Source organism: Miscanthus floridulus, chromosome 6 (assembly GCF_019320115.1).
Source record: "Miscanthus floridulus cultivar M001 chromosome 6, ASM1932011v1, whole genome shotgun sequence".
Lineage (NCBI taxonomy): Eukaryota > Viridiplantae > Streptophyta > Magnoliopsida > Poales > Poaceae > Miscanthus > Miscanthus floridulus.
Window position 1 is genome coordinate 91,291,079 of NC_089585.1, and position 71,292 is coordinate 91,362,370.

Below are 71,292 nucleotides of genomic sequence, written 5' to 3' on the forward strand. Positions count from 1 at the left end.
AAGAAAGCCCATGTGTATCTAGTGTAATCATCCACTATCACAAAACCATATTTGTTACCACCAATGCTAGTGTATTGTGTTGGCCCAAACAAATCCATGTGCAATAACTCAAATACTTTACTAGTGCTCATCATGCTTTTCTTAGGATGGGTGTTTCCAACTTGTTTTCAATCTTGACAAGAGCTACAAAGCTTATTCTTTTCAAACACAACATCTTTCAAGCCTCTAACCAAGTCATGCTTAACCAATCTATTTAATTGTTTCATTCCAACATGACCAAGCCTTCTATGCCATAACCAACCCATGCTAGACTTAGTGAACAAGCATGTAGATAATCTAGCTTCACTAGCATTGAAATCAACCAAGTATATATTCTCATATCTAAAGCCTTTGAAGATCAAGTTAGAGCCATCTACACTTATGATCTCTACATCATCTACCCTAAATATGCATTTGAATCCAAGATCACACAATTGTGCCATGGATAGTAAATTGAAGTTCAAGCTCTCTACTAGCAACACATTGGATATGCTCATGTCATTTGATATTGCAATCTTACCAAGCCCTTTGACCTTGCCTTTGCCATTATCATCAAATGTGATACTATCATAACCATTATTGCCATTAGTGTTGATTGAGTTGAACAATCTTGCATCATCGGTCATGTGTTGAGTGCACCCACTATCAAGAACCCAATGCCTTCCTCTGGCTTTGTAATTAACCTACAAAAAGAAGATCAATTCTTTTTAGGTATCCAAACTTGCTTGGGTCCTTGAAGGTTAGTCACTAAGCTCTTTGGTACCCAAATGGCTTTGTTCTTTGAGCCCATCCATGGTTTGACAATGAACTTAGCCTTCACACCATTTGTACCCTTAGTAAGCATATAGCATGAATCAAGCTTTATGAAGGATACATTAGCTTGTGATTTCTTGTTCATGCATTTTTGCTCTACATGACCAACTTGCTTGCAACTAGTGCAAAACCGACCATTGTTCTTCACAAAACTAGTCTTGTGAGGAGCAAAGTCTGCCTTATCTTTCTTGGGGGTATAGCCCAATCCCTCTTTGTAGAGAGAAGCCCTTTGGCTACCCAAGCACATAAGCAAGCGGTCCTCACCACCATAAACTTTAGCTAAGGTGTGAGTGAGCTTATTGACCTCCTTCTTGAGATTCTCATTCTCAACCATTAGTGAGGCATCACAAATGAAACCATCACTACTAGATGAGGTAGAAGTGGAAGTGATACAAGAAGGATTAGTGGGAGGAACAATGGTAGGCATAGATAGTGATTCATCAATTATATCATAAGTTAAACCCACATTGCAAGTTTCAACATGCTTCTTTTTAATTTGCACATCAAGCAAAGAGGAATGAGCCTTTTCAAGCTTTTTGTGAGCTTTGCCAAGCTTCTCATTGGCTTCCTCTAGCCTCTCATGAGATGCATTGAGCTTATCAAAGGCTTGCTTAAGGTCCTTCAGTTCCTTACGCAAGCTTTTGCATTCCCTTCTCTTGATGTCAAAGTGTTCTCTAGCATCTTCTAGCATGTCAAATAATTCATCTTTTGTAGATTCATCATTATCACTATCTATAAGTGCAATCAATCCCTATTATGGGTTTTGGTATTGATGATCACCAAATTAGAGGACTAATAAGATTTATCGAGATGACAAGCAGGGAATCAAAGAATGAGGATAATGTACAGGTTGCAGGTGTCCTAATTACAAAAGGTGGCCAGACCTAGCTCAAAGGAGGTTTAAATTCTTTTATGTTTTGAATTTGAGTTTAGGGAAAGCCATACTATTAAGAGGGATTTTAGGACAGTTGGTCAACTATTGAATCAGATGCTCAAATTCATAGATCTACATCCTCCCACCTAGTCAAAATAGCCAGCCAAATTTGATATCATATTACCTATTTTGGCTAGGGCGGCAGTGCCGCCCTTAACTGACCGTTGGGCTCGGGGGGTATTTATACCCTTTAGGCCTAGCCCACAATGGTCATCTTCTCCACTGAGTCATTTAGCTCGAAAACAGATAGAACCAAAGCTCACCTCTCTCCTCCATTGTTGCTCCTCCATCCCTCAAGCTAATCCTTGATTCCAACCATCAAAACTTGAGAGAAAAGGCAGTAAAACTCGATTGGAGAGAAGATCCACTGATTCCTAAAGTCTAAGAGCATTTGGTTCACGTTTGGCTGGCGGTTCTGGGGTTTATTACTCTTGGAGCTTGCTCCTAGCTGGCTAGGCATCGCCCTTGTGCTTGCCAACTTGTATGGCAGCCTTGGGAGATTTGTAACCTCATTCAAAAGCTAAGAAATCACCCCTCACTTCAAGAGTTCACTCTCTTGATTTGAGAACGAGGGTAAGGCAAGCCTTTGTGGCAAGCTCAAGCCTTTTGTGGCTTCCTCAACAACATGGACTTAGGCAAACCTTAGTGGTGAGCTGAACCACCGGATAAATCTTGTGTATCGCGTGCTTCATCTTTACTATACTTGCATTTCATCTTATTACTAGCTGTTGTTAGGGTTTAGTTGCTTGATTCATTGTTGTGTGAAGTTTCTGTGGTATCTAGTCTTTGAACTGGATCTTGGCTTTATATTGCAGAATTAAGCAACTAGTGGAGTCAGGTTTATATCTGTTAAATCTCAACTGTGTTAGATTATTTTTCGTAGAGCGGCAGTGCCGCCCTGTAAGGCCGGCAGTGCCGCCCTCTGTTCTAACAAAGTTTTGAGTTATATTTTTACAGGCCTATTCACCCCTCCTCTAGGCCTTCTTTATCTTCCTATAGATCCTACAAGTGGTATCAGAGCGAGGTTGCTTCGTATACATTTCACCGCATGAAGTATGGAAGAAGGAGAAGGTTCGAAGAACATTTGCGTTGCGGACACAAGTGGTGTGCACGTTGAGGATGTCAGCAGCAGGAGCGAGCTGTCCATGTCCACAGCAAGTGATGCCACCATCAAAGAACCCAAGACCACCGATGCTGAAAGAAGAAAGGCAAGAAAAGAAAGAAAAGCCGCAAAGATTGCAACAAGAGAAGCTAGAGAAAAGAAGAAAGAAGGGCAGCGGCTCAAAGACAAGAAAAAGAGAAAAGAAGCTAGAAGAATCACAAGAGAGGCAAGAGATAAGAGAAGAGCAGCAAGGGCTCAAGAGCAAGAGAAGAATGAGTATGATGCATCATCTAGTGAGTTCTCTAGTAGCTCGGATGATAGAGATGATAATGTGTCATACCATGCTTCAAAAGATGGCAAAGAGGTGAAGAGCAAGGACAAAAAGAAGGATGGCAAGGACAAGGGCAGCAACAACAACAAGAACAAATATGCCACTGTATCCTTTAATTATTCTTATTTGTCTAACCATAACAAAAGGTCCTTTATCAATGTACCCGTGGGAAAGTTGCCTCATTTTGATGGGACAAACTTTGCCAAGTGGAAGCACTTGATGAGTGCCTATCTTATAGGTCTTTACCCCAGTCTTTGGGAGATTATGGTGAATGGATTGCAGCCACCAGAAGATCCCAAAGCGCCAACAAATGAAGAGCTAGCTGATGTCCATCTCAATGGCCAAGCCACAAGTACTCTCCTTAGTGCCTTGGATGGAAATGAGGACAACCGAGTGATGAATGTCAATGTTGCAAAACAGATTTGGGACACTTTGCATCTAGCACATGAAGGTGTAGATAAAGTGAGGAAAGCAAAGATTGATTTGTTGATGGCCAAGCTAAATAGGTTTGTGATTGTTGATGGAGAGGGGCCACAAGAGATGTTTGATAGATTGATGACCTTGGTAGGCAAAATTAGAGGCTATGGATGTGATGAGCTTGATGATCACAAAGTGGTGAAGGTTATGTTGGAAGCCTACTCACCAAGAAATGAGACCGTAGTTACATTGATTAGAGATAAGAAGAAGTTTGAGCACTTCACACCTAATGATGTACTTGGAAGATTGTTGACATTTGACATGCAAAGAGAAGAGGCAAATGAGAGGAGAAGACTTGGTGAGTTGCAAGCCAAGCTAGAAGGCATGAAAATCAAGGAAGTAGCTCTCAAGGCAAATAAATCAAGCAATCAAGGCACCTCCAACAAGGCAAAGGGCAGCAAGCAAGCATCAACAAGTCAACCCAAGGAAATCAAGTCAACTCCATAAAATGATGATCCAAGTTCAGCCTCAAGTGAAGATAAAGATGATGGGGCTGATTATATGAAGATTGATGACATGGCTTTGTTCATGAAGAGCTATCACAAGGGTTTGAAAAAGAATGGGTATAAAATAGTGCAAAGAAGGTTTCCTAACAAGAAAAAGAGGACTTGCTACAATTGTGACAGCATGGAGCACTTCATTGCTAAGTGTCCCTATGACAAGAAAGAAAACAAATACAAGAGGGACAACAATGAGGGCAAGCATGAGCACAAAAAGAGATACAAGCAAATGGGAGAGGCACACATTGGGCATGAGTGGGACTCAACTAAAGAGTCAAGTGAAGAGGATGTGAAGATTGCAACCGTGGCCATTCAAAAGCCATCCTCTACATCAAGGCTCTTCAACAACATGTCCGATGATGATGACCACCGCTCCACTCATGTTTGTCTTATCGCAAAGGGTGAGAAGGTAAAACAAAGAGCTAAATCTCCTCCACCTCCTAGTGACATCTCTAGTAGTGAACTTAGTGATTCTAGTGATGATGATACTAGTGATGTTGAGAAATATGCTAAATTGACTAAAAAGTTAGATTCTAAAACCAAGCTCTTCATCGTGAATCTAATGGAGGAACTAGAAAGCGTCAAAGCCAAGCTAGCCGATAGAGGTGATTATCTTGAGGAAACCGAAAAGATGTATATTGGCTACAAGGAAGCTCTTGAGTTAGAGAGAAGTGAGGTGGACTCTTTGAACATGGCCTTGGCCGAAGAACAAAGAGAACATGCTCTCACAAAGAAGGCAAATATTGCACTCAATGACAAGTATTGTGTCTTAGTTGAAAAGCACAACAAACTTGAGAAACAATATAACCTTCTATGCGAGAGCACCCCACTTCCCTCCAACACAAATGACACTTCTATTCCCTTCACTAGCCAAGGATGTGGAAAATGCTATAATCTTGACTTAAATGTTTATTCCACTAACCTTGCAAACTTGGAGGTCATGAAAAAGGAGATTGCTAGGCTCAATGCTATGTTAGGAAAAAGGGGCATGGAAGGTAAGAAACCTGCTGGTGGCAAAGGTGAAAAACCAAAGAGGCCACAATACAAAGATGGAAGGAATCCACGCATCAAAGATGGGCTTGGGCACACTCATGGAGGTAAAACCAATGGGAGAAAAGTAATAAATGGATATGAGTGTGTTCAGTTCGTGAGCAAAGGGCAGGAAGGTACAGATAGGTCTACACAGAAGGTGGCACAAGACCAGCCCAGAGCAGCACCACAGCCTATGGGCGGCAGTGCCGCTGTGAAGGGTGGCAGTGCCACCCCCCACAGAAAAGGGAAGACCACCTCCTACTCCTCTGCTCATGTCAAGCCCAAGAAGAAGGTGTCACTTCCAGAGTAGGTTGTTCAGAAACCAAAGAAATCTATCTAGGTCACTCCAAATAGATATGCTTATCAACCAAAGGTAAAAACACCTCCTCAATATTTAGATTCTAACTTTGTTTTGCAGCACAACAGCAAGGGGGAGGTGTTTTCCAAGTTTGTTGGAAATGGTCAAAATGTTTATCATAACACTTTCATTTGGGTTCCTAAAGTTCTTGTGACTAACATGCAAGGCCCCAAGAATGTTTGGGGACCAAAGACTAGGAACTAAACTTGTGTTGCAGGCATACTCCTCCGGTGGGTCAAGTTGGGTGCTTGACAGTGGCTGTACAAATCATATGACCGGAGAAAGGAGTATGTTCTCATCATATTCCCCAACTACAAATTCAGATGAGAATATTATATTTGGTGATAATTCAAAAGGGGGTGTGATTAGACTTGGTAAAGTAGCTATTACACTTGATCATTCAATTACAAATGTCTTACATGTTGATTCCTTGAAGTACAATCTGTTGTCCGTCTCTCAATTATGTGAGATGGGTTACAATTGTCTCTTCATGGATAAGGGTGTGAAAGTCTCTAAGAGGGAGGATTCCTCTATTATCTTTACGGGTCGCCTCAAGAACAAGCTTTACCTAGTTGATTTCAGCAAAGGGAAAGCTAAGCTTGAGACCTATTTAGTGGCAAAATCTAGCATGGGTTGGCTATGGCATCGCCGACTAGCTCATGTTGAGATGAGGAACTTGGCCAAACTCCTAAAAGACAACCACATCCTTGGACTAACCAATGTTCAATTTGAGAAAGACAGGATTTGTAGTGCTTGCCAAGCCAGAAAGCAAGTAGGTGTACCTCACCCACCAAAGAGCATCATGACCACACAACCATTGGAGTTGATTCACATGGATCTCTTTGGACCGGTCGCCTACATAAGCATTAGGGGTAACAAATATGGTCTAGTTATTGTTGATGATTATTCCTATTTCACTTGGGCCTTCTTTGTTTATGATAAGTCCCAGGTGCAAGAGAAAGTCAAGATATTTGTGAGAAGGGCACAAAGGGAGTTCGGTCTTCCTATCAAGAAGATAAGAAGTGACAATAGGACTGAATTCAAGAACACTCTAATTGAAGAATTTCTCGATGATGAGGGCATCAAGCATGAGTTTTCAACTCCTTACACCCCTCAACAAAATGATGTAGTAGAGAGGAAGAACCGTACACTTCTTGATATGGCAAGGACAATTCTAGATGAATACAAGACGTCGGATCTCTTTTGGAGTGATGCCGTCAACACCGCTTGCCATGCAATCAACCGCCTCTACTTACACAAGAAACTCAAGAAGACTTCATATGAGCTTCTAACCGGTAACAAACCAAATGTGTCATACTTTAGAGTGTTTGGGTGCAAGTGTTTTATACTTAACAAAAGACCCAAAACCTCTAAATTTGCACCTAAAATTGATAAAGGCATTCTTCTTGGTTATGGATCAAATGAGCATGCCTATCGTGTCTTCAACAAAACCATGGGTAGAGTTGAAGTCACGGTAGGTGTGACATTTGATGAATCTAATGGCTCTCAAGTGGAGCAAGTTGATTCAAGTGTTGTAGGGAAGGAGGATCCACCATGTGAGGCAATCAAGCAAATGACTATAGGTGACATCAGGCCACAAGAAGATCAAGCCACTGATGATGAGGATCCCTAGGCTGTTGCTGCACAAATTTCCACTGACATACTCCATCGACGAGGGCAGCACTCACCTACTGAACATCAGTAGGGTGGCAGTGCCGCCCCATCCACCTCAGCAGCAGCTTCTTCAACTCCTACTCCACCACCTCAAGGGCTCAACCTAGAACCTATCTTTGAACAAGAAGAGGCTGAAGGTCTAGAAGAAGAACAAGGAGGTGTTGAGCATCCAAGGCTATGTCAAACTATACAATGGGATCACCCCGTTGACAACATCCTTGGGAGCATTCGAAAGGGGGTAACAACTCGTTCACATTTAGCAATTTTTTGTCAATATTACTCGTTTGTTTTCTCTTTGGAACCTCTCAAGGTAGAACAAGCACTTGGAGATCCGGATTGGGCCATGGCCATGTAAGAAGAGCTCAACAACTTTGAAAGAAATCAAGTGTGGAAATTGGTTGAAAGGCCCAATACCAATGTCATTGGTACTAAATGGGTCTTCCGCAACAAGCAAGATAAAAATGGCATGGTGACAAGGAACAAGGCAAGATTGGTGGCCCAAGGCTTCACTCAAGTAGATGGCTTGGACTTTGAAGAAACATATGCACCGGTGGCAAGACTTGAAGCAATCCGAATGCTTCTAGCCTTTGTCGCCCATCATGACTTCAAGTTGTACCAAATGGATGTCAAGAGTGCATTCCTCAATGGCCCAATACAAGAGTTGGTGTATGTGGAGCAGCCACCGGGGTTTGAAGATCCCAAGTTCCCCAACCATGTCTATAAACTCCAAAAGGCGCTCTATGGGTTTAAGCAAGCACCAAGAGCATGGTATGAATGCCTTAAGGAATTCTTGCTCAAATAAGACTTTGAAATAGGCAAAGCTGACTCTACACTCTTTACTCACAAAGTTGGAAATGATATATTTGTGTGTCAAATATATGTTGATGACATAATATTTGGTAGTACAAATCATGTGTATTATGATGAGTTTAGTAGGATTATGACTAAGAAATTTGAGATGTCCATGATGGGTGAGCTGAAGTTCTTCCTTGGATTTCAAATCAAGCAAATGAAGTAAGGGACGTTCATTAGCCAAACCAAGTACATCCATGATATGCTTAACAAGTTCGACATGGTGAATGCCAAGCCTATCAAAACTCCCATGCCAACTAATGGACATCTTGATCTAAATGAAGAAGGGAAAGCCATAGACATCAAGGTATATCATTCCATGATCGGCTCTTTACTTTACTTATGTGCATCTAGGCCAGACATAATGCTTAGTGTGTGCATGTGTGCTAGATTTCAAGCTAACCTAAAAGAGTGCCATTTAGTGGCTGTTAAAAGAATCTTGAGATATTTAGTACACACTCCTAATCTTGGCTTGTGGTATCCCAAGGGCTCCAAGTTCAATCTACTTAGCTATTCGGATTCCGATTATGCCGGTTGCAAGGTAGATAGAAAAAACACTTTGGGGACATGTCAATTTCTTGGACAGTCCCTAGTGTCTTAGAGTTCTAAGAAGCAAAATTGTGTAGCCCTTTCCATCACCGAGGCCGAGTATGTTGCAGCTAGTGCATGTTGTGCTCAATTACTTTGGATGAGGCAAACCCTTCATGATTTCGGATGTCAATTCACCAAAATCCTACTCTTGTGTGACAATAAAAGTGCCATAAAGCTAGCAAACAATCCCATAAGCCACTCAAGAACCAAACATATAGACATCCGACATCATTTCTTGAGAGATCATGAAACCAAAGGAGATATCGAAATTCGTCATGTGAGCACCAAAAAACAACTAGCCGATATCTTCACTAAGCCTCTCGATGAGTCAAGATTTTGTGCTTTACGTAGTGAGCTAAATATACTTGATTCTTGTAACATGGTTTGAAATACAGCACACCTCTGTTTGACTACTTAGCGACATAGGAAAATGATTCAAAAGGGTATTATATTGTGTTTCAAAACCATTTCAAAAGGCCAACTAAGTGTCATGACCATTGTCAATATTGTTGATTGCTTACTGGTCATGATATTTAGAGAATATATATCCATATCTGAGGTGAAGAAGGTCATAAAGTTTCAGCGTAAACCCTACAAAATTGGCAGGGCGGCCCATCTTGGCCGGCAGTGCCGCCCATCTTGGCCGGCAGTGTCGCTCTCTGAAAACTAGGCCGTTTTAGTCAATTTTGGCTGGGTCGTAGGGCCCATTTTCTTCTACTTATTCCTTCTCCGGCCCCCAACCCAACTCTCTCCTTCTTCCCCAGCCGACACCTATGCCCGTGCTTCTCTCTTCCTCTCTCTCAAGCATGCGCCATCGCCGTTCTTCATGGACTGCCACCCCGGCAGTGCCGCCCCTATAGTCGGCCGAGACTCTTCTTCGCTGGTCACTGCAGGAGGCTCCTGGCCAAGCCGTTTCTTCTCTTCTCCCTCCACTTCAACGGTTTGGAAGCAAGGTGAAACCCTAACCCCTTTTGATCTATGCAATGTGAAGCTTTTAGTCATGGATTTCAGTTTCTAGGGGGAGTATGAAGGGTTTAGAAATGTTTTTGATGGTTGAATCGAGTTGATTTTGGATTTCACCGGTTGGACGATTTTGGGGAGAGCGGCAATGCCGCCCTTGGGACCATTAATGGCACCCCTAGCAGATTCAAACTGTTATTCTCAAGTTCATAAATTCGATGAAGTTCAGAATGGATTGGATTCATTTATCAAAAATTGTTTCTAAAGTTTTTCATACTCAATCTTTCAAATTCATGGCTAGGGTTTCATGTATTCTTTGCTTAGACTATGATTCTAAAATTGTAATGATGAATAGACATTGTTGGAAGGGAAATTTTGCTATTGGACATGCCAAATGACGCGTCTTTGCTGGCGGACACTGCGTTTTTCATCTTTTGCCGTGAGACACTCTGGTTTTTGGAAATACTGCCAGTGGGCACCGCAACCTAGTTGCACCCGGTTTTGGAGAGAGAAAACTTCGTTTTGGACATCGGGTGCCCCTGAACCATACTTGGCGTCGTCCCAACCTGGTCTGGTTCGACCCACTTAAAACGGCTGGCCCGCACTCGACTCGTCTCCACTGCTCGTCTCCACTGCTCCTCGTTCCCCCTCTTCACCGTAGAGGCGGCGGTGGCATAGGCTGCGGCGGCCGGTCGGGCGGGGGTGCTAGTGCGGCGTAGGTTGGCGGGCGTCGTCGATAGGAGAGCGGGCCTATAGAAGATGGCTATAGGATCTGGTGCTTCTTCATCGACTGGGTCGCGTGGAGCGAGAGAGGGGCAGGCGCTGTGCCCTTTCTGCCACACGACGACGGTCGTGGAGCGGACGTTGAGAACCACAAAAAATCTAGACAAGCCGTTCTACACTTGCAGGAATCGTGACTGGGTGAGTTTTCTTGATTTTGTTCTTGCTACATTTGGGCGTTTTGAAATCGGATGTAGGGTTCATCCTATTGATTTGGCTTTCGTTGTGAAATAGGGCAACGGTACCTGCAACTTCTTCATGTGGAAACCAGAGAGCGCTGGAGATGGCATGGATGGTGCAGTAGTGATGGCTGCATTGAAGGCTCTAGAGAATTCTCTATTGAACTTGAATAATGTTGTAGTTGCTCAGAGCACTGTTGTGGCTAGAATAGCTGGAGAGCAATTAGTTGTTAGGATGATGGTTGGGGCCAGTGTGTTTGTAGGTGTTGTTTGCTTTCTTGCTTTGTGCATGGTATTGTACAAGCAAGCATGAAGTATGATTTGTAATGTTTGTGAAATATGAATGAAATGCAGTTTGAATGGAGTAACTTCAACTTGATTTGTTCCCTTTTTAGTTGTAAAGTTAAAATTGCAGTATCACTACCTTCAACTTAATAGCTGACTTAATTTTAGCATGACAAACACAGGCATACCAGATCATTAATTATGGAACATCATACCAGATGGCAATATCAAGTTGACACCAACAATAGCCAAGTTCACTACATTAGCAGATTACAATACCAGGTTCACACCAACAATATCCAGGCTCAAAAGCACACAGATTACAATAGCAAGTTCATAGAACCACACAAAAGCACACCAAAAGCATAGGTGGCTCAAAAGGTTGCTTCTGTCTTGATGTTCCCAGTGCAGGCATCAGGCCCCTCCCCTCTTGCTCCTAGTGCAGGCGCTTGGGCTCTGACTCCTAGTCTGTGCCCCTAGGCTACCTCTAGCTTGCTGTTTGGCCTGCCTCCTAGTGACTGGGGATCTTGGAACCCTGTAAGATGGCAGATGTGACCATGTTATCAACTTACACTTACTGCACTTGGCTTTAGATTAAGAACAGTGCTGGCAAGAAATGGATCACTTACTGCACTGATTGCTCAGGAGGTGTAGGCTCAGTTGGAGTTGTCTTCTTCTTGCTAGTTTGTTTCCCCTTGGTGGAGGCTTTTCTCTTCTTCTTGGCTGGCTCTTCTATTGTTTCTATGATCTCAACAACCTTTGGCTTATAAGTCCTTCTCTTCTTCTTTGGAGGTGCAGGTGGTGGTGCATCAGGGTCTATAACAGTTTCATTGTAGGTTTTCTGCAGGTGTCCAAATCCACCACACCTTTTACACCTTCTCCTGCCCTTGCTACTGGAGCCACCTTCTTCAACTCCAACTATCCTTCTCTTCCTTGGCCTTCCTGCTACTCTGTTGCATTTAGGTGGAAGGAGGTTGAAGCCAAGGTTCAGCTTTTCCCATTCATCCTTGCTTGGCATTGGAGGCACTGGAGTTGCATAGGCTGCTTTGAACATGTCTACAGAATAGTAGTGGTCAACATAGTCCTCTAAGTCTACCCTTCTGGTGCCAATGAAAGCTAGGGCATGAACACATGGTAGACCAGTTAACTGCCAACCTCTATAGGTGCACTCTCTCTTATCTAGATCAACAATGAACCTCCAAGGGACCAGGTCCTTGTTGACTCCTCCAACTTCACCAACCATTGGGCCACTCTTATGAATGTTGTACTTCAGATTTCTACTTTTGTTGTGCAGCTCCTTCATGACAGCTGGTAGAATCTTGAAGGCAAAAAACTTGGACAGCAGTTGCATCATGGTGCAAAATCTCTCCATGATCAACTGCCTTATCTTGTCCATTAGCTCTACAATAGGTAATGACTTCTCTTCCCTGATCCAACTGTTGAAAGTCTCTGCTATGTTGTTTGTGACATAGTCACATTTGCTTGCTGTGCTAAACTTACACCTTGACCATAGCTGCTTGTGATTGTCCTGCAGCCACCTAGTTGCCTTGGGGCATGCCTTGTCCATCTCATTCCAGTGCCTATCATAGGTTGTCTATCTATAGCACCTTGATGCAGGCCATAAGTTCCTCTCAAACACTTCTCCCCTAAACCTCTTCTAGAAATTCTTGACTAAATGCCTCATGCATTCTCTGTGCTCCACCCCATTACTGAAAACTTTGGTAACAGCCTTGTCTATTCCTTTGCCTACAGTTAGTAAGCATGGAAACAATGTCAGGTGGGGAACATACAACACTCAATTGAAAAACAAGAGCACAATGAATGCAACATACCTGCATCAGTTGAAATAACAAGACCATTTGGGGAACCAATAGCCTTGTGCAGCATCTTCATGAACCATTCCTAATTCTCCTTGGTCTCATTACCAAATACTCCATAGGCCACTGGGAACATCTAGTTGTGGCCATCTATCCCTACAGCTGATGCTAACTGTCCCTTCCACTTTGCTGTCAAAATTGTGGAATCAATTCCTAAATAAGGTCTGCAACCTTGCAGGAAGCCATCTATGCATGGCTTTAGTGCTACAAACATCCTACTGAATCTTCTCTTCTCATCTACAATCTCCCACTCAATCTCTACAACACTGCCAGGACTCCTCTTCTCAATCTCCCTTTTCCAAGAAAACACATGTACAAAGCTATCTTCCCAGCCACCCATGATCTCATCTAAGGCCGTTTGCTTGCCGTCCCAAACCACGTAGTAGCTCAGTTGTACACAAAAATTCTCCTCCAACTTCTGATTCAAATCTTTAGCTCCAATAGTTGGATCTTCCCTAAGCTAGTTTATAACTCTGTCCTTCACCCAGTGATTGTTAGCCATACAGTTGTTTTGGAATTTGCTTGTGCTAGCATAATTATGCTTGTGTGGTAGCTTCTTAATCTGCAGCCATCAACCAACGGTTATCACACAACAATTGATAACTAAATTAAACTAAATGAAGCATTACAAAGCTCACATACCTGCCATGTCTTGCCATCAGGTAACTGAGATGCATGAATCCTCCACGGACATCTCTGGGCCTTACAATATGCTCGGTACCTCCATGACGCACTATATGGAACTACAAGTTCAACTTCATTAAGCACAGCATATTGTCTAATACATCTCTTAAAGCAGAAACCATCTTCAAAAGTAACACCAAGACCTATCTTAGGGTTATCTATGTCAGTGACATGAACAACACCGTCACAGTCCCTCCCATCGTCCACAACTAATGGGTCATCATCTTCTGGGTCACTGTTAGGATAGTAAGCAGGGTCAGCATCACCATCATCATTGACCCCATCCTTGTACTTCTCATTCTCATCATCTACTCCTACATACTCCACTTCATCAGCCTCTCCCCAGTCATCTTCAGCAATATCTTCTTCTTCTTCAACAATAGCATCATCATCTTCACCATCATTATCAAGATTAAGACCCTCATCACCATTAGCATCAGCCTCACAATTACCATCATCATTAAGATCAACAGCTTCACCATTGTCATCAGCTACTAGATTAGGCAGTACAAGTTCATCACTAAAGATCATAGCTATTGGCTGACAATTAACCTGACTCTCCTGAGTGATAATAATAGACTAAGAAGACTTTAGCAAACGAGGACCAGTGTCAACAACATGTATAGTCAGTGGCACCTTCCTATTGTCCCAATACACATCAAATGCATGTAACAGAGCAGAATCAGAATCTATGTGCATTGTCTCATCCTTGGTTTTGTCAAAGAAGGTGACCTACAGTTCTTGGTCGACCCCATGGACTATCTCCTCACCAAGGCACCTAAGAAACCCCATCCAAGAGAATTTATCCTTATCTACCACACGAATGTAATTAGCAGTTACATGATAATCATCGAGCCCATCTGCTCTTTGCTCTACATATGCAGGTACGCTAATCGCTAGTCTACACGCGGAAGTCGGATCCATCCTAAATCAACACAAAGGATAACAACCAAACTAAATGATTTCAAAACCGCAAGCATTCTACCACATCCGCAGGCATTCATCTACAAATAGTAGGGATTCAAATGACTCACCCTTTCACTAGCCATTTGAATTGAGGAACCCTAGGTAGAGACCTAGGGCACTACCCATTCTTCGAGCTAGGGGACTTCATCTTCGGGGCGCGGGGGAACTATAGATCCTCAACCCCCCATGGCGGATGACGGCCGAGGCTCGATCTGTCAGCGACGGCGGGCACTGGGTGGATGGTGGCGTGATGAGCAGTGGAGACGAGTGGGTGGTGACGTGATTAGGAGTGAGCGGCGGCGGCGGGATTGGGGAAAGCTTGGAACCCTAACGACGGAGTTGGGTGTGGGCCGGCCATTTTAAGTGGGTCGAACCAGACCAGGTTGGGATGGCGCCAAGTATGGTTCAGGGGCACCCGATGTCCAAAACGAAGTTTTCTCTCTCCAAAACCGGGTGCAACTGGGTTGCGGTGCCCACTGGCAGTATTTCCAAAAACCAGAGTGTCTCACGGCAAAAGATGAAAAACGCAGTGTCCGCCAGCAAAGACGCGTCATTTGGCATGTCCAATAGCAAAATTTCCCTTGTTGGAAATAGGATTTAACCAGAACAAGAAAGTTGAAGATGAAACAGTGAAGCAACTAAGGGCAGCAGTGCCGGCCTTAGGGGGCGGCAGTGCCGCCCTACCATGCTGATTCCAAATCCAGCACTGCTTCCTGTGTCATCTTCAAAATTCTTTTTCTTGTTAAAACCTGCTTGCAGCTGTGTCTAACTCATTATCTTATACAGTTTCTTATCAAGTCTCATTTATATTGCATAGATAGACCGAGGTAAAAGGAAGGTGTTAACAACCAAGCAAAAGGTCAAGAGAGGCAGGGGATAGGCGAGCTATATTCCTAGAGACAGAAATCTTGATGAAGACCTTGCTGAAGAGGAAAATATTCAGAGGATGGGAAGAACCATTCATGTGTGGCCTGATTCTCCTCTACACATTTCAGAGTTTGATAGTAGCTACATGAGAGATAACACTGATAGGTTCGACCTCATTCCTCCCCAAAACAGCGATGATCATAGAGTTATTGATTATTACATGAGTTGGAAGAAGACTGGTGAAGCCAGAGAGACTGATCCCTACTCCTCTGATAGATCAAATGGCATTGATTATAGATTTTGGAATGCTTTCCAATCTGATTTTTATGCCATAGCCATCCTATCCAAGTCAAAGGGCAAGATTAGCAAGATGCAGTACATTGACTTTGGTGACTTGGAGAGCAGGGATGATCATCAGTTTGCTATAGCAATCAAGACTTGTGACCGCTTTGAGATGACAGACATCATGAGTTTTAGGTATGATTGGAACAGGGAGATTCTTGCCCAATTCCATGCTACTTACTATTGGAACATGGAAGTGGATGAGCTTCATTAGATGACTGATGGGTGACATTATCGCATTGATTTTGTCACCTTCTGTCGTATTCTTGGTTTTGGACACATCCACAGGGATATGAGAGGATACATAATGAGCGTCGTTTTGAGCCAATGGAAGTAAGCTTTATGTGGGAGGATCAAAATCTTGCAGTTCCTGATTGGTCAAGGACAAAGCTCAAGAGCTTCTATTACATCATGAACAATCTCTTCAGGATCACTCTCAACCCTAAAGATAATGCAACAGATTTGAATGGCTATATCACTAATGTGTTGTCTAGGTTTCCCAGCAGTGAAAATTTTAATGTTCTAAGATTCATTTGGGTTGAGCTAGCATATGCCATGGATGATAGGAGGAGATCTTTGCCCTATGCTCCTTACCTCATGTTTATGATTGAGAGAGTGACTGGCATGTGGTTCCCTAAGGACTGTGAGCACACTGTTTATAAGATCAAAAAGACACATGGTGGCTTAGGGGACTTGGCTTAGCTACTCAGCATACTAGTTCTGGAGGACTTGGAGATAGTGGGGCAGCAGGCTTTCACTCTTCTAGAGCTGAACATAGAGATATTCCTGAGTCGTCCAGGGCTAGGGAACAAAAGAAGAAGTCTAAGTGGGGAAAGATGAGTGCATGGATGAAGGCTATCTTTACTCATTGTGTATATGCTTCATAGACTGCTTATGAGGATAGAATGGAGAACAGAGAAGCAGTGAGGCATGCTAGGGAGATGGCAGGGCTGCCACCACTTCCACCAGTACAGCCACCACCCCAGTTTCCTAACTTGCCTCGCCTTTCTTCTTCTGATGAGGAGCAGGATCAGGCAGATGAGCACCATGATGAACAATCAGATGATCAGCAGCATGGGCACTCATATGAGTCTTTCAGTCAGTACTACGGGTACCCACAAGGACACATTTTGAGGAGCCCCCAAGTCAGCAGGACCTTGGTGTAGAGATCCACCCTACAGAGGCCGATCCATAGGTTCAGGCAGCTTTGTTTTACACATATTCCAGGAGACCATATCCTTCGATGGATCAGCCAGGGCCTTCTACTTTAGCTAGGGTAGCACCTCCATGACGTTCAGCATGCTTCACTTCACATACCCATGTCGCCGGACGTGCCCGCGTCGACTCCGACAGTGATGTGTGATCTCTCTTCTTTTTTTTGGTACTTGATGCCAAAGGGGGAGAAAATTAGAGGGGTCAATAGTTTTTCGACGCCATATGTTCTTTGCTACTGCGCTTGATGTTCAGATCCGATGAGAGTAGTTGTTAGGTTGTGAGTTTGAGAGTCGCTCAAAACTCTATTTTATGAAATTATGCTACCTTGTGACTTTATTTGCTTCGGATATGGACATGTATTCATAGTTATAGTTTTAGCTTGTCATATTCTGTGTTTAAATTGTTTTATATCTATATGATCTGCTATAGAAATCTAATTGCTACCTGACTGACATAGTCAGGACGGTAGTGCCGCCCTATGGGGCCGGCAATGCCGCCCTCTGCTGTATCAGCCAGAATCTTGTGTGCTTGAACTGATAAAACCTATCATATGCATCAAGTTTATTCCTGTGACACTTAGTTTAGCACCCCATAGTAGGCATGGATGTAGGGGGAGGTTCCCATCACACCTAAAATATGAATCATGGTCTTTCATGCCAATTTGAGAATTCAAATCTTTATTCACATATTTAGGGGGAGGCTCCTACACCAATGGTTCAAAAATCTCAGTTTAGATTTTATATCATTTGTAAGCTCTAATTGGGTTGTCATCAATTACCAAAAAGGGGGAGATTGTAAGTGCAATTAAGCCCTATTGTGGGTTTTGGTATTGATGATCACCAAATTAGAGAACTAATAAGATTTATCGAGATGACAAGCAGGGAATCAAAGAATGAGGATGATGTACAGGTTGCAGGTGTCCTAATTACAAAAGGTGGCCAGACCTAGCTCAAAGGAGGTTTAAATTCTTTTATGTTTTGAATTTGAGTTTAGGGAAAGCCGTACTATTAAGAGGGATTTTAGGACAGTTGGTCAACTATTGAATCAGATGCTCAAATTCATAGATCTATATCCTCCCACTTAGTCAAAACAGCTAGCCAAATTTGATATCATATTATCTGTTTTGGCTAGGGTGACAGTACTGCCCTGTTAAGAGTGGCAGTGCCGCCCTTAATTGACCATTGGGCTTAGGGGGTATCTATAGACTTTAGGCCCGGCCCACAACGGTCATCTTCTCCACTGAGTCATTTAGCTCGAAAATAGACAGAACCAAAGCTCACCTCTCTCCTCCATTGTTGCTCCTCCATCCCTTAAGCTAATCCTTGATTCTAACCATCAAAACTTGAGAGAAAAGGCAGCAAAACTCGATTGGAGAGAAGATCCACTGATTCCCAAAGTCTAAGAGCATTTGGTTCATGTTTGGCCGGTGGTTCTAGGGTTTGTTACTCTTGGAGCTTGCTCCTAGCCGGCTAGGCATCGCCCTTGTGCTTGCCAACTTGTGTGGCAGCCTTGGGAGGTTTGTAACCTTATTCAAAAGCTAAGAAATCACCCCTCACTTCAAGAGTTCACTCTCTTGATTTGAGAACGAGGGTAAGGCAAGCCTTTGTGGTAAGCTCAAGCCTTTTGTGGCTTCCTCAACAACGTGGACTTAGGCAAACCTTAGTGGTGAGCTGAACCACGAGATAAATCTTGTGTCTCACATGCTTCATCTTTACTATACTTGCAGTTCATCTTATTGCTAGCTGTTGTTAGGGTTTAGTTGCTCGATTCATTGTTGTATGAAGTTTCTGTGGTATCCAGTCTTCGAACTGGATCTTGGCTTTATATTGTAGGATTAAGCAACTAGTGGGGTCAGGTTTATATCTGTTAAATCTCAACTGTGTTAGATTATTTTTCGCAGAGCGGTAGTGCCGCCCTCTGTTCTAACAGAGTTTTGAGTTGAATTTTTACAGGCCTATTCACCCCCCCTCTAGGCCTTCTTTATCTTCCTGTAGATCCTACATTATCACTATCATTTTCATTTTCATGTTCATTTTTATTATCATCATCATGTTCTTCATCACTTTCATCATCACAAGTTTGTACCTTAGTGGCCTTAGCCATGAAGTATGATGAAGAGTCAAAGAGAGAAGGCTTCTCATTGATAGCAATGCTTGCAAGAACCTTCTTCTTGGTGGTCTTGTTATCACCACTACCGTCATCATCATCACTTGAGGAAGCATCACTATCCCAAGTGACCACATATGAACCACCCTTCTTCTTTTTGAAGGTCATCTTGTCCTTCTCTTTCTTTTCTTTCTTGTCCTTCTTCTTGTTCTTCTTGTTGTCATCATCATTATCGCTATTGTATGGACATTGAGCAACAGGATGATCTTTGCTTCCACACTTGAAGCACCTTCTTGACTCTTCTTTGTTCTTGGATGAAGACTTCTTTCTTCTAGCACGGTAGCCCTTCTTCACCATGAACTTGCCAAATCTCTTGACAAAGAGAGCCATCTTCTCATTATTATCATCATCCCATGAATCATCTTCTTCACTAGATGTTTCTTGCTTAGCTTTGCCCTTGGATGATGTGGCCTTGAATGCCACACTCTTCTTCTTCTCATCCTTCTTCTCATCTTTCTTCTCCTTCTTTTCTTCCTTCTAATCTTCATCTCTATATGTATCATCGGTCATGATGTCTCCCAATACTTGGTTTAGTGTCATGATGTCCAAACCACTCCTTACTAGAATAGTGACCAATGTGCCAAATCTTGAAGGTAAGCATCTCAAGAACTTATGAGAGAAGTCCTTGTCCTTCACCTCTTCTCCAAGTGCTTTGAGATCATTGACAAGCACTTGAAGCCTATGAAACATCTCCGGCACACTCTCATCTTCCTTCATCTTGAAGCTTGCAAACTTCTCCTTGAGAATATAAGCCTTTCCACCCTTCATGGCTTAAGTGTCCTCAAATGATTCTTCCAACTTCTTCCAAGCCTCATGAGCCATCTCAATATTCTTGATTTGCTCAAATGTTCTCTCATCAATTGCATCATGAATAGCACTTAGAGCAATGTCATTGTTTTGGAGAAGCACTTCTTCGACCACGGTGGGATTCTCTGGATCCTCAATCTCAATTTTGGTTTCAACCACCTTCCACACTCTTCTATTGATTGACTTGATATGTGTGGTCATCTTTGACTTCCAATATGGATAATTTGATCCATCAAATTGGGGTGGCTTCTTGGTGTTGTTGATTTGAGCCATTTTCACACCGAAGGTTGTTAAGCCTCAAATCACGGTGACCTTAGCTCTGATACCACTTGTAAGGTCCTAATGGCTAGAGGGGGGTAAATAGCCTAATAAATTTTTCTACAACAACACTTAACAAAATGGTTAGATAATTATAAGGTGAAGCAAGTGTTGCGCTAGCCTACTCAAAATGCAAGCCACCTACCACAATTCTAGTTTAGATAGTATCTATTCACACAATAGCTATGACACTACCCTATGTTAGTGTGCTCTCAAAGGCTAACTAAAGAGCCACACCAACCAAGCAAGCAAGCTCTCACAACTAGCTACACTAAAGAGATTGACAACTAGTTTGCAGTAATGTAAAGAGAGTGATCAAGAAGGTTATACCACCGTATAGATGAAGGAACCAATCAATCACAAGGATGAATAACAATGAAGACCAATCACCTCGGAATCAATGATGAACACAATGATTTTTTACCGAGGTTCACTTGCTTGCCGGCAAGCTAGTCTTTGTTGTGGCGATTCACTCACTTGGAGGTTCACGCGCTAATTGGCTTCACACGCCAAACCTATCACACCCAATTTTAAGGATAAAATTGAATACACAAAACTCGTGTGTGCCCAGGAATCAATCACACACAAGCTGACAAATTACAATAGTATCATCACGGTGTCACATACATCAGAGTTATAATAAAACTTAGTCTTATACAACACAGCGGAATAATAAAAAGATAATAAACTCTCGTGGCCGTCATCACAGGGAAGGTCAACTGGTTGACCACAAGCCTAATAATCCTCCGGGAAATCCTCATACCCGTTGTCATCTGTTACCCATCCGGGATTTTTATCCAAGTAGAGAAAATAAACAAGTGTAAGTACATTCCGTACTTAGCAAGCTAACATGGGGTTATGAAGCTCAAAAAGGATAGACTCTGGTTTACTGCAGATAGCATTTTTAATTGGTCAAACTTTTATTCTCAAGTATTATCAAGATATGCTTAAGCTCCCATTTAATTCCCATAAGAACAAATATCGGGGTCAGGTGTACCATATATCATCATTGAACAACTTTAAACGATCATCAACAATTAACCAGTTATTCTGTGAGTTTTCCGGGCCGCTCGTAACCATGAGCACGGCTGTTATAACAGTTTGTTACCCTCTGCAGAGGTGGTGCACATTCACCGCGAGTCGTGATCCCCATATGCCCGGGTTAATTACTCCCATGTCACTACCAAGGTGAGCGGGCAGGGTACACTATGAAGCCATTTCATAGGTTTCCCTAACAGGTTAGGGCCGCTAGGTTTCCTTGGCAGGCAGATGTAGGGACCCCCCCTTTCCTATGGCACAAATCCATCGTGGCTATACTCATAGGAACAGAGGTAGCCCTATACCCAAAGTGGCAAGCCCCATTTGCGCCAAAAAGGTAACCTCTAACCAGCTAGGAAAGGTCCTATTACTGAGCTAAAGTCAGAGCCATATGACTCTCCCGGTTGCACTGTCAGTCCCAGCTTTTGCCGACAGATAAGTCCTTATGGAGGGCCGGGAGCAACATGAACAAAGGTCATTTGCACTTTCGCCCTATGGAACAGTTGTTATAATTCATGTTACTCACTTTGTTCCATAGTATCATTCATCTATAAGTATATCAATGTTCAGTTAGAGCACTAGCAATCTACCCATATGCATTTAACCCATAGGAGACAAGGAACAGGATAACAATCACTAGGATGTCCTTACGGTTATCAAAATTAGACACATGCAAATGAGTAATTGATTAAAGTGAAATAGGACATCAAGGAAGGCCCATGTTATACTTGCCTTGGTTCACAAACTCGTGCTGGTCCTGCTGGTCGTCGAAGAGTTCTTGGTCTCCAACGTTTTCCTCACCGTCTGAACGCGACCAACACGGCAACATACAACATTCCAAAAGCATTCATGCAAAGCAAACATTCCTACCATTAGAACAGTACACCAACAGTATTGAAAACAAGATAAAATGTTTGTAAAACTAATCTACGTTTCTCTACGATCACGTCAACGCGAAGTTCACGAAAAACAAAGCTAAAATGCGAAAGTTGTGATTAAAACGGGTTTTCCTATAGCCCTATATTTAATTAATTCTAATCATGAAATTAAAAAGTTCCAAACTTGATTAACAGTAGTTCTAACATGTAGCCTATGAAATTACGAAGCTAACGCGATTTGAATGGATCAATTCGGAGCTAAAACGACAATTTTATAAGCGAAACAGTTCAAATGTCATTTCTGTAAATACTGAAAGCGTACTTTTGACTTAAGCCGATGACTTTACGTTTTCTAAACGGGTTTGCGCATTCGGGGAAATACGCTAAGGACGGCGGGTTAGGACTTAGAAAAATCCAGGGACTCTTTAGCAAATTTACCCCCGAAGGGGTATCTTCTAATCTCGACCGTTGATCAGAGAACGGACGGCTGGAAACGAACTGGGGAAGAGGGAAGAAAGGCCGGCGGGGAACAGTGATGGCCGCGGCGGGTTAGCCATGAACGGCGGCGAGAAGGTCACCGGCGAGCGGGAAAACAAGGCCTACGGCCACGGTGTGCCCAACCGAAGGCACCGGGGAAGAGAGGGGAGTGCGGCGAACTCGCCCAGGCCGAGAAGACGGCCGGAGGACGCGGATGGGGCAGCGGTCGCCATGGCCGGCGGCGTGGAGTTCTTCGGCACACGTGAATAGGGCACAAACGGCCATGAAACATGAAATTGAGAGCATGGGGGAAAGGAGAGGAGCACGGCGAAGCTCACCGTGGTGACCAACAGGGTCGGAGGCGACTCAGGGACGGCGGTCGCGCGGCGGTTCCGAGCTCGGTGGATCCGGCGCTGCTACGGTGGTGGCTTCCGTGCACAGCGAGCGCGAGAGGGAGCGGGGAAATAGCAGGGGGAAACGGCTCGGGCGGGGCTTCCTTTTTGTAGAGGCAGGGGCGCGGGGGACGCTCCCACGATGTGGACGTGGGCGCTGAACGGCGGTTCCGCAGCGGCTGCGCTGGCACGGGACGGTTGCGAGAGGAAGGGGGCGGAGCTGACGCGTGGGGCCGTGTGGTCTGCGACTGAGGGAAGGAGGAGGGCGCGGCGGCAGTTGCCAGGCCGAGCTGGGCCACGCAAAGCTGGGCGCGGGCGGAGGGAGGAAAACAGCACGGCTGGGCTGGTGGGCTGGCGCGGAGGAAAAGGCCAGCGGGCCAGAATTGAGGAAGGAAGGGGGAGAAAAGAAAAAGGCCCTTTTTTTCCAATTCAAATTTCCCAAATTCATTTCCAAATGATTTTTGATTCCTTTTAAGTTTAAATCAAAACCCACTCAACAAATTAAATACAATGCTCCAGCATGAGTGCATCAACATGTATATATCCTTATGATGGATTTTAATTTCACCAAAAATATTATTTTCCTATATTTGAATGCACACATAATTACATAATTAAATCAAATTTACTATTTAAAAGAAGGCAAATTTTAGGGTGTTACAATTCTACCCCCCTTAAGATGAATCTCGTCCTCGAGATTCGGACGACGTCGACTGAGAGATAGGGATACTCCGTCTTTAGATTCTCCTTTACTTCCTCGTGTAGTCCCATCATCTTGATAAGGATCCCACTTTACCTTGCATATCTGTTGATCTTACTCCAAACGATACTCAGGTAACTCTAATCACTAGGCCACCTTTCCTTTTGAGTCCACAATACCAATTCTTTTTCTTAAAATACCCACATTCTGACGAAAATTCCTTACTTTATTGGTCAGAAGGAAATTCTTCCACCAATCTTCAAAACATGAATGATTCCGGTTAAGTTGCTCGAACTGGGAATATAACTCTTAATCCTTGGTGTCACCCGAGCCTTCTTAGCACAACTCCCCATTGCTAAGGGCATCGGTCATGACTTTTGCTTCTCCAAGTGATAGCACTTTTCCAAGTCATAATCAATTTTCATTCCAACGATGATATCACCAATTCAAGACCAACTTAGTGAAGATGTCCTGTAGATTCTTGATCCAAACTAACTTAATAGCTTCTCCAGTAGCTCTACCAAAATCTTAATGATCTTGGATAAACCTTCGTTGAACCTTTAACCAAACCTCATTGAGATTCTGAGTTTCTCTCACATCTTTGGGGACCACCATGCTTTCGCTACGCAAACAAGAACGTAGGACACTTTAGCTTCCAAATTCTTCAACTTGGCTACCCCCCTTAAGAAAAGATAGACTAGGGGACACCAAAGTATAGCTTGCACATTCTTATAGATGAGCTAACTAGTATCAAGACATTCTGTCATCCAATTGATACTCTCGTGTAAGGGCAAGAACAAGAAATCTGAAGTTCCTCACGAGATGAAAAACAGCAGCGCAGTAAAATAGCTGTAACTCCCTTTATGTTAATCCAATGAAGTTGTAGCTTATACCGTTGGAAAGCTTATAAAATTCTCCACAACTTTCTTATAGAGCACTTTTCCAAATTCATCAGTTTTCTTGGTCGAAACAGTGCACAACAGAAACTATTCCAGATTCCAAACAACACAGATGCATCACCTTCTGATTTTCGTATCTCCATAACCAAAATAGCTATCAAGGTGATTCTTGCGCTCAGAGAAAGATATTGAAGTCTACTATTGTCCAGAATTTGCTCATGATTTTTGGTCATCCAACATCAGAGATATAAGCCAAAGAGTGCAGACTGCTCCGAAAAGACAAGATAGGGAAAACAGAAGAAAACCAAAACCCGACTATTTATTTCATTAATCCTTATGCCTTAGGCCTATAACTAAATGAAATTGTTGGAACACCCAACAAGATCATTGCAATCATTACAAAGATTCAAATCAATCTTAAGCATAATGACAATTCAACAATTAATAAAGATGCACAACTCAATCATTGACTCAACTTGCGATACTACCGTTCTCATTGCACCAGGGATAACAATCCTAAGACTTATATTCAGATTACGTAAGAAGGTAATGAAGAACAGTTCTAAAAGCATATCAAATCAAGGAGTAAAGATGAGAACAAGAACTTCAAAATAAGCAGCAAGGTAGAGATGAATAGCAAGGATATAGTAGAGAAGAAAATATCAAGGTTCAAAGAGCAAGGGTTTTTGTAGCAACATCTAAACCTTAAAACGACCAGTTTCTAACTAGGCTTGCGTCCTACAGTCAACACGGCTCTGATACCAATTTATCACACCCAATTTTAAGGATAAAATTGAATACACAAAACTCGTGTGTGCCCAGGAATCAATCACACACACAAGCTGACAAATTACAATAGTATCATCACGGTGTCACATACATCAGAGTTATAATAAAACTTAGTCTTATACAACACAGCGGAATAATAAAAAGATAATAAACTCTCGTGGCCGTCATCACAGGGAAGGTCAACTGGTTGACCACAAGCCTAATAATCCTCCGGGAAATCCTCATACCCGTTGTCATCTGTTACCCATCCGGGATTTTTATCCAAGTAGAGAAAATAAACAAGTGTAAGTACATTCCGTACTTAGCAAGCTAACATGGGGTTATGAAGCTCAAAAAGGATAGACTCTGGTTTACTGCAGATAGCATTTTTAATTGGTCAAACTTTTATTCTCAAGTATTATCAAGATATGCTTAAGCTCCCATTTAATTCCCATAAGAACAAATATCGGGGTCAGGTGTACCATATATCATCATTGAACAACTTTAAACGATCATCAACAATTAACCAGTTATTCTGTGAGTTTTCCGGGCCGCTCGTAACCATGAGCACGGCTGTTATAACAGTTTGTTACCCTCTGCAGAGGTGGTGCACATTCACCGCGAGTCGTGATCCCCATATGCCCGGGTTAATTACTCCCATGTCACTACCAAGGTGAGCGGGCAGGGTACACTATGAAGCCATTTCATAGGTTTCCCTAACAGGTTAGGGCCGCTAGGTTTCCTTGGCAGGCAGATGTAGGGACCCCCCTTTCCTATGGCACAAATCCATCGTGGCTATACTCATAGGAACAGAGGTAGCCCTATACCCAAAGTGGCAAGCCCCATTTGCACCAAAAAGGTAACCTCTAACCAGCTAGGAAAGGTCCTATTACTGAGCTAAAGTCAGAGCCATATGACTCTCCCGGTTGCACTGTCAGTCCCAGCTTTTGCCGACAGATAAGTCCTTATGGAGGGCCGGGAGCAACATGAACAAAGGTCATTTGCACTTTCGCCCTATGGAACAGTTGTTATAATTCATGTTACTCACTTTGTTCCATAGTATCATTCATCTATAAGTATATCAATGTTCAGTTAGAGCACTAGCAATCTACCCATATGCATTTAACCCATAGGAGACAAGGAACAGGATAACAATCACTAGGATGTCCTTACGGTTATCAAAATTAGACACATGCAAATGAGTAATTGATTAAAGTGAAATAGGACATCAAGGAAGGCCCATGTTATACTTGCCTTGGTTCACAAACTCGTGCTGGTCCTGCTGGTCGTCGAAGAGTTCTTGGTCTCCAACGTTTTCCTCACCGTCTGAACGCGACCAACACGGCAACATACAACATTCCAAAAGCATTCATGCAAAGAAAACATTCCTACCATTAGAACAGTACACCAACAGTATTGAAAACAAGATAAAATGTTTGTAAAACTAATCTACGTTTCTCTACGATCACGTCAACGCGAAGTTCACGAAAAACAAAGCTAAAATGCGAAAGTTGTGATTAAAACGGGTTTTCCTATAGCCCTATATTTAATTAATTCTAATCATGAAATTAAAAAGTTCCAAACTTGATTAACAGTAGTTCTAACATGTAGCCTATGAAATTACGAAGCTAACGCGATTTGAATGGATCAATTCGGAGCTAAAACGACAATTTTATAAGCGAAACAGTTCAAATGTCATTTCTGTAAATACTGAAAGCGTACTTTTGACTTAAGCCGATGACTTTACGTTTTCTAAACGGGTTTGCGCATTCGGGGAAATACGCTAAGGACGGCGGGTTAGGACTTAGAAAAATCCAGGGACTCTTTAGCAAATTTACCCCCGAAGGGGTATCTTCTAATCTCGACCGTTGATCAGAGAACGGACGGCTGGAAACGAACTGGGGAAGAGGGAAGAAAGGCCGGCGGGGAACAGTGATGGCCGCGGCGGGTTAGCCATGAACGGCGGCGAGAAGGTCACCGGCGAGCGGGAAAACAAGGCCTACGGCCACGGTGTGCCCAACCGAAGGCACCGGGGAAGAGAGGGGAGTGCGGCGAACTCGCCCAGGCCGAGAAGACGGCCGGAGGACGCGGATGGGGCAGCGGTCGCCATGGCAGGCGGCGTGGAGTTCTTCGGCACACGTGAATAGGGCACAAACGGCCATGAAACATGAGATTGAGAGCATGGGGGAAAGGAGAGGAGCACGGCGAAGCTCACCGCGGTGACCAACAGGGTCGGAGGCGACTCAGGGACGGCGGTCGCGCGGCGGTTCTGAGCTCGGTGGATCCGGCGCTGCTGCGGTGGTGGCTTCCGTGCACAGCGAGCGCAAGAGGGAGCGGGGAAATAGCAGGGGGAAACGGCTCGGGCGGGGCTTCCTTTTTGTAGAGGCAGGGGCGCGGGGGACGCTCCCACGACGCGGACATGGGCGCTGAACGGCGGTTCCGCAGCGGCTGCGATGGCACGGGACGGTTGCGGGAGGAAGGGGGCGGAGCTGACGCGTGGGGCCGTGCGGTCAGCGACTGAGGGAAGGAGGAGGGCGCGGCGGCAGTTGCCAGGCCGAGCTGGGCCACGCGAAGCTGGGCGCGGGCGGAGGGAGGAAAACAGCGCGGCTGGGCTGGTGGGCTGGCGCGGAGGAAAAGGCCAGCGGGCCAGAATTGAGGAAGGAAGGGGGAGAAAAGAAAAAGGCCCTTTTTTCCAATTCAAATTTCCCAAATTCATTTCCAAATGATTTTTGATTCCTTTTAAGTTTAAATCAAAACCCACTCAACAAATTAAATACAATGCTCCAGCATGAGTGCATCAACATGTATATATCCTTATGATGGATTTTAATTTCACCAAAAATATTATTTTCCTATATTTGAATGCACACATAATTACATAATTAAATCAAATTTACTATTTAAAAGAAGGCAAATTTTAGGGTGTTACAAAACCCCCAATAGGGTGCCGCACAACCAACACAAGATGAGGATCACACAAGCCACGAGCAATCCACTAGAGTACCTTTTGGCTCTCCGCCGGGGAAAGGTCAAGAACCCCTCACAATCACCACGATCGAAGCCAGAGACAATCACCACTCTCCGCTCAACGATCCTCGCTACTCCAAGCCGTTTAGGTGGCGGCAACCTCCAAGAGTAATAAGCGAAATCCGCAGCGAAACACGAACACTAAGTGCCTCTAGATGCAAACACTCAAGCAATGCACTTGGATTATCTCCCAATCTTACAAAGATGATGAATCAATGATGGAGATGAGTGGGAGGGCTTTGGCTAAGCTCACAAGGGTGCTATGTCAATACAAATGGTCAAAAGAGTGAGCTTGAACCGGCCATGGGGCTTAAATAGAAGCCTCCATGAAATAGAGCCGTTGTATCCCTTCATTGGGTACAACGCGGGGTGACCGAACGCTCTGGTCCAACCGACCGGACGCTGGCCCTCAGCGTCTAGTCACGTGATTCACGCCACGTGTCCCCTGCTTCAAATATTGTTCGTCAGATTTCAACGATCATTAGTTGACCGGACGCTTCGCTACAACTGACCGGACTCTGAGCCTCCAGCGTCCGGTCGTTTCCAGTAAGGTTCCAGAAACATATTTTGCCGACCGGACTCGTCTGGTCATGTCTGACCAGACCCTGCCAGCGTCCAGTCAGATGACGTCTCCTCTGTGCGCCTCATGTCAGTGTACGTCAGCACTGACCGGACACACCCTGCCAGCGTCCAGTCATAGAGCAACCCAGCGTCCGGTCATTTGACCGACGCCAGCGTCTTCGCTGATACATCTGATCGGATGCGCCGGTCCAACCGTGGCCAGCGTTCAGTCACTCCCAGTGACCTCCATCTTTTCTGTCTAGGGCGCTGGTGGCACCGTTGGACTGTCCGCACTCAACGGGCGGACACTCCGCCGGTGGAGTTTCTTACCCTTGCACCTAAACTTCACCACCCTTGATCAAATGTGCTAACCACCAAGTGTATCACCTTGTGCACATGTGTTAGCATATTTTCACAAACATTTTCAAGGGTGTTAGTACTCCACTAGATCCTAAATGCATATGCAATGAGTTAGAGCATCTAGTGGCACTTTGATAACCGTATTCCGATACGAGTTTCACCCCTCTTAATAGTACGGCTATCAATCCTAAATGTGATCACACTCTCTAAGTGTCTTGATCACCAAAATAAAATAGCTCCTATGGTTTATACCTTTGCCTTGAGCTTTTTATTTTTCTCTTTCTTCTTTCCAAGTCCAAGCACTTGATAATCATCATGCTATGATCTTCATTTGCTTCATCACTTGGAGTGTGCTACCTATCTCATGATCACTTGATAAACTAGGTTAGCACTTAGGGTTTCATCAATTCACCAAAACCAAACTAGAGCTTTCAGTAGGTCACCTGTAGATACCGCCTACGGAGCAGCATTTTTTTCTAACCTTGGTTGACCCGGGCGATTCCCAAACATGGGACTCGAAACATCGATCGTTTGTAGATTTAACACTGGACCCACATTCATAGACACAGACGGACCCACTTATCATCCATCCGAGTGTCATTGTAATCGAGGAGTCAATCTTTCGAGTGTCATTTTTGCTATTTTTTTGGTCGACCCTTGGCCCGTTGCCCGGACACGTCTCGCCCGCGGCCGATCCCCTCCATCCGCTCGCCGCGTCGCAGCCTAGAAAGGAGACTGCTCTCGGTCAAGCACCACCTGGGGCCTAGTGTCCTCGCGACCATCTTCGGCACGGCGTCCGCCCTCTGCAGCTCTGGTGTCCCTGCGACCGTCGCTGCTGTCCTACTTCACCACTCGCCTGTCACCACTTTGGCCAGTGACTAGCACCACCAGGACACTAGGTATTCCCTCCCCTTTGTCCCCCCTTCCTGCTGTGCAAAGCTGTGTGCCCAAACCTTAACGTAATTCATAGGTAAAACCGTGCGCCCAAACCCTAACATACTATTCCTAATCGGATCTGAATCTAATTATAGGTGTATATGCATGTATTATGCCTACTAACTTCGATTGCTTTGCAAAAATTATTGGGTGTACATGTGTACACCCATGTCCTTTACTGGGTCCGCCCCTGGCCTGGGGTCCAGAAGCAAAGGTGAGGAGTCCCCAAGCTTCGAGTAGCAGAAACATTTTGTTAAAGCTACTGCTTGTGTAGGATCATTAGTGCAAATCTGGTGGTTGCGCGTGCAGGCCGTGGTATACCCACTATCGGTGCAGAATGTGACTAACTAGTAAATATTTATAGTTTTATTGTACGTTGTGATCGGAGGTGGCCTAGCACTCAATGACACAGGATTTATACTAGTTCAGGCAACGTGCCCTATGTCCAGTCGAGGTCGGTCGATGACTTTATTTCTGAGCCCAGGTGCTCGAAGTTTGCAGTAGGGTTACAAACGAGAAGGAGAAAGATGGGGTGTACAAGAGGTCCGGTCGGCTCCGGTCGGAAGGGCCGAGAGTGATAGGAACTTCGCTATGAGCTAAGTGTTCAAACGAGTGCTTGAGGTCCGAACCTGGCGGTTCTGTGGTTGAGAGCTATTGATCTAAGGAACTCTGGTCAACTGGAATCGGTCTCCCTTTGTTGGAGGATGTGCACCCCCTTTTATAGATGAAGGGGACGACTTTACAAGTGAGAGGGAAAGGGTGCGTATGCTACCGAGCCTTGTTGTCCATGCCTACCGAGCCTTGTTGTCCACACCGGCGGGTACCAGATAATGGTGGGTGCCTACAACACTATTGATGTCATTGTAGAATGTCAGATGCATACGGGATGTCGTGCTGCCTTTTTCAGGGATGGTGGACGTTGGTACCTGCAAATACTGTTTGATGCCTAGAGGCATGTGAGGAGTCTCGCTATATTCACCCGGTGCGGTAAATCCTGGCGCCCATACCGTATTGATGCCTAGAGGCACGTGGAGGGCCTTACCGTATGGGAGTTTTAGCGGCCCCTACAATACTATAGAGGGAGATGTCGGCGCCTACAATACTGTTTGTGTCAGGTGGCTGCAGAGTACTGTTCCGTGCAGGGTATGGTCCCTGGTACAGTGGTTTTGACTTGTGAGCCTTGTCTTGCCTTTCTCCGCACGTCTTCTGGTTCCTACCGAGCGGGCGTCCCCGGTCGGATGGCTCTAGTCGGCTCTGAGTTCGCCGGTCGGAGAAGAGCGGTGAGCAGAGTTCCTACGAGCCCCAGTCGGAGGGACGCGGGGTCGGAGTCGGAAGTAGCGCTTTGGGCCAGGCCTTCCGATCGGAGAGGGCGTCCAGAGGCGGCTGGAGGCCGAAGCGAGTGCTCCGATCGGAGTGGTGGACCCAAGGGGTCGACGAGCGGGCGCCGCTCCTTTCGGTCTAGACCTTCTGGTCGGTGACTGGGCCGTCCTTCTGGCCTGTTGTATTTAGACTATTAGGTCGAGCCTTGGCGCGGAAGCCGATCCCCGAGGGACCCCGGGTTTATGAACCTGACACTCACGCTCTAAAATCTCGCCCTAGTTGGTAAATACAACTGGTTTGCCCCCAATTAGGTGACTACGAAACTTCGTTTCAATTATTTTGGTCCTCTTTTGTGATCGGCATGCTCATGGACATCGTGCGAATTGTGTAGTGGAATGCCCCTTTAGGGCTTGATAAAAGGAGCCAAGGAGGTGATCATGTGACCCACCTATATGAACAACATGTAACTTCATCTCGTTTCAGGGTTTAGAGGTGCATGATGTCTTCAGAGGAGCTGAGGGCAAGCTTTTCAGATTTGGTGGTGTGTTCACCAACCCGGACAGAGGGCGAAACTTATTCTTCAGGTGATTTGTCGTTTGAGGAGGGCGTACATGTCACTAGTTTCACAGAGGATCTTCATGATGTAACGCTTCATTTTCAGATAATGAGGTTTGCTAAACAGGTAGACAATGTTTCTTGGCTCCAATTGAAGTATCAAACTGAAAGTTGTTCAAATTCATGGCATAGCAGGAATTCATTGATATTTATTAAAAAAAAAACTTATGCTACTTCAGATGATCTAAGGCTTCAACTTTGTTTGTGCTCTACCAGCTGGCTGTGTACTTTCTTTCAGTAAAATAAGTAACTAGCAGTCTATCATATCATCTTGTGACCTGAAAGCATGCTAGTTTTAGCATTTGGCAAGTTCATCCTGTCCTTGTGACTAAGGTTGTTCACATTGTGGTCACGATGGTTATGACTGGACGGACGCTTTATGTCACTTGTAATTGTTAGCTCCAAGCCTTTAATCTGCCCGGACAAAAATGGATGTGTTGCTGTACTCTCTACATTCATTGTATTTTTAGATGTACATTTGTTTGAATTCTCACAGCTTGTTTTTTTAAGAATATCCTCACAGCTTGTTTGCAGTGTGTTACCTCATGCTTTAATTGTTGTATATAGAATATTTTTGTGAGTAATCATATTTGAGCTTTTCCTTTTTATTCATTTTGATGCAGATCTATGTGTGGATTGGATGCAACACAACAAAGTTTGACCATTTATATGCTGCTGCAACCACTAGGCCGGTAAGCGGTAATTGTTTCATCTTTAGAAGATGCTGTTTAATTATTTCTGTTGTCATTTGTGCCACATTGTCTTTTCCGTTGCCCTTGCAGGATAACAGAGTGAGTGTTACCTCTGTACTGGGAGGAACATCTGATAACACCGGATCAAGTATGGCTTGCCGTCTAGGTACTGTTTCTGTTGGCAGTTTGTACAGTAACTAATTGCCCTGCATTCACGGTAGCTTTTAGTAACAGAGAGGATGCATCCTTACATGTCTCAGTGCTGAAGACCGGTCTGAACATAGTCCTGGCATGCAACATCCCAAAAGACTGCCCCATTCTTGAGGTACTTACAGTTACAGGTGGGCTCATACCTGCATAACAATCTCGTGAAACATATCTGACGCTCACTGGTTCATGGTTTCAGGCTGCTGCGGAGAGGAAGCTGGTGGAGAAGCTGAAAGGTTTGGGCTACATTAAAACTGCAGCTGCGGAGGCTAATAACACTTCCACGGCAAGGTTTGGGCTACATTAAAACTGCAGCTGCGGAGGCCAACACTTCCACGGCACAATGATTCGTGGTATGATCTTGTGAGCTTCCGGCCGACGTGTACCTTCATCATTAGATGCAGCAGGAACGGTTGTGATTTTTGATGGGCTTGATTGGCAAACTGTTTTCTCTGTTCTCTCATGTGGTAAAAATTATTGTGAACACGTTCGTTGTAATGTACTCCCTCGGTTCTAAATCGTAAGTCTTTCTAACTTTTTTAGATATACATAATTTTTACTTTGTATCTAGACATATGTATATCTAGATATGTAGTAAAAATTATGTATCTAGAAAAGCTAAAATGACTTATAATTTGGAGCGAATGGAGTAACCTTGTTTGATTTCCTCATCCTAAACTTTAGTCACCTAAACCAGGGACTAAACTTTAGTCACTAGATGTTTGGTTTAGGTGACTAAAAGAGATTAGAAGAGGTCTTTTAGTCAGAATGTTTGGTTCTAAAATGACTAAAAGGTGAGGTTTAGTTTCTTAGTAATATTTTGATGACTAGTTAGCTAAAATCCATTTACTTCCATTTAGTTATAGTGTTTGGATGAAAATTTACTAAATGGAACTATATTTAGCTGATTAAACTTTAGGAGAGGCTAACCAAACAGAGCCACCGTGGAATGCATATTATGCAATGCCTTGCAACTTTGAGATCCTCAGATAAGCATAAAATCGGCATTCAGATCATTTAATGGCTAGTCCCATGCGTATGGTCAGGAGCTTGCAAGGCTTTATGTGCTACGGCCTCTGCCCTGTTGCGAGCGAGCTACAAAATATGGGATTTGTGCAGGTGTCTGATGGCTACCACTGTAGGGCAACAAACAGCGATTGTCGATGAGTCCAAGTTGCATTTTTGTTCATGGGATCGATCTACCTAAATTCAGGAATCTGCATGACCACGCGTAACACGATGCCTATAGAATAATAAGTGCACGCAGATTTGACCCAAACCGTAGCGAAAAGCCATTTTGGCTTTGGGGAGTGGGGACCTTGCAAAGCAGCTGCACCTGCACGTAAAAAACTGCTCGGATGGAAAATGCAAATTCTTCAGTGCATTGGGGTGTGTGGTAACATAACATAAAAGGCCTGCAGCTACGAGCAACGAGGTCTAAACATGCGGTCTCTTCTGGTGACAAATGGCTCACGTTGATTTGCCTTTTAGTGCGATTATTATTCCCTTTTAGGCCTTGTTCGAAAGTTATCGGATTCATCTCAATATCTATCCCAACAATTGATCTAAATTCAACTACGTTCAAACAAGGCCTTAACGAGGTCAAACCAACCCAAGAATACTCCTAAATTTAATTCTTCATTCACATGTAGGGGCATCGTAACAAAAAAAAAACTCTCCTAAATATTTCTCTCTAGTAGTCCCATATTCCAAATAACATATACTAATATATAGACAACTTGTCAGGCTAAAATTTAAGCCATAAGGGAAAGATTTAGGCCCTGTTCGGTTTATCTTATATTCGGCTTGTTCGGCTTCTTTTTTTTAGCCGGAACAGTGTTTTTCTCTCACAACAATTCAGTCGGAACAATATTTTTCAGCCAGTTTCAACCAAGTTTCAGACCAGCGAACGGGGCCTTAAATTGTAACTAAATACACAAACTCTAATCAATGTCTGGTCGTGAACGTGTGACCCTATGCCATCGACCCGTCCATCACCGCACCTTTGCTGGAGTTAGGGTTTACTTCCTCCCTCGACCCTAGAACCTCGACGGCAAGATTGGCTTGACCATGGATAGGCGGAGTTGCAAGACAGCAGAGCGTTGCCAACCACTATGTATGGAGGTGGTTGTTGGACGAAGCAAGGGCGAGGGAGGCTCGTTGGCAACGAGTTCATAGAGGGTGGGATTAGTGGGCACCGCGTACTAGGGGCGTGGTGGGAGGTGTCGACTGGAGGGGTCTCACGCTCTTACGACCGCGTAACAGGTGGCGTGGTAAACTTTGTCCAACTAAATATGAGATGATGGATATATAGATATTGTGATCGTAGCATGTTTTTTTATACATTTGTGCTAAATAGTTGGATTTGTAGGTAGAGTTTAGACAAGAAAAGCTGCAAATGCACCCTATATTTCTTTGGTACGGAAAAGTTCAGCGACAAACAAAGGTTGGCACGTTGTACAGTAAATAGGCACTTAGGTCCTGCATGAACATACACTCTGTTTGCATCAGGAAATAGTACCGGTAGTTGTAATCTCCTATTACAATTTTGACTATGGATTTTAGGATCAATTTGGAACGCAGGAATTTCACAGGAATCGGTTAATTTTTACATAAAAAACGCGAGAACATGAAAAAAAATTCTCGTTTTCAAACAAGTATCGGAATTCATAGATTCCCGCCATAGGATTTATTTTTTGGTACTTGTACTACTGCTATACGTTGTGAGCGCGTGTTTAGTTCCCACTCAAAATCTAAAAAAGTACTACAGTACCCATCACATCAAATCTTGCGATACATGTATGGAGCATTAAATGTAGACGAAAAAAAACTAATTGCACAGTTTGGTTGGAAATTGCGAGACGAACGTTTCGAGCCTAATTAGTCCACGATTGAACACTATTTATCAAATAAAAACAAAAGTACTAAAATAACTCAAATTTCAAAATTTGGGCAACTAAACACGCGCCTGACTGTCCTACTGTCACCAACTTTTCTGGCCTACAACTCCACACACAAAAGCTCACGGACGCATCTCCGGAAATCCCCCTTTCCAGACAGCCACCCTCACGCTTCGCTAGCCCTCCGCTCCTCCGAAATGGCGGCGGCCACCTCCTCCACCACCTACCTCGCCATCGCCCGCAAAACCCTAAACCCCGCCCCCTCCGTAGGTACAGCCGCCACCTCCGTCTCCTTCCCCGCCACGCAGCCCCCATGCCTCCTCGCCGCCGCCTCCGCGGACCGCCGCCGCGCCGTGGCTGCGAAGGTCTCGTCGCCGTCGGTCATCGGCACCGCCATGCCGTCGCTCGACTTCGAGACCTCCGTCTTCAAGAAGGAGAAGGTGTCCCTGGCCGGCCATGAGGAGGTATGATTTGCAGGCCCAGCCCGTGCTTCCGTGATCCTTCGTGGATTAGTTTGTGCGAACCCACACACACGCTGCTGATTTTGCTGGTTTGTGTTGCAGTATATTGTGAGGGGTGGGAGGGATCTGTTCCCGTTGTTGCCGGAGGCCTTCAAGGGAATCAAACAGATCGGAGTAATCGGCTGGGGCTCGCAGGTTAAAAGGACTTCAAACTCTATTTTGTCTGACGGAACTGTTCTTGTCGGTACTGGCGTTTACTCCTGTCAAATTTGTACTGGGTTATTCTATTTGAGTATAGATAGAATTCGTGTGCTCTTGGGGACAAAATCTTTGTGACCAACTGCAGATTCAGATTATATCATTATAATATGGCTATAAACATTTTTGCTCGAGCACTCTTTGGTCGGATGAATATGGTAGGGCCAATTTGCTTGATGGTGACCAAGTCTTGCTGTGGGCAAAAGAATAAAAACATTATATACTAGTATTAATCGCTTGAAGCTGCTAATGTCGAGCAAACATGCCACTACAGTGCATATGGCCTGACTTAGTCCCAGCATTTGGGCTTGAGTGTTACCGTGCTAATGTTACTCTATATTATGTATATAGTTTCGTTTAGTGGGAATCAATATTGATGTTGCTATGTTTGTTGGTGTTGGATGCAGTGAATGCCTTTCCTAATGGCAGTATCGATTGAATTATCTGGAGTAGATGTAAATGCACAATCTGTATTTTCTTATATTTCATTGTTTATTAAGTTATAGTTGTTTACCCATCAATATTTTTCCTATTTACTTTTGGACATGAATTTTCTGTTTCTATAAGTTTTGTACACATTGATAAAAACCATGTGCAGGCATTTGACATAGTCATTATTAATTTTGCAGGGTCCTGCGCAAGCTCAGAACTTGAGAGACTCACTTGTCGAGGCAAAGGCTGACGTTGTTGTTAAGGTTAGGTCTCCTTTGCATTCTGCTAGTACAGCATATCTTATCCCTGTTAGAGAAAGTCAAATTTTCTAACAGTTGGTAGCTCTAAATCATTGCTTCAATGGACCATCATATGTTCCTTGGTTTCCTGTTGACTCGATGTTACTTAAGAAGTAAGCAGTATTTGCCTCTCTGATTCAGTTGTTTTGGTTTCAGATTGGTCTCCGGAAAGGTTCTAAATCTTTTGAAGAAGCCCGAGCAGCGGGATTCACTGAAGAGAGTGGGACACTGGGTGATATATGGGAGACTGTATCAAGCAGTGATCTTGTTTTGCTGCTGATATCTGATTCTGCTCAGGTTTGCTTCTTCATCGATTTATATGCTCATATGCTGCATACATTCTGTTGATCATTCCCTGGTATAGTACTATAGTGTTGCACCTTGTGTTATTTCAATTATTATCATTTTAATTCTGTTGCTTTGAGGTGAGACCGATTCTAGTTGGTCACACTCTTATATGTTTAAAAGTCTGATGACATTTATGGTACTTCAATACTCTGTACAGGCTGATAACCACGAGAAAATTTTCTCACACATGAAACCAAACAGTATTCTTGGTTTGTCACATGGATTTCTCCTTGGACATTTGCAATCTCTGGGTCTTGATTTCCCTAAAAACATCAGCGTGATTGCTGTATGCCCTAAGGGAATGGGCCCATCAGTTAGAAGACTTTATGTTCAGGGCAAAGAGATTAATGGTGCTGGTATCAATGCTAGCTTTGCTGTTCACCAGGTATACTACATATGGGTATTGTCTGAATAGTTTATTACTTCTTTACCTTCACCAGGTTTATTACATATGTTACACATGTTTGTTTTGTTTGGTTCTTCCTTCAAGTGTATATTTTTGAATCTCTATTGACATCCTCGTGTGGTTCTTTGCATTTTATAGGATGTTGATGGAAGGGCAACAGATGTAGCTCTAGGGTGGTCAGTAGCTCTAGGTTCTCCTTTCACATTTGCTACTACTCTAGAGCAGGAGTACCGGAGCGATATTTTTGGCGAACGAGGTAACCTACTTTCCTGTCCAATGAAATAAAGTTTTGCACTTTGAGTCTGTGTCTAATTATTTATTACACAGGTATTTTGCTTGGTGCTGTCCATGGCATGGTGGAGGCTCTTTTCAGGAGATACACAGAACAAGGAATGGATGAGGACTCAGCATATAAGAATACTGTAGAGAGCATCACTGGAATTATATCGAAAACTATTTCAAAGAAGGTACACAAAGCTTTTCTTATCTTTTGATTGTTTCATTTTGGCTTTACTCATCGCATGTCTTTCCATGGTACCCAGGGGATGCTTGAAGTTTATAACTCCTTGACCGAAGAAGGAAAGAAGCAGTTTATTGAGGCCTATAGCGCAGCTTATTACCCATGCATGGACATATTGTATGAGTGCTATGAAGACGTTTCTTCTGGAAGTGAGATTAGAAGTGTGGTGTTGGCTGGGAGGAGATTTTATGTATGCCTTCCCGTCTGCTAAAATGCTAAACCATATTCTATTTGTGGATCTCCAATGAAACAAAATAAAATGTTTACATGCATTTTCCTTTCTCTTAACAGGAGAAGGAAGGGCTTCCTGCTTTCCCTATGGGAAACATTGATCAAACACGTATGTGGAAGGTGGGTGAAAGGGTCCGTTCAACCAGGCCACAAGGTGATCTTGGTCCATTGCATCCCTTTACTGCTGGAGTGTATGTTGCACTAATGATGGCTCAGGTTCGATTCCATATCCAGAAAGGGTAATATGGTTTCATTACACTGGTTAATGAAATATTTAACAGTCTTTTGTTTCGCTCCATTGTAGATTGAGGTCCTTAGAAAGAAGGGCCACTCTTACTCGGAGATCATTAATGAGAGTCTGATCGAGTCTGTGGACTCGTTGAACCCGTTTATGCATGCTCGTGGTGTGGCCTTCATGGTTGATAACTGCTCCACAACTGCTCGCTTGGGATCTAGGAAGTGGGCACCACGCTTCGATTACATCTTGACCCAACAAGCGTTTGTGACTGTTGACAAGAAAGCACCAATCAACCAAGACCTCATCAGCAACTTCATGTCTGACCCTGTTCACGGTGCCATTGAAGTCTGTGCTCAGCTGAGGCCCACTGTTGACATCTCAGTGACTGCTGATGCAGATTTCGTGCGCCCGGAGCTGCGACAGTCTTCATAAGCTTGTATGGATCTGCAGCGTGTACTGCAATGGTTAGTTTGCAAGAACTGATATGTGTGGGCTTTTGAACTCTTAGATTTTCCTGTTTGAGGACCAGAAAAGTAAACTCTTGGGGTGTAGTACTGCTGTGATTTGCAAGAATAAAAATAAATGGTTGGAACCAAATGTCTGATTCGCTATGCTCTTTTTGATGCGAATACTATGTAGGGCTCATAGTCATAGCTGAGGCTCGTGATCTAAGTCTTATTCTGAATATCACGGACCCAAGGTTATGTCTCAAGCTAATTTTGTTCACCATTTTGACTTGAATTTGCTAGACTTGATTTCCTGATGAAACCAAGGTCCACATGGACTAAAAAAAGGTACTTTCCACGAGTAGCTGTGACATTCTCTCAACGCTTGCAGTTCTGATGGAGAGGGGAAGCCTGAACCATCACAACGCTTCCAGCTCTGATGGAGAGGGGAACCCTGAACCATCTGTCAGTGATCGCTTCAAACTTTTGTTGGGACTTGGGAAGGACAAGCATTGCACGGGCGGCATTGCCGGCCCTTCGGAGTAGGCAACGCCAAGCTGACAAACAGACAACACTACCTTGGGCACTACCGCACTACCAACAAGTAGCATCGAGCTCGGTCATTCCGTCGTCGAACTCGAACATCCGCAAGGCAAACTTCTAAAAACCCCAACGATTAATTCGAGGTTTCTCAGCCCTCGTTCGTTTGGCGTTTCCTGGCTCACCTCCCTATATATGTATATAAACCCCCAACTGCCACACGCAAACCACAGCGTCGAGCGATCATCGATCAACAGGTAAATTCTCAACGAGCTGCTGATCAGCTAATTAAGCAAGCGGGCAGCATGGCCGAGAGGGAGGGCGCCGTGGTGAAGAAGGGGCACGAGGAGGGCCTGAAGATGGCGGTGTCGCTGCTGGAGGAGTTCGACCTCCCGCTGGGCCTGCTGCCCCTGGCGGACGTCATCGAGGTCGGGTTCGTGCGCGCCACGGGCTACATGTGGATCGCGCAGCGGAAGAAGGTGGAGCACCAGTTCAAGCTGGTGAGCAAGCAGGTGAGCTACGACGTGGAGATCACCGGGTACGTCAGCGCCAAGCGCATCAAGAAGCTCAAGGGCGTCAAGGCCAAGGAGCTCATGCTGTGGCCCCCCGTCAACGAGATCATCGTCGACGACCCGCCCACGGGCAAGATCCACTTCAAGAGCCTCGCCGGCGTCACCAAGACCTTCCCAGTCGAGGCGTTCGCCGCGGGGCAGTAGCCGCCTCGCCCGGCGCGCCCGCGCACGCACGTATGCTGTGTGGGAAGCTTGCCTTGCTTTATTTATGTTACCCGCCTCGTTGCTTGATGATTTGCCGCATAAAAGGCCTGCTTAGTGCTAAACCATACTCCTAAATACCATCACGAGTCCACGACGAGTTGGATTTGTACGGTTTCACGATTTGGTTGTGACTTGTGAGGATATATTACTGCGTCTTCCTAGTAATATTGAGTATGTTTCTCAGAAGCCGAATGTGTGTTTGGTAGCTTGAGACGAGTGATGACCGCTAATGGAGAATGGTCGGTTTGGCCAACCCTGAATCCTTCGGCAATCGACATTCGACAGAACTGTTGCCAGGAACGAGATTGAACAGTAGAAAAAGTATATTGCCTAGTTGAACTATCGTTGTAGTTCACTTCTCCTTCTGAAACTCTAAAACAAGACACATTCAGCCTGTTCGTTTGGCTGTGGCTTGTCGTAAACGATCATAAATTTCCAGCCAGAACAGTATTTTTCTCTCACACAAACCAGCCAACAGTACTTCTTCACGAACCAGCAACTATATGAACCAGCTAACCGAACAGGCTGATTATTTCCCTCGTCCCTCGAAACCACTTAAATTACCTCCTTACCCTAGTTAAAAGTGGTATTCAAGTCGGTTTTATCAATTCTTTAATTAAATAATTTCGGTAAACCACGAACGATATCTCTAATGGTATAGAAATTCAAAGAAAAATCATAAATATAGCTCAGAACCCGATAAGTTGAAATAAAATACATAGAGATCACTAATGAAAGTACATAAAGCTTAGATAAATTAGATTTAGCTCTAGAAAAATATGAAAAATATCCTTAAAATCTGGAGAATTGAGGATGGACATGTGGTCCAGTGGTGAGGCTCCAGGGAGGAGCCGGCAGGCGGGGGTTCAACCCCCACGTCCCGCATCTGCCCTCCCGTGTAGGGGGAACTAGGTGGTGCTTTCAAAAAAATCTAGAGAATTCTCAATCATTCTGAACAATGTCCAAAGGCGTTGTAGAAACTTTCCACATCAGTTGTGGTGAGTTTTCAAAACATTGATTAGAATGTTCTAGAACTTTCAATTTTTTTAAATCTTTTCTAGAGCAAAATCTAATTTCTGAAAGCTTATTCGTACAGGTTTACCAATATATGTTTTATTTTCAATTAAAATGATAAACCCACCTCTAATAGGAGTAGAAGTAATCTAAATGGTTTTTGAGAGTTGAAGATAGATTCTCCAGTTTTGTAGTTTTCGGTTAGTGAGGCAAAAGGTTTTTCTCACAGAAAATATAGAAATAGGTTTTTTTTTTCTCTCTCGTCCAAATAGGCTATTAGGTTCATGGACTTTGCAGCGGCAGGACGCGAACGGCCGTAGCCCTCCCCGTCGGCACGTGGGCTGGACACTTGCGAACGTGGCTCCCGGCCTGGAAAACTTTTGTTCCGGGCTTCATCATAGGCCCATGCCAACTTCTGTTCCAGCGCTATTCGGCCTGTGCGAGGATTGGGATCGGCAGTCCAGTTTGTCGTTAAGATTAGCCTCTGTATTGTAATGAACTGCCGTTCTTCTGAAACGGAAACGGTGCTCCACCGCTCACCCTTCGATGGATCGACGATTCGACGGTGCAGAGACGCTGACCGCGGATGGCAATGGCGTCTCGTACTCGCTTCATCAGGTCTGGCGTGCCTTGCGTCAGTGGCCCGCCGTGCCAAGGCAGATCATTAACAGAGCGGCGTTTAGTGATTAGATTAGAGTTGGCGCCGAGTAAGGGGTGTTTGGTCCCATAGACTAAAGTATTTTGGACTAAAATCTGCACTTTAGTTGAACTAAACAGCCAAGCACTTGACTAAAAGTGGACTAAAGTCCTTTAGTACTTTAGTCCACAAAACTGAACTAAAATGGACTAAAAGGTGTTGGGAACATTCATGCCCCTCATTTATTGTCATCTCTCTCCCAGGGTAAAAGAATGGGTAAAAGAGTTTTTTTCCACATCATTTAATGACTTTAATCTATTTTAATTCAAAGAATCAAACATCACTTTAATCCACTTGTAATTCATGAACTAAAACTACTAGAGAATCAAACATGCCCTAAATTCCCGGCCGAAAGCGTCGGTGCGCAGCAAAAACCGCACATCGAGTGGACGCGAGCACTCGGCCACTCCGGGGGTCCCCGCAGTCCGCACCGCACCTGGCACCTGCTCTTTCCAGCCGGAGCCCGGAGCCGCCTGCCCCGCAAATTACGGAACCCGGCAATCGTCTCCTGTCTGTCAGCACCACTACCGTGTACGGCTATGAGTACACCACGGCTCGTGAAGTTATCATCGATGCATCCACCGGTTGAGCCCCAAGTAGTACGTACGACTGGTTCGCATCAACTTCGTAGTTGCTCATGGGTATACGGATCGCAGCGTGACCGCAACATCACTTTTGTACACTGGACTGGACCATCGCCTTCTGTGTGCTCACATGTTACTGTTGCAGTAGTACATCTTCAGGATAAATCTTTGCCCTGTGCATTGCAACCTTTACGCTCCCCATTTCTAACATGCGTCTTGTAAACAAACAAACAAAAAAAAAGCCTGTCCCTAACTTTCGCAGCCACTGGGCCCCGCACCCTCGCAAAGCTCATTATGCGCATTGATCTTAGCAAGGACCCACGCGCTGTCGGCGTGGTTATAAGTTTGAAATCGAGAACATGCTGTAAACTTGTACAGTACCCTGCAAGGAATTGAGGCAGGAGGAGTACGTACGATGCTCGATCCAGTTTGATTTTAGAGAGGAGCCACGACGGCCGCCAGAGATTGGAGGCGGACATGCGCCCCGCGCCGTGAGACCCTGTTCAGGCACGGTCCTCATGTCCTCGAGATGCGTGCGCGGGGCTCTGATCGCTTGTCATAACCGCCAGCCAGCGCCAGGCCTGGTTCTAGAACGCCGCAGCAGGCAGCAGCCCAGCAGCACTGGCCTGCCCTGTGTGTGTGGGCAGTGGGCGTCATCGGCACACCAACCCCGGCATGCCCTCTTATATCAAAAAAAAAACGGCACACTCATTCACCGCGCAGTCGGTTGCTCAGAGGTCAACCATTCAACCCTCGTCATCACCAGCGGGCCTCCATGGTCGCCGCTCGGCGGCCACGGCCAGCCCCCGCTCCCCGACAACGACAAGCACTCTTTCCGGTCTTGCGGTGCGCACACCACTTTTTATTGGCCCGGCCCCGGCGCCATCAGTGCGATCCACCACCATCCATCGGCGGTCCGCCGGAGGCCGGACGGACGCCGTGCACAACCATACCCAGACCCAGCCCAGTGAAGTTACGCGGCGCTTTTACTCCCGACTCTCGTACGCGCCCCAGATTTGGAATTGCAACGGTGGCAGCGGCAGAAACATGTGATACGGGATGTGATGTAAAGGCGGGCGGGAGTACAGTAACTTTCATTTCAATTCGATTCGAAAATCGGAAGACGGCCGTGACCTTTTCGACAGCTTGCGTGCGCCAGCCATATACAGAATCAAAGGCACCACCGCTCGCTGCGGTCCTTTTTTTTTGATTGTTTGCTTGCTCCTTTTCACGGCGCCGACCGACCAGGAAAAAAGTTCACTCGGATCGACACCGCAAGACAAACACAGAAGGGGGGAACGGATGATCTCGGCTTCCGGGAGGAACGACTCCTTGCTTGTCACAAAAAATGTAGTACCCTTTTCTTTCTTAAAAAAAGAAGAACGAAACAAGGCAAAACAAAACGAATCTGTGCACGGTTACCGGCGACGGATTTGTTGAGATCGATGGATTATCCTTGCTAGTGCTAGTGCTACTAGGCGAGGAGCATCTGGAAGAGCATGTCGTTCCAGATGTCGATGGGTCCCGGGAGGCACCAGTGGATGCAGTCGTTGTAGAGCTGCACCTTCTCGTTGGGCCAGTGCCCGTACCGGCTGGGGTGGCCGTCGGGCCGCATCAGCATCGCCGCCGTGGCGTCCATGAGCATCAGCCGCCTCCCCTTCTCGCTGGCTACTTTCTCCGCCGCGCGGAACTCCTCCATCTGCGCGGTGTAGAAGTGCAGGTCGCGGCCCTCCATGGTGGTCTGGTTCGCCCGCAGCGGCTGCGTGCGCCTGCAGTTGCCGCCGTGGTCCCACGTGCCGTTCTCGAAGTGCGACATCGGGGAGAGCATGCGCACGATGACGCGCCCACGGAGGTGCTCCAGCTCGTTGATGGCGCGCAGCGTCACGCGCCACGCGCGGCGCTGCGAGTAGTAGAGCGTCAGGTCCGGGACGCCGTACTGCCTGCTGCAGAAGCTGCACCCGATGAGGCGCCGCTTCTCGTAGAAGAGGGACGGGCGGGAGAACCAGTTGGCCGCCGACACCAGCACGTAGTCGAAGCGGGAGATCTGCGACACCCACTTGTCGTCGGCCTCGTCCAGGTAGAGGCTCCAGTGGCCCGTGTGCGCGGGGCCGTCGTGGTCGGGCTCCCGGGCGCGCACCAGGAACGGCGACCAGAACATGCTGATGGTGAAGTTGTACGCCCGGTAGTGGTACACCTTGTTCTGGTCCGACGGGTTCGCCGACAGGTCCTTGGGATACGCCACCTGCAGCCGCAGCCATGTATGCACGCAGTGGTCAGTCTCTGGTGGAAGTGTGAGTGGAAGCTTCAGCTCATCAGCTGTGCCAAGTCTCATGCGACTCGGCGGCAGGCTCTTGTCAATTGTCATCATCATCAGTTCATCACTCACCTGGGAGAGGAGGCAGAGCAGCGACTGCATGTGGTTCCGCGCCAGCGAGTCCCCGACGAAGGCCAGCGACTTTCCGCGGACGAACTGCAGGAACTGCAGCGGGTCGAAGCGCGGCAGCTCGCACCCGGAGGGCCGCCACCGCCACTTGAGGAACCCCAGGTCGGGGCGCCCGTACTTGAGGCAGTTCTGGTGCTCCTGGATCATGTGGCACGTCTTGTGGTTGTAGTAGGGCGCCTCCGCGTCCGGCACCCACTCCCCGCGGAAGATGTCGCAGTACTTCATGACGCTGACCACGGGCGTGGAGGAGGCCAGCTTCGCGGCGCGCGGCGCCACGCCGACGCCCACCAGCCCGAAGTACTGCGCGTTGGTGAGCACGATGAGGATGGCCAGCGCCGAGAAGTAGACCGGCACCGGCCCGAACAGGAACCGCACCAACCAGTGGAGCTTCTTCATCCTCCTATCCGCCTTCCGCCGCCGCCGCCTCCTCGAGCTGTATTATACACACCAGACCTCTGATTCAATTCCCCACCTATCTGCTGGCTACCTAGCAATCTCTCATCCGGCTAGCAATTCATGGCCAAGACGAGTGAGCATCGGCGCGCCGGCTAGCAAGACGGCGACGGCCTCCGCTCCGCCGCTGGTGGCCGGGTTCACCGCGCTCGCTCGCTAGCTGTTGGTGATTGATATCTAGCTAGCGCTACCCATCCATGCCGAACCCCCTTTTGCTGCTCTTTGAATAAGCGAAGCCGGTGGCCGCGTGAAGGCAGAGAGTAGGTGCGCGGCCGGTTTCAATGATACTGCCAAGTGGGGCTTGCAAGAGAACATGTCTGTCCCTGTCAATATTAATCGCGTACGAAAGCCCCCATCACTAAGAAAATGCACCCCGCATGACCTCTGTTGGGGCCACAGCCCTGCTGCTGCTGCTGCTTGCCTCGCCGAGCTGTAAATCGAGCTGTCTTTGACCCCTGCAGATCTGATGAAACAGATTATCCTACCACTACCATATTATACGCGTCTTGTTGTACCCATGTACTAGTACTACTATTACTTCTGCAAGAGGAATCGACGAACGGGCTACGGGAACCACAGGTTTCATCAGGAAGATAAACAAATGGGACAAACAACGGTGGGTGCGCACGCCCATCGATAAGAACATCGGTTAGTTTTGTGTTACGGGAGTGCTCGCCATGCTCGGTTTCAGAGGTGGGATGTTTGTCCGGTGAGAAGTGAGATTGACGGTGGTGGACTGGTCGTGGCGAAGATGCCTTCTCGTCGGCCTGGGGCCACTTTGGTTGCCAAAATTTTTGTCAAAATATTACTGTAGCGTTTTTGTTGTTATTTGGTAATTAGTGTCTGATCATAGTCTAATTAGGTTTAAAAGATTCGTCTCGTGGATTTCGTCTAAACTGTGTAGTTAGTTTTATTTTTTATTTATATTTAATGTTTCATGTATGCGTTCAAAGATTCGATGTGACAGAAAATCTTGAAAAATTTGACGTTCTGGAGGGTAACTAAAAGGCCCTGACAGAATGAGAGGGAGGCAACCGGCAAGGCAAGGAACCGGCGCCTGGCCGGGCGACCTGACATCAGATTAGATCCAAGTACGGAGTAGCCATCAGGGAAGGCGCGTCGCCTGATTGGCCCCATCCGGCCAGCCGGCCGGCGATCTCTCAGTTCGGCAGGAGGCGGACGTTAACCCCGAGGTTGGCACGGTCTGTGCCACCATATGGAGCACAACAAGTCACCGAGCTGTAGTTGTTTGAAATGGGCTGGACCAGATCTACTACTACGTGCATGTGTAACGGCAAGAACCGCGTGAATTGGGCGCAACCATTCGGCCGGAAAGAGTGACGCGACCCGAAAGTAGCGCAGCGTGGCGTCGTCAGAGGAGAAAGCAGGGTATGACGGCTCTTCTTCTTCCGTGCACGTGCCCGTGCCCGACTCATTGCTCCCTGCCAAGATTGTTTAGCAGAACTTGCGTCTAAAAAAAAGTAAAGTGTACTGGCTGTTCCTTAACCTTATTCGACTTGTGTCATACCGGTTCCTAAACTCTCAAATCGCTTCGTTTAGATCCTCAAACTGGTTCGGCTGTATCAACTAGGTCTCCTAAACTTGCAAATCACGCGTTAGGACCTCAAACTTATTCATTTGTGTCGTCCCAGGTCCCTAAATACTGTAAACTTATAAATTCAATATATATTTTATAGAACTGTTTACAAATTGTAAATCTAATTTGTTAGACTCCTAGTAACATGTACTTTAAACTAAAATAAAAAAAAACTCACCTTGTGCTTTCTATTTTTAATTCTATAGTTCAATAACTAAATAGGCATATAGATTTTCAGGATTTATAAAAATATATGTGTCTATTTAGTCATTTAACTATAGAGTTAAAAAGAGAAAGCACATGGTGATTTTTTAATCCAATTTAAAGTACATGTCACAAGGAGTATAACAAAATTAGATTTATAATTTTTGGACAATTCTATAAATATATATTGAATTTATAAGTTTACAATATTTACAATATTTAAGGGATCAGAATGACACAATTGAAAGACGTTTGAGGATCTAAACAGGGTGATTTGTAAGTTTAAGGACCTAGATGATATATCCGAACAAGTTTGAGAAACTAAACGAAGCGATTTGAGAGTTTAGAGACTGTAATGACATAGATGAACAAGTTTAAGGATCCTAAACGGTCAATTTACGAGTTTAGATGATCAGGATGGACACAGTCGAATAAGTTTGAGGAGCGTTAGGAGAACTTTACTAAAAAAAAAAGATTGTGTAGCAAAAGGGCACAAAGAGAGGACAATGCTATGTGGCGTGAATAGCCGAAACAGCTGTCGCCTGGCTGGGGCCGGTCCGCGGGATGGGACCACAAGCCAGCAGCGTCCGGGCGGGCGCGTGAAGTCGCCGAGCAAGATAGGCACGGTGGATTGGTAACGTAGGGCCCGGCCGGCGAGGGCAGGAGCGCCCGCTGGCCGCTGCCGGGCGGCACATGGCGCGCGGGCCTCGCGTGCGACCATGATGGACACAACGGCCCCCCGCGTAGCCTTGGATCGGGCACCGCTATCACTGTGCTTGTTAATTTTTCGCCGGATGGCTGCCATGGGTGAGTGAGGTGAGGGCTCCACGGTGATGGCGATGGCGATGGCGATGGCGATTGCGATGATGTGGTAAACGCGACAAAGCGGCAGGGGCGGATAGGTTCATGTTCGTCCACAGCGCGGCACATGGCTGAAAAGCGGGTTGGGCAAGGGAGATCCCTTGCACCCGAGCCGTTTCCATCGAGCACCACCATTTCGGCCGGTCCAAGCAGCAATTGCCGCAGTATAGCACTATAGCAGTAGTAGAAAGAAAAGCCAGGCAAGAACGGGAGCGAATTGCCGTTTCCACCGCCACGGCGCCACTGCACCAGGCCCGAACCGAACCGAAAGGGCAGGCTTGGTCTCAGCCCAGCAGCCCCAGGCCGCTGCAGGGCTGTAGTAGGTGTCACGGCCTAGAGCGTCCGCAATTCTATGCGTCTATGCGTAGCGTAGACATATCATCAATGACCACTCTTGCGAACGGATTCACCGGCAGCTACAACAAGCCTACAACACGCATGCATGCATGGCCACTACCCAGGGTGTCTTGCGAAGTCAAACGATGACTCGTGCAGATCCAGAGTTTTCACCACGCGGTATATGCGACTGCGAGCTCCTAGATGAAATTATATGATTCGTCTCTTGCTCTTCTTTTCTAGGCCATGTTTAGTTGGGCACCGATTTGGCGCCGACAGATTTCGTGACACTGTAGCGCGCACTGTAGCGTTTTGTTTTTATTTGGTAATAATTGTTCAATCGTTGACTAATTAGGCTCAAAACGTTCGTCTCGCAAAGTACAACCAAACTGTGCAATTAGTTTTTGATTTCATCAATATTTAGTACTTCATGCATATACCGCAAGTTTGATGTGACGGGGAATCTTTTTTTTGCATAGTGTTAAATTCTGAAATTTGGGACATCTAAACATGGCCCTAATCCTAGCAAAGCAGGATCTAGATCTGGATATATGCCCTAGGCCCCAGCGCACGGACGGTCGTACAGCACCACGAAGCTGGTGCGAATTAAAAGATGTCATATGCTTACACAAGGTTTCAGGGAAGTACGCTCTGAAAGGAGTGAACAATGTTTCAGAATACGTACATTTGGACAGGAGATTAATAATGTTTCAGAATACGCACTGACAGGACACAGGAGTACAGTGTATACCAGCAGGTAGTATACTAGCAGTAGTGCTGTACTAGAAGTATAATACGAGTACAGTTTTGAAGCACAGGGGAAAAGGCATCGCTCACTGAATTCATAGAGTACGTGCCACTGTGGTAGTGTAGTCTGTGGCCCATCCATCTAAAAAAGGCGAAGATAAAAAAGGTGCTCTGGGTTAAGCGGCTATCCATCGGCTTCAGCTGTTTGAATTTTGATGGTTGGGGCGGTTGCAGCTTATCTGCTCCGCCGGATGCCCTAAGAAAAAAACACTGTTCCGTTTGGCAGTGGCGTAAATTTCCAAGATGGTACCGTCGTTGGTCACCACTCACCGCATGGGAGCCGCTGTCGAATTTTTTGTTTTTTAGTTTTTTTTAATTTTTTCACAAATATGCCCTTGGAGGTACGTTTTCAAAATTTGGATCTTAGCTCGGCACTATCGTTGGTGGCGCCGAGCTTACACGTCTCGACGCCATAGATTTTGACGCCTAGGTCTTGGGCTCGGTGCAGACGTGGCGGTGACTTGACAGACACCTGGGCGCCGTAGAGCTTGGCGCCGAGCTTGACACCGTAGATCTTGGCGTCGAGAACGGTGCCAAGATCTATGATGCCGATGTGGTGTTTTAACCCGGCGCCCAACCTTCCTGTCCGGGCCTTCCTCTTCTTTCTCCTCTCTCTCGGGTTTTTCTCTCTCCCCACTTCGCCCTACCACACGAATCGGTATATTGGACATTGGAAACTTTGATTTGATCCGTAGATTTTCGAGAGCAAGGTATCCTCGCTCCCTTCTAGTTTTTTTTTCAAATCAATTCGGTATATATTAGTCGGATTTTTCAACTTAAGAATCGTCATTACTTAGGGTTTCATGCAATTTTAATATTTATATTATACAACCATAGGATGCCAAGGCGTGGAAAAGCTACCAAACTAAGGTAACCTCAGCGCATGTTGTTATGATATAGGTTCATTGTTTTGGAACAAATGGAAAATCCTAGGTGTAGGGTTTAATGTTAATTACTTTCGGTTCTTAGAACGAAAATGACTAAATTATAGTTATGACCGAATGACCGGAAATACTTTCGACCCATTGCCTCTGCCTAGTGGTGTTCCAGTGTCCATGTGCTTTTGCGGTGATCCTTGCAAGGTAGTCAAGTCCGATGAAGAGGACACGTATAGACAGAGATATTGGATGTGTTCCAATTTTACGTTTGAGCCTACAATTCGTCAGCGCCACATTAACAAGATGGTGAGGAATTGATGTTTGTGTCATATGACATCTTGCATGATTTTTTTGTTTTGTAACAATTGTATTTTGTATAGACCCCTCCACCGCTTTGTGATTTTGAGCAGTGGATCGACACTGAGATCAAGCCTAAGGACAAAGAATGGATACAGAAACTATTGCAGTGGGAAGCAGATGACAAGGAGATGATGGAGAAGAGACACGGAGAGGAGGTTGCAAAAAAGGAGCACAAGGAAAAGGAGGAAAGGAGACGTGTTGCTGCGTACAGGGAAGAGAGGGAGAAGAAGCTTGAGCATGCACACCGAGCGAAAGCAGCGATGGAGGAGAATCCCGATGCCCTGAGAAAGGAAAAGTGGCCTCGTTGCACTTAGTAGTCTCCATTACTTGCTAGTTCTATGGTTTATTCATGATCAATGTTGTCTACTGTTGGACTTTTCATTGTGATGTCATGTAATGCACTTTAAGTATAGGCATGCTTAGGTCATGTACTGCGTTATTTAGTTTGTCGGCATATACTTCTAGTATTATTGTGTTGTTTAATATGTCATAGTATTGGACTTTTCATTATGTAGTTGTTTTCATTATTTGTAGTCATAATATTCAGTTTAATATTGTGAACGTAGTGAAATATGATCACGTGCTACAAACAAAACCTAATGAAGTAGGACATTATATAATTCAACATACAAAACACATGAAATGTTATGTGAGAACATGTACCGAACTAGGGTACAGAGGTCATGAACTAAACCTAACATGCCTTAGATAATTAAAGAGAACAACAAGCACAAAAAATGGCATGTGAGAACATGTACCAAACAAGGGTACATAGTTCCTTCGACTAAACCCAACATGTCTTAGGTAATTAAACCAAACAACAAACACATAGATGTGCCTTATGAATAAGATAGGGCTATCCTAGTAGTGTGGCCACATAGCAAATTGTGTTGCACCTTCTTCACAGTAGTCATGTAAATAAGATAGGATCGTCCTAGTAGTGAGCCCTAGCTGTACTATGATAAAACCGTCCAAAATAACGCACTTACGAAGGCGCTTGCCTTCCACTAGACACTAAGCACCCTGAGAGCGAGCTACATCGGGCGGATTCTGTCGAGCACACCCCAAGGGAGATCCCGAATAATTCACATTTTTTCCTCGGTATCCAATAATGAGAACGAGTTTACATTACTTAGTCCATTTCAAACATCCAGAATTCTTTAAAATACATTATTGCAGGGTCAAATTCAGAGTGCAGAAATTAAACAGCAGAATAAAAAGAAACATCTATCTATAATATAGAAGGATCCGTCTGTGCCCACCAGAAGAATCCTTCACACAACGGCTACGCCTCAAGCTGCACCTGCAACAAGGGTAAATAAACCCTGAGTACACAATGAACTCGCAAGACTTATCCGATTAGTGGGAATAATTTCCCGAATCCAAGGGATATAATAGGCTTTGTGGTATGCTGGGTTTTCTTTTTGCAGAAAGCAACCCTAATAGTGAATCTTTATTTATATTTATTATTAGCCGTCATGATTAGTTCATTGCCTAACCATTCTATGTAAGCACCTATTCTACTTTCAAGCAAGAGTTGAGCAAGCAGTTTCATTTCACTACCTTTTATCTTTCAGTTCTTACTACAGTGCTAGACTGTAGACAAGCCATATCGGATCGCCGGCGATTCACGAATCAATGTGCCCAGCTAGGTACCCTAAAACACACGCCCCGCTTATACCCTAGGCACAAGCAGGACCAACCCACCACTCTCCTATCATGGGGTCCAGGTCCCTGTCCAAACTTGGACTCTAAGCCCCCGCTCCTGAGTTCTGAACTCAGTACGGTGCTTAGACCTCCACCATCCATGCCTCCAATCAGTCGGTCCGGAAAGAGCCGAAACCCACAATAAGAGAGCAATAAGCCTTTCCTACGTCCATACATAAGTATGTGCTCGGAATAATAAGTCTGTGACTTGCCTAGAACCTAATACAACGACCGGTCCTTAACCAACACAGACAGGGAAACAGTGTAACCAAGCTATGCCCTGTTGGCCACGGGACACAACCTCTTACACCCACCAATACCCGAACCATATCCCTGCTCGGTCTTCATTTTTCTTTCACCATTTTTAGCATGAGTGATAATAATAATCACCTATTGTGAGTAACGGCAGGTTACTCACGCTACCTAAATCCTGAGCATAGCAACTACTCGCCCTATGCTAGTAGGACTCATAGGTAGGTATATATATGCATGTAGTTTTCATAAAATACCTGTAACGTAAATACACATCATATATACATTCAGTGATCCTTAAAAATAAGGATTATGCACCGGGTCTTGCCTTGGGTAGGCGGGGTGTCAACAAAGTCAGCAGCTGATGGCTCCAGGGCTCCCTCCTATATGAGAATCTCCTCCTCATATTCCTCAATGATCTCCTCGTACTCCTGCTCAGCCACGTAGGCATGACTCTACCAACTCGTTATCTACATGCATGAAATCATGATGCAACACTTAATAATACGGACAACAATAACTCTTAAAATAAGAATACATCTATTAAGCTACTAAGCTAGCTCTACCGACTAAGACGCTAAGTTACCTATTATTACCACTAAACAGATATGAAATATTTCATGTATTATCTTAGCAACTAAAGCCATCTCCTATTCTTATTATCGATTTAATATATATACTACAACAAGGAATACTTAGATACCATATTTCTCAATATATTCCAAGGCTACAAAAATTACAGTGAGTGTCCTAATAATGTTACGAGTATACTGTAAAATTTCTAGAGCTAGCGCTTCTATCATTTCATCACGAAAATTCATTCTCTAAATAATCATAATGACAACAAGCATATTAGAACAAATAAAGTAACCCTAATGATACCATAGAACTGTATGAACTAAATACACTAAAAGCTAGATTATGAATTTAGGAACCTAACAAAATTTACTTCATAATTTTTGGACACTTACATAATTTTATATTAATTATCAAAGATCGGCTCACCATTTAAATTAGAAAAGCATTAACTAATTCCTTAGAAAAGAAAAGGGCGAAACCGCCCATCGCGGCTCGGCCCACGCACACGTAGCGCGTGCGCACGCGCGTTCCACCAGCGCAGCCCACACGGGGCGTGGCCCAACCGCGCGGCGACGGCCCACGCGCGCCGGTTACTTATGCGAAAACTCCCTTGACCTACCGGTGAATCACCCTAAGATCCATGACACTATTCCTACAATCAGCTCTTTTACAAATACGGCCCTCCCCCTTTTCTTCTTTACCACAGCCAGGTCTCTGGGCACCCACGCACGCACCAGCGCGGTGACGACGGCACTAGGCGGTGATGCCGGCCAACCTAGCCCCTCCCCACCCCCGATAGTGAGCCGATGCTCACCTAGATGCAAACGCGAAGCGGTGGGTGGTGAACATGAATGAAGACGTGGTCCAGAGCTCCCTCCACGGCTGTGGTAGCCATGTTCCTATGAGCCAAGGCACAAACGAAGCGAACGAACCAAAGGATGGGCACAAGCAACTCACCCTAAAGCTACCTGTGGTGATGGCTTGACCGGGGACGGACCGGGTGAGTCCGACCACGCGCACACGACAAGCTCCATGACAGGCTACGGTGGCACGACTGTGTCAATGGCACCAAAAAGGCAGTAGCAGTGCAAGTGGTGTGCGCACATCGAGAAGGACTGCAAGGCGAGGCTGGGGGTGCAACCAATTGGGCTCGGAAGGACCAGGTGGGTAATGCCCATGGCAATGGCGGCTAAGCCTTTAATGGCGCAACGACGGATGTCCGGCTCCAAATTGAGCTTGCCAAGGCGCGATTGGACACGGTGCGGGGTCGGTTGTCTAGCAGGCTTGAAGACAGAGTTAGAAGCGCACCGAATTGAAGAGACATGTCCTATCCGTGCCGGATTGAAGGCGCGGCCTAGCAGGCATGGCCAATAGAGGAGGGAGAGGAAAGAAGGGATGGGTCTGGCTGCTTGTCCAAGCTTTGGTGGGACACAACGGTAGCACATGCGTAAGCACTGTGAGCCAAGCAACCAAGAGGGGGGCATACTCGCGTGCGGGCGGTGGCAGCGCAGCAGCGCGGACGTGGTGCTATTAATGGTGAACGACAAGCGGGTGACCTCGGCAAGGCCATGTGCACGAAGTTGAGATAGCAACAACGCAGAGGCGTAGGCGGACGCGACGGCAGCGTGCAGTTGCACGACGGTGACAGCACGGTGCAACAGGGTGACAAGACAGCGGTGGCGCAGCGACTCAGGCGAACACGACACAATGCAAAGCAACAGCAGTGACCCAGCAAGGGTAGGCGTCTAGGGCATCGGGGCCACCGAGCGCGGCAGTGCGCGGCGTGGGAGTGTGCATGCTCTGCTCGTGCAACATGTGCCTAGGCACGACAGCGGCGATGTCTAGGGCATCGGGCCCGCCGAGCGCGGGAGTGTGCGTGCTCTGCTCGTGCAACATGTGCCTAGGCACGACAGCGGCGATACGGAGCTTGCGCGGCGGTGTGCACACGTTGGGTGAGCCAGCGCTATGACGTCGAGTGCCGAGGCACGGTGACCGCGCCCAGTCGCTGAAACCAGTCGAAAACATGCCACGCAGGCTTTTTAAAGCATCCTAAAAAATCTAAATCGTTGATTCAAACGCCAAACCACCTATGCAATTCTCAAGAGGGCATATTAGGCTACTAAAACTAGCCCTAGTACCACATCACTCCTTAACCCGATTGCTCTACAAAAATTGCCAAACTTAGCCTTGTCAAACCATTTTTTAGACTTACGAAATCGACTAAGTCTTGATCGGATTCGCATCACATTCGATTTCCAAGCTATTAGGTATGTTAGCTAGTGAATTGATTATTCGACCGTAGGTATTTCACCGTCATCTACAACACCTATACTTCTAACTTTACTAAAGTTATGTATATACATTCTATAGTGTCTTCGTTCAATAAAAAATCGTGAACATCCGTACTTAATAATTTCATACGCCACGAACGACCTTTTCGTTAAGCATTTCCGTTGGTCATTTTAAGTTATGTAAATTGATTTACACACTATATTACATACATTAACACATAACTATGATGCTTATGCAATTTTTTAGTAAATGATTTACAGTGTAACACTAAGGGTGTTACATGTACTGACCCGCCTAGTCCCAGTCAGTGAGGCAGTGGACCCACATCCACGACGTAGTGTCACCCATGGCATCGGGGAAGAGAACGCAAGCAAATAGGTGTAGGATCCACGCCCTGTAGTAGTACCCAATTGTCTCCTCATTTGTCTCCTCAGGGCACTGTGAGAACTCTTGCCGGAGCCAGGAGATTAGAACTCTAGAACCGCGAGCCCCTTGCTCGCCAACCTCACGCCCTAAGGAAGGCCTCTACTCATGCTCTCCAACCTTCTAACCTGCACTGCCCAGTCACTGTGTTGCCGTGAATCCTCAAACCTAGCATCTTCTGATAGTCCTGGAGCATGACTGTCATCTCTCCGAAAGGCAAGTGAAAGTTGTGAGTCTCTGATCGCCACATACATTTTAGACAAAGCAAGATTACATATCAAAAAGGCAAGCACATGAACAAATGGCCATGAATAGATGCAATGATTGAAGATAATACCTATCAACCAACGCAGTTATGGCCGCTGAGTTGAACTTGGGCAACCCACGATGAACTTAAAAAGAGATGACATCTAGGCCAGCTCTTTGTAGGAAAGGAGTGTACCTGTTGTCGTACTGCATGTCCAAAAACCCATTATGGGTTCTAGGATGAAGGAGCGAAAGGTCCTGCATGGAATAAAACATAGTCTCCCATTACTTCATGAACACATGTACGCTCACAAAAATTTGAACAAGACGTATAGATTATTACCTACCCCTCCGCTATGAGACATCCTCGGTGGGTCTCCTTGTACGCCAGGTCAAGCAGGTGGAATTACGCCATCCTACAAAAAAAGTCAATGAAATAGAAATTCAAGGTACAATGAAACATAAACTTAGAAATATACAAGTAATTGACACATTTACAAGCATAAATTGAGACATGCATAATTAATTGAATGAATACGACAAATATGAAATAATGAAAACAACTAATAGTCGCACCTCACTAATCTGCCAATGGTAAGTGCGTGAATTGTGGCCCAGTCTACCGCACTTGCCGCACTCGTACTGCTTGGGGTTAGTAAGAAATGGAGTTCCTCTCCCACGCCTCGTTCTTCTGGGTATCTAATCCATAACCATCCTATGCCTCGTCCTCTTTCTTGATCCACGCTTGTTCCAACGATAAGCTGGATCCACAATGTACCTTGGCCCATCATATGGAGGCCACTCTCTAGGGTCCCAAAAAGGCACGAAGTGGGGCTCTAGGTGTGCACAAACGTGTCGACACTGAACTTGTGAGGTATCCAGCTCTCGATATTAAAGTTGCGATGCCTAACTGCTGCCACCAAATGAGAGCATAGAAAGTGGTACTGCCTTGGTTTACCACAAGTGCATGTGAAATCTTGGAGGATTACCACATGCATCCTCGACTCTCGGACCTCATCGTCGGACGTTGTACCACCCCTATGCTCGACCTAATAAGTCCCTATGGCGTGGTCAAAACATGTAACCTCATATGTGCCAGCCCTTTATTTGCCTTCTCTAGGTGTGTCTTTAGTTTCGGAGCCCATATCTCTCCATCACTCTGCAACTTCAATGCATGGGCGTGTTTATCATTGAACCAAGCAACAAGCTTGTAGAAGGTGAATTGAACGATTGAATTCACAGGCATACCATGCATTCCCTAATAGCAACTTATTGAATGACTCCTGCCATGTTGCTGACACTGAAACTAGTACCTCCATCCACCGGCGTCGTGAGCTCTTGTCCTATTTCTCCAAATCTCCTCATCAAACCTGTGAGCCATTGTCTACCTTCTGCATTTGATGCTGGTTCTGACCTGCTCCAACTTTTTTCTAAAAGTACTTGTCCTCAAGCTGACGAGTAGCCTCCTAGAATAGATTCAAAGTTATCCTTCACACCATCCTTCTGGAGTAGATTCTCAGCAAGGTGTCGAGTAGCACCAACGATGGTGCAAAGGTGCATACCCCTCTATCTACTCTCAGCATAGGCATTAAGTATGCCTTGGTGCCTATCAGATATGATGCCAACCTCCCTGCTAGGCCCAACCACATGTATCCGGACTAGCCTCAAGAACCATCCCCAACTATCATTGTTCTCCTTCTCAACCTGAAGCAAATGCCAAAGGAACCAAATTGTTGTTAGCGTCATAGGATATGGCTATAAGAAGTGTACCTTGGTATTTACCAATCAAGAACATACCATCAATGGAGAAGACTGGGATGAACAGTGCCTAAAGGCCTCGACACACTAAGGAAGCACCAGAAAGCACTAGAAGAATATCTGTCCTCCCATCCTTCCATGCATTTAGGTTTTGGGATGTACTCATAATGCATGCCTGGATTCATCACTTTGATTGCATTGAAAAGTATCGGCAGCTGCTCATACCCATCCTCCTAGTCCCCATATATCATCTTCCACGCTCATTGCTTAGCCCTCCAGGCTTTACCATAAGTTATCACATAACCTCCATATAACGCCTCAACGGTCCTAATAATTAGTCCTAACCTTCATGTTGGGTTCTTCCTACAATATTCCCATCAACCAGCTTGGTAATGAGGGATAAATGTCAACTACCGATGCTTCACTGTCAGCACATGGTCAGCACAATTATGTGGCCCGACAACTTTTGTGATCTTCCACTTTTCGGTGACATTTTGCTTTCTTGCACTAAACCCTCCATGGGCAGCGTTCCTTGTCACACACAACTGTGTAACTGACGCTCTGCATATGAATGCAAGATCCTTGTAAGGTCTCTTTCGTATCACTACAAACTGCCTGGCAACCATCCTCTTCAATATAGGGAGGTCCTTAAATACCCTACCCTTCTTAATTACCATGTTAGGTCGGCCTTAGGAGCTTCTAGGAGCTCATCATCACGTTCTTCTGCACACGCCTGATCGGAATAAGCAAGATCGCTGAACTCGTGAACTCTTGGATCATGGTGGTCGGGAAAGATACTCCTTAGCATCTCAACATCACTCTCTGTCAGCTTTCCAACAGGACGATCATCATCAGAATCAAGAGCCCTTGCCATCTCATATGGCTCCAAATCATTCATAATTTCAACACTATTGGAGCCACAGAATCCATCTCTATAGTGCACTTGCATAGTAACAGTGGGCACATCCACATTGTCTGGAATGTCTCCTGCAACATAAGTAGAAAAATGAGGAAAGAATGAAAAAAATGGATGTAAGGAAGGGGGTAAGCTCCCAATAACCATGCGGATAAGACACTTACTTGGATGATTCTGTGTCAAATGGATCTTATGAGGAGGATATGCCACAACATCATGTGTCTGACAAACATCTCTAACTAGTTCATTGGGGGCAGATTGAGCATCAGAAACCATAGGTGCAACCTCCACATCCATATCAGGTTCTAGGATGGGAGGGTCAAAGTGTGCCTGCTGACCCATTAGTGGGGAAAACCCATGATGGATGGGATCAACTAACACCCGATGCACAACCACGTCCAAACTTTGAAACTGACACTTCATAGCCGATCTCACATAGTTTTTCCACTGGTCTACACACCCAATTGGGATCATCTTACTTAGGATGTTGGGAGGGGAACCTAGGTGAAGTACACCCTCCACTGCGATGTCATCATCATCATTAGCTCCATGGCAATGTAGCTCCTCCCGAGCCCTTGCAACCAACTCACAAAATGAAGGCTTCTTATTGAATAACACTAGCACGCTTTGTATCTCAACAAACTCAACAAATCCATAGCGATCTCTTTCCACGGTACCTCTATGATATATGTTCACTAGGTTATCCATCTAGTTGTTCAAACAAAAACTGAAATACAATTCGTTTAGTCCAAAGTAGCTGCTATATATTACATCTCTAATAGATACTAACCAACTACACCCTAAATAACTATGTCACTAGCTATCTAACTATATTTATCTCACTAGCTAAATCAACTAGCTATCTAATAACTATATCTATGTACCTATGTCACTAGCTATCTAACTATATCTATCTCACTAACTAAATCAACTACCTACATCATCAAATTTACTAGAAACTACCAAATAATCAAAGTAGTACTACAATTCAAGCTAACTAAGTACATACATTGCACATTCAAAAATTTTACCTGTCCAAGTCAATGCAACGATGCGACGCGGACGCGGACGCTGGGACCGGAGCAGGACGGAGACGGGGACATGGAGGACGGGATCGACGGCGAGGTCATGGCGCGTTGGGAGCAGGGGCCGTGTCATGGCCGGGGTCACCGGAGGGAGTGCCTATGCGCGTGGCGGACACGGCGAGCCGGGACGGATGAGGCGACGGGGGCCGGGAGGGACGACACGCAGCCAGCACGGCGGTGACCGGCGCGGGCGTGGGACGGTCGGCGTTCCGTGCGGCGAGGCGGCACGGCGGGGGCCGGCGCGGGCGCGGGGGCACGGCAGCACTGGCGCGCGCGGCAGCACTAGCGGCGCCCTGGCTCGGGTGCGGTAGAGAGAGAGGAAGAGATAAAGGAAGGGAGGGCCTATACGTAAGATATGGATTGGCGCCAATTACCACGGCGCCAAGCTTGGCGCCAAGATCTACGGCGCCAAGGTGGCTGCCAAGTCACCGCCACGTCTGCACCGAGCTCAAGACCTAGGTGCCACAATCTATGGCGCCGAGACGTGTAAGCTTGGCGCCACCAACGATGACACCAAGCTAAGGGCCTAGATTTTGAAAGCATAACTTTAGGGGCATATTTGCGAATTTTTTTCAAAAAAAGGACTAAAAAACAAAAAAATTCGGGAGCCGCTGCCGTTAACTGTTCCTGCACGTGGGAGGACTAGTACTGTCACAAGATCTACCCGCTACACTACTAGTAGAACATTACTCCTAAAGCAAAGTTAAAAAACCAGATTAACTGGTTAAGTTTTCCTTAGCAATTCTCGTAAAGATTAACCTTTTTGCCGTGGCTGCACTCCCTACTCTTCCCTTAACTCGAACGGCTGAACTGTTGTTTTTTTTCTTTTTGTTTGACACAACTGAACCGTTGTCGAGACTCATAGGGTGTGTTTGGTTCACTTCTCCGGCCTAAGCCTGGCCAGGAAATAAGCTAGGTTAGATGAAGTCTGGCTTGTCCAATGCAAGACCCTCTTGTATGGTTGTTGTAGTAGTTAAGCCTGTACTAAGTAAAATTTTGTTTGGTTGCTTGGCTTGATTCGGTCCCATCACCTCATCTATGGTAGGGTGGCGTTCCGTGCCTACCCCGCGTGGATGCAGCCGCGGCTCGACGCTCCTCTGTCGCTGTACGGGGCTTGGCGAGCGCGGGGGACGAGGCTAACACGTGGAGGCGTTGGTCGTCCTGCTCCCCGTTCCTTTGCCACCCTCCTTCGGTCCTCCCCCTCTTCGTCCTCCATCTCGACACCGAGCACGCAGCGGGAGCTTCGAGTGGCTGCGGCTGTGTGGCTGCGGAAACTCGACGCCGAGGCCAAGCGCGCTGCAGGAGTTTGGACCGGCGGTAGGGGAAGGATGCGGCCATGGGACCTCGCCGCTGGAGGCTGCACGGTGAGAGCCTGTTCGTTTGAACTTATCAGCCGACTTATCGGTTAGAATCTACAGTATTTTTCTCTCAAAACAAAATAGCTTCAGCCGGTTTATTAGCCGGCTTTAATATTAGCCGAACAGACCCTTAGTTTGGACCGGCGGCGGGGGGATGAGTGCGGTGTGCGGACACGAACGGAGTGCGAGACGAGGGAGGTGACGTGATTCACACCGAGGCCACCGACGGGCCAGCCAAGCCTGGCTTTCGGAGAACGGATCTCCAACTCGTTTGCAGGAAGCCTGGCTAAGCCCATGTCGGTGCACAGCGGGAGCCTGCGAACAGGCAACCAAACATGTCTTGGGTGCACAACGGAGGCCTGGCTGGGAGCTAAGTCCGGGGGGGGGGGGGGGGGGGGGGGGGGGGGGGGGGGGGGGTGGGTGGGTTGGGGGTGAGGTCCTACTGCAGAGCAGAAACGAACCAAAGACGTCAATGCATGCTTGACTGCTTGAGGCATCAGCAAAATTAATTAGCTGCATAAACATCTCTGGTTAGCAAAAAGTTCCAACAAAGTATGCTGCCGTGAAGCATCTCGATCTATCAGAGAAAAAAATGAAGAATCGACAAAAAAAAAGATTACTAGGCTGCAGCCCGTAGCAAGCCTGTGCTGTTCTTTCTGTGCTCTGGGTGACGGTGCCCCGCAGCAACGGGCCAGCAGCGAACAAAGCGAGAAGAGAGCATCGCGATGCACCTAGCCAGCAAACAGTTGTGCGATGCAAGCTGCGAGCAAGAAAAGAAATCCTGCAATGGGAGGATGAGTGGTCCTCTTTGCTTCTCGGCGGAAGGTTAGCACATAGGCCTGATCCGTCTTTTTGAGCTTTTTTTTTAGTTAGAACAGTATTTTTCTCTCTTAATATTTCGGTTCGTTTTTTTAAGCGAAACGAACGGGGCCGATGATCAGGCTGAGGCAATGCATGCATAGCAAGGGGGGAGGAGGGAGAGCCAGTATCGCCTCCGTGAGGCTCCGCCGGTGGCTAAGCCACCCAACCAAACACCCATAGGTACCCAATTGGATTGCGGTGTCCCTGTTTTGATAGTAGCTGTGTCCCCTGGTGGCCTAAAAAAAACGCCATCGCCAATTGCCATTCAAAAGCATCGACGAGCCATGGCCCATGATGGGGTATTCTTACTGTTGGTAAAAAATAATATATCCTGATAACCAGCTGACATGCATGTCCTATACAAATCGTACGTGGTGTCGGCACTCGGCAGTCGCCTAGTGTGGCGCAGGCGCACCGACACCCTCCGATGGGCTTTGGTAGATTTGGACGAGCTGCTGCCACGCTCGCAGTACCTACTGGGCTATCGTAGAGAGCCTACTTACCAGTATTAAACAAAGGCCTCGACTGGCACGAGACAAGTCTGTGATTGTTCCTGTCGCATCGGCGGTGCGGACAGGAGGTGGGGACTGGGGGTAAAAGGCCGAGCGAATCAACCGACGGTAACTAACGGCAGCACAACACCTGCCAAATTTGTGCTAAAAAAATCAACCGACGGTGAAAGGAAAAGGCTTGCAGTGCGACTCGTTGACTGAAGTTCGCAGTGCCAGCGCGCGAGGCCGGGCGCAGGCGGTCGATCAATTGCTGGCGTTCCGCGTTCAGGGCCTTAACAAGTGGTCGAAGCGCAGGGGTCCTTGGCGCATCCACAGGCAACTCAACCGGCCGGGACGTGCGACTCCTGATGTTGCGATCACCCGTGACATGTTCAACATGCAATGCGGGTCGCACGTTCGTAATGGAGTTCTTTAGTTTAGCTAGGCTGTGACTGTGACGCAGCCCTCCGTTGATCAAGGCACGCATCCGGCTGCTTTCCCGGATTTTAGTTAGTGTCACTTATTAGCTGTCCCAACCCACCAAACGGATATATAAGCCTAGAATTTGCCTTTTGCCATTATTGGAACGGGCACGATCCGCGTGCATTTCATCCTATAACGTGGTTTCGTATGATAGCATGGAGCGTAGTGCGGCGAGACACGCGATGACCAACGTTAGCCTGCCTCAATCTATATACGCGGCAACTCAAAGCGAAGCCTCTCTTACCTACTAGTAGTACTCAACTACTCTGAAGTCGTGCCGTGCGCGACGATTTGAGCTCCACAAGGTGCCCTTCACTCGGCTTGATTTGCTTTTTTTTTTTATCCGGAACAGTATTTTTCTCTCACAGATTCATTCAGATTCCTCCAAAATTCATCCGAGCGAACAGGGCATGCATGATTTCTGTTTGCCAGCTGTGGGTGTTATTATCTTGAGTTGACTGGACTCATTAATTATAGTATTGGATTCTGCAAGAACATTGTATTTCAGATCATGCAAGGTTTATCCTCGAGCCTGTTGTGTCTCGTTGACGTCGAAAGGGGTAAGGATACATCACGCTTAGTCTTCATACATTCATTATTCGTAGTACTTCTCACTGAACTCTCTAAACACACAGCCAGGACAAACAGAACAAGTCCGAGACTGGAACCGAATCCGACCGACTCTGCATAAAACTTCTCCGCGGGCCTAGCAACAAATCCCACGGCAGCCACCTACTTCAGGCCCCACAGCCCACAGACTCCATCATTGTGGTGATTCGGCCCATCTGATTCCAACTCAAGGACTGAATCCACTGGTACCTCAAATGCATGTTTCTACAATGGATAAACACATACTACATGTGAAGACATGCAGGGGGAACTGTTACTACATATGCTCATTCTTAGCTCAATTATGTTTGAGGGATCCCTGGCCTTTTTTTTTGAAAGGAGATAATACTCTGTTCTTAGGAAAGCAAAACATATGAATACGGATCCTTGTAATTTACTGGATGGGTAATCATGTACATACCATAAGCTGACAGGAACACCTATTTTTAGATTCTTTTTTTTTAGAAGAGCACCTATTTTTTTTAGATATAGGCAACTGAAGCTGTTACAGTTAGTTTTAGCCCACAAATATGGAGGTACTGCAAATGAACAATTTAACATGTATAAAAAACATAGTCATAGTTCCTGTGTTGTTCAAGAGTGCTGAATTTTGATTGATTGCACACATTTGTCGTGGAATGTGCTCCACTCTAGCTTCAGAGAATTCATCAGCGAGGACAACCTTCAATTCATACACCAACCCCCCCACCGCCCCACCCATTGAAGACAACCTGTACTCCGAGCTGTGAAGTGCTTGCTTGATCAATAGAGCATCCGATTCAACAATAATTCGCTGGATACTCAAGAGTCTGTGCAACTCTTGCTCCCTGAATGCATGCCATCAGTTCAGCCTACCGTGCCTCATATACATGATTCAACTTTCCTGCACCGGCCAAAACGACCTCGCCATTCTCATCTCTAATTATAAAGCCCCAGCTTCCTTCCCCACACTCCTGTGCAAACCCTCCAGCATTGATCTTCAGAAGCCCTGCTGGTGGTCTCTTCCATCTTGGAATCTGTTGGTTTCCTCGGGTACCAGGGTGCAACTTTGTCAGTTCTTTGAATTCCTCAGATTGCCGCCATGTGAGCCACGCCAACTCCTGTGGACTCCTGCTTTCACCCCCTCTCCCTCGGTTTATCTCCCACCACAAGTTATTCAGCAGCATTGCAAGCAGGCTTCGTTTCTCATTCGGCAGCGCCAATAGCAGCTCGACACACTGTTTCACGTCCGTCAAAGTGCGTATTTGCTCCCTGACCGACTCCCAACCCAGCTCCCGCCAAAGCTTCCTTGCCCATTTGCACTTGAAGAAAAGGTGAGCTCCATCTTCATCATATCTCTGACTAATAAAACAGCTTGAATCCAATTCCATGCCTCTCCTTTTCAGGTTGCATTTGAGAGCCAGGGAATTGTTTGCAAACCGCCAAAGAGAATGTTTTATTCTATTTGGGCACTGGATCTTCCAAATACTTCCCCACAGCGCACTCCTCTCCACTGAACTGCTAATATTATGGAGATAACATATCTGTCTTAGTATCGCCATATATGGGTTCTTTACCTAGTCATTTCCATATATGGTAATCAATGACTTCAATTTTTTCCCCATGGCCAAGTAATTTAAACGGATACACATACACCAAAGGCTCATATCTACTGATCTATCTAGCGAAAACACTAGATAGGCGCGGCAACGCCGCACCATGGTTTTCTAGTCTTAATGGAACGGTTAAAATTCCTTAGGGCTAGTTAGGTTAATCCCTTCCCCATGGGGATTGAGGGCAAATGATCACAATACCTACTCCCTTCAAGCCCCCTACATTCCTACAAACCCAAAAGTCCCTGCGGCGGAAATTCTATAGAGGTCTTGCACAGGTATGGTTAATGAAAAGGAAAAGACAAGATAATAAACTTGCTAAGCACAGAGCACGCTAAGTCATGAATTTCAACTCCCAAGACAGTTTCCTGTTCACTGGAGCGAAACAGTGCAGATGGTACACACTCTTTGCTGGAGCAAAACAATTTCAAACAGCAAACAACATCAACCAGGAAGGAGGGCATATAAACAATGGTAGAAGTAAATATGTAATAAGGACCATAAGTGACAAAATTATGTACAAGAGTCAGAAAAACCATGAGTTTATTGCACGCATACATGGACTGGTTCTCATAAGACAAGAAAGCATTGCAGCAAGAATGAAGAATATTCATGAAAATAGCAGAATTTTGATAAGGAACGGGAAGGAAGAGGAACAGGGTTCAGATCAATGAAAACCAAAGACTGATACCGAAAACATAGCAATGTAATACAGATAAACCATAAACTACTTAATCCTGTTGAAGAAACAGCACCAGGATGGAAGCAAAAACAGTTAGTGTTTCTTTAATCAATCTATAGCCATAATGAAACAATTTCATAAATACTGCTAAACCACTAACAAGTGATCCAGCCATTAACCCCCCAGAAAAACTGTAGCCCTCTTTTTTAATAACTCCATAGAAATGAAAACTCAAGTTACATCTAGAAGAAGTAAGAGACAGAACGAGTACAGTTGCTAAGGCTTCACCTGAAGATTCTCTCTCCTTCGCATACAAACAAAGACAAATAACACTCTCAGCAATTTGGAGTCAGCTGCTACAAAACAATGTTTTTGACACTTGAGGAGCTCAGGCATTCAGTAGTAGGCAGGGACGAATTCACAACCTAAGGAGTTCCAACGGAAACTGACAACAGCAACGCGCTGAATATTGAAAAGACCCACAAGCACACCAGCATAGCAAAAACATAGCAAAACTGACAAGCAGTAAATTTGATTTGAGAGATAGAACCCTTCTAGCTTCATGCTAAAACTGACCTATGGCAGAATAAAAGGCTATTCCAAACTAAAGACTGGCGGTTCACCAGATCTAAGATCTTGAGAAATGAAGGCCCAATTGTCACTGCATTTTCTCACAGTGGTGAAAGAAACATTGCATTGGATAGCGAAACAGTCATCCTTGAGATACTCCGATTTCTCCAATTCTTCCCTACTGATGAAATCCTTGAGGCCCCAGCAATCTCCACGTGAAAACTGATGCATCCCCACATCACGCGGCAACGCTGGCTTGCCAAGCTGATCGAGTAGGCTGAACTGTAATTGCGCTGGGACGAGCTCATCCTGAGAACTGACAAGCGTGAGGTAGAGAGCGATGTGGCGCCTATATTTGGAGTGGCTGCCATTGGGGTAACACAGGAGACGCCAGATGGGGTAACACAGCTTCCACTCACACTTCCAACATCGAAGTCACATGATTCAATGCCCTCACCATGGCTGATCGCCTCTTTCAAGTGTGAGTAGCCATCAATCCTCAGAACGTGGGAACCACTCACTGGCTTTGAGACAATAGCAGATGCGGAGCGCAACACTTGTCCAGCTGACGACCGCAACATGGGGGCTGCCATGGAAGTTGTACTGATGGAAGTAACCAGCTGTGCGTGCTTCTCAGTTAGCGAAATGTCTTCTTGTCAGATTTTGCCTGAAAGAGATATCGTGTTTTTCAATTTTGATATCTCACCAACAAGGTATGTAGAACACAAGCAATACATGTAATTATCTTAGGAAATCTGAGCCCAGATCAATTTCATTCAATTTGGGCAATTCTAGTTTTTGAAACCGAAGGCAACAAATACAGCCTTGCATATTCAGATGAAGAAGGTTGCTTTACAAATCAAGGACAAGAACTTAGATTGCAAAAGGCCAGATTACTAGACGAATTGACAATTAGGGGACATATAATATTATGAAAAAATCGAACTCGACTTCTCACAGACCAACTCAAATAACCACCCACATAAATGTGATGGACCCAATTGATGGAATTGAGGCATATTGTTATTTATCAAGCGTTTGGTTAACAAATGTGTCCTTTGATAGCAAAATTCTCGACACCAATCAACCAGAGATTACACAAAAACCAGGAAACCTAAAAACATGCTTAGGATGACCATGGTTCATGAGTAGCACACACAGCACGCACTAAGACATGGCGATGAACATCATTACCTAGAGCCAATAGCTACAGCCTGCAAGGATTGCGGGTACGGCCGGACGAAGGCTTGGAGTGGCGGCTGGTCGTGGTCGGGTCAGAGATCCGTCAATGACGTCGCGGCGCACCGGGAATCAAGGATGAGGTACGGTGCTGCCTAGGCAAGGACAACGGCGGCAGCGGCCAGCGGGGGGTTCTGCTTCCCTTGGCACGGACGGCGGCGGTTGAGAACTACCTGGAAGGAGGGAGGAGGATTGCGCTGTTGTTGGGATGCGGAGTAGCCGTAGGCGAGGACACCTCCACACCGGAGACTGCCGACCCGCCGATGGCGGGACGCCGGCAGTCAGAACCCTACGTGAGATCGCAACCACGTGCTCCATTTTGCTTGGTGGGCTGTTGGTGGGCCGGATATTTTCCCTCACCGGACCAGCTTGTTTTTGTTTTGTGGTATATATATGAAAGAAAAAAAATATTATACCTCTCTGAACTATTGCACATTGAACTCTAAAATCGGACATTTTGCTTTTATAAAATCCCAAAATTATTCAAATTATCTCTCTGTCCTAGTTTCGAGTGGGTTTGAAGATGGATCTCCTTTTTATTAAAAAATATGGTAAAACTTGAATGAAAGGATCGATGATGTCGTCCAGAGGGAGTGAATAGGTGTTTCTAAAAACTAACACCTTCAAATTCGGAAACGATTAGAATAGAAAAATTTCAACTCAGAGAAATAAATCCCTCAAGAGTTAGACACAGAGTAAACAAGATATATAGAATATATCTAGGAGCTACAATCCTACAACACAAGAATTAGTGCAGTGAATAAATAAAATCAGCACTAGGGTCAAATACCGGACGTGTCCGGTATACACGACCTCAGCACACCATGCTCCAAACTTGCTGACTTTGATTTCTCCTTTTGCACCAAGTTGCAGGCACCTACTAGTAACCTGCTCACAAGCTCAAACAACACAAAAGATCACAAATACCAAATGAAAAGGAAATTAAGACACGGTATTTGTTTTACCGAAGTTCGGATTCCGTCGAGTCCTACTCTCCGTTGAGGGGACTACGAGCGACCTAGCAAAGGACAGCTCTAGAGGACCCACGAAGGTCACTCTAGCCGGAGTTTTTTCCAACTTCTTTTCCTCCTTCCACTAGTTGACCCCTTCCCTTGCGGCGGTGGAATCAAACCGTTACAAACTTTTCGAGGCACACCATAATCTCTTGGGTGCTCTCTAGCGATGTCTAGCCGTCTAGGACTAAAGAATGCAAGAGTAACAAATGCAAATCACGAGATCGACAAATATGCACAAGTGTTCAAGTGGTGGCTTGCTCTTAATTTTGAATTTCACTCAACCCACAAGTTGAATTTGCAAATTGGATCAATCACTCACTAAGAGAGGGTTGGAGAGTGTTCTCAAGACTCGAAAACGTGTATGAATGTCAGCAGAATTAACAGCTTACAAAGGTGGAGGCTTGGGGATATTTATAGCCCCTTTGAAAAACTAGCCGTTGGAATACCGGACACGTCCGGTATCAATACCTGACATGTCCGGTATCACCAACGTAGCACCAAGATTCGACCATTAGAAGGTGCGCGAGGGCGTCTGAACTCCTGACACTTGTCGGAACTTCTGACTTCCAGAACTCCTGACTCTTGTCGAAACTCCTGACGAACTAAACAGAGAACACCAAAGAAGTTGTTGTGTCTAGGCCAATAGCGGACACGTCCGGTAACATACCGGGCATGTCCGGTATTCTCAGCCATAGTAGGCTGAGTTAGCACTTGTGTCTCTTTTTCACTCAAACCTCACATGGGTTGGCTTGAGCACTTATGAATAATCATCTATCAACATGATGCATCTCTCTTAATAGTACGACATACCCATTAACTCAAGATCAAATGAAAACAAAGTTTAAAACACTTGAGTTGATTCCCTTCAAACCAAATGCCGTAGCTCTCAATCTTCATCAAGTGAGGGTGTCACCATGTCAACTTTGATTTTCTTCTTAAGCATATGACTTGATTCCATTAAATAGATGAGAAATAACCTCAAATTTATCAAGTCACTTCCAACAATTTATCAATAGATTTGATCCTCCACTTCAATGTGACATCATAGTTTGATTAGTATCTCAACTAAATGCAAGTACTTTCTTCTTTACCTTAGCTAAGTTTCTCAGTCATCAAGCCGTCACTTGCCCTTCCCCCTTGCTTAGTACCTCGAAGCCTTTCCTTGCTATCTTCACCATCTCAAGCCATCAAGTCACACTTTATGTTGAATCATTCATTAAGTCCATAATTCATCCTTTCATTTGTATAGCAAGCTTCAAATATGAGACCATTCCATATGCAATCACTCATGTCTCATTAACTAAATCTCAACATGCTTGCTTTCTCATGAATTATAGAAATCTCACAATGACTAAGCCTTGCATAAATTACATTTATATTATTGTCTTATGCTTGAACTATATTGTTTATACAATAATACATCATTTTGGCTTTTATTAAGTACCTGTGAGATAATCAACTTCCTATCCAACACTTAGCAAATAGGTTAGACCTTTAATCACGTTGTCATTCAATCATCCAAAACCCACTCAAGGGCTAAATGCACTTTCATTGATAAAGTTTCTAAATCATAGAAAATGACTACACACTTTTAAAAATCAAAAAAAATTCTAAAGCTAGATAATATATTCCAAATCTAAATAAAGTATTTAGAACTCATAAAATATAACTCTAATGATTTAAAAAATAGATTTACTTTTAGGAAAATAAAAAATATCCAAAACCATCTAGAAAATTCCAAAAACATTCTAACCGATGTATAAACCTATTTTAAAATTTTGCATGGTAAAAATATGAGATGCAACTAGCATGAATGCAACATACATAATGTTGAATGCATTAGTGCTAGTTGTTTATTATGTTTTTATTATGATGATTTTAAAAACATGTTTATATATTGATTAAAATGTTTTGGGAATTTTCTAGTTTTTTTATAACTTTTGCATTTTTCTAGAGCTAAGTCTATTTTTGAAGAATCTGGAGATACTTTCATGAGCTCTAAATATTTTATTTTGATTTGACATA

The 71,292-nt window shown here is 45.4% G+C and overlaps 5 protein-coding genes and 1 pseudogene across 5 annotated transcripts; 4 read left to right on the forward strand and 2 right to left on the reverse strand.

The window, feature by feature from the left end:
- The first annotated feature begins 2,841 nt into the window (after positions 1–2,841).
- Positions 2,842–5,538, forward strand: LOC136460818 (uncharacterized). Its single transcript, XM_066460380.1, has 2 exons — positions 2,842–3,324; positions 5,341–5,538. The coding sequence occupies exons 1-2, from the start codon at positions 2,842–2,844 to the stop codon at positions 5,536–5,538; spliced, it is 681 nt and encodes a 226-aa protein (XP_066316477.1).
- A 5,994-nt stretch (positions 5,539–11,532) lies between these two features.
- Positions 11,533–13,999, reverse strand: LOC136460819 (uncharacterized; annotated as a pseudogene).
- Positions 14,000–32,001: 18,002 nt separating this feature from the next.
- LOC136458619 (uncharacterized) lies at positions 32,002–33,522 on the forward strand. The gene is made up of 5 exons (XM_066458556.1): positions 32,002–32,187; positions 32,744–32,812; positions 32,903–32,960; positions 33,034–33,137; positions 33,219–33,522. The coding sequence occupies exons 1-5, from the start codon at positions 32,002–32,004 to the stop codon at positions 33,324–33,326; spliced, it is 525 nt and encodes a 174-aa protein (XP_066314653.1). The 3' UTR covers positions 33,327–33,522.
- Positions 33,523–36,053: 2,531 nt separating this feature from the next.
- LOC136458620 (ketol-acid reductoisomerase, chloroplastic-like) lies at positions 36,054–39,709 on the forward strand. Its single transcript, XM_066458557.1, has 10 exons — positions 36,054–36,383; positions 36,483–36,575; positions 37,268–37,333; positions 37,526–37,666; positions 37,875–38,102; positions 38,262–38,379; positions 38,451–38,590; positions 38,666–38,833; positions 38,935–39,090; positions 39,179–39,709. Exons 1-10 carry the CDS (start codon positions 36,117–36,119, stop codon positions 39,542–39,544), a joined length of 1,743 nt encoding a protein of 580 aa, XP_066314654.1. The 5' UTR covers positions 36,054–36,116; the 3' UTR covers positions 39,545–39,709.
- A 628-nt stretch (positions 39,710–40,337) lies between these two features.
- Positions 40,338–40,945, forward strand: LOC136458621 (uncharacterized). The gene has a single exon (XM_066458558.1). The coding sequence runs from the start codon at positions 40,404–40,406 to the stop codon at positions 40,812–40,814; it is 411 nt and encodes a 136-aa protein (XP_066314655.1). The 5' UTR covers positions 40,338–40,403; the 3' UTR covers positions 40,815–40,945.
- A 3,541-nt stretch (positions 40,946–44,486) lies between these two features.
- LOC136458622 (protein trichome birefringence-like 19) lies at positions 44,487–46,312 on the reverse strand. The gene is made up of 2 exons (XM_066458559.1): positions 45,556–46,312; positions 44,487–45,411 (listed from the first exon to the last, which is right to left on the reverse strand). Exons 1-2 carry the CDS (start codon positions 46,006–46,008, stop codon positions 44,644–44,646), a joined length of 1,221 nt encoding a protein of 406 aa, XP_066314656.1. The 5' UTR covers positions 46,009–46,312; the 3' UTR covers positions 44,487–44,643.
- Between the last annotated feature and the right edge of the window lie 24,980 nt (positions 46,313–71,292).

Bases quoted from the DNA above. Each gene is read 5' to 3' on its own strand.
- LOC136460818 (XM_066460380.1), top strand. From the start codon at position 2,842: ATGGAAGAAGGAGAAGGTTCGAAGAACATTTGCGTTGCGGACACAAGT. The intron at 3,325-5,340 runs GTATCCTTTAAT...GAGTGTGTTCAG, and splicing joins ACAAGAACAAATATGCCACT to TTCGTGAGCAAAGGGCAGGA.
- LOC136458619 (XM_066458556.1), top strand. From the start codon at position 32,002: ATGATGTCTTCAGAGGAGCTGAGGGCAAGCTTTTCAGATTTGGTGGTG. The intron at 32,188-32,743 runs GTAGACAATGTT...ATTTTGATGCAG, and splicing joins TAATGAGGTTTGCTAAACAG to ATCTATGTGTGGATTGGATG. The intron at 33,138-33,218 runs GTACTTACAGTT...TCATGGTTTCAG, and splicing joins AAGACTGCCCCATTCTTGAG to GCTGCTGCGGAGAGGAAGCT.
- LOC136458620 (XM_066458557.1), top strand. From the start codon at position 36,117: ATGGCGGCGGCCACCTCCTCCACCACCTACCTCGCCATCGCCCGCAAA. The intron at 37,334-37,525 runs GTTAGGTCTCCT...TTTTGGTTTCAG, and splicing joins AGGCTGACGTTGTTGTTAAG to ATTGGTCTCCGGAAAGGTTC. The intron at 38,834-38,934 runs GTATGCCTTCCC...TTCTCTTAACAG, and splicing joins TGGCTGGGAGGAGATTTTAT to GAGAAGGAAGGGCTTCCTGC.
- LOC136458621 (XM_066458558.1), top strand. From the start codon at position 40,404: ATGGCCGAGAGGGAGGGCGCCGTGGTGAAGAAGGGGCACGAGGAGGGC.
- LOC136458622 (XM_066458559.1), bottom strand. From the start codon at position 46,008: ATGAAGAAGCTCCACTGGTTGGTGCGGTTCCTGTTCGGGCCGGTGCCG. The intron at 45,412-45,555 runs GTGAGTGATGAA...CTGCGGCTGCAG, and splicing joins TGCTCTGCCTCCTCTCCCAG to GTGGCGTATCCCAAGGACCT.